This window comes from Stegostoma tigrinum, chromosome 14, assembly GCF_030684315.1.
Source record: "Stegostoma tigrinum isolate sSteTig4 chromosome 14, sSteTig4.hap1, whole genome shotgun sequence".
NCBI lineage: Eukaryota > Metazoa > Chordata > Chondrichthyes > Orectolobiformes > Stegostomatidae > Stegostoma > Stegostoma tigrinum.
In genome coordinates, this window is record NC_081367.1 from 30,229,020 (window position 1) to 30,301,108 (window position 72,089).

A 72,089-nucleotide genomic window follows, 5' to 3' on the forward strand; every position below is an offset into this window, starting at 1 on the left:
GTGGCGGTTGGGGTAAGAACATGGAAGAAGGTGCTCAGGCCCTAAAATTGTTTAACTCAATATTGAGTCCAGAAGGTAGCACAGTTACCAAGCAGAAAATTAGAAGCTGTTCTTTTAGTTCACTCTCAGCCGTGTCCGATCCATCTCCCCCCACTTTTGCCAACATCCCCTCTCTTCTGTTCCGCAACAGTGATAGGGCCGCCCTTGTCCTCACTTACCATTCCACCAGCACCCACATCCAGAGAAATTTTAGCATCCATTTTCACCACCTCCAGCAGGATGCCACCACCAGGCACATATCCCCTCCTCTCCCTTGTCAGACTATGACAAGGACCATTTCCTCTGGCCCACCCCTCCTTCACTTCCAACACACCACCACAGCCTCACAGCACCATCCCCTGCAATCATAGAAGGTGTAACATCTGTCAGTTTATCTCCTTCCTCCTCACTTTCCAAGGCTCCAGACACACCTTACTGGTAAAACTGTGACTTATCTGCACTTCACTCAATATTGTCCACTATATTTGCTGCTCACAATGTGATCTCCTCTGCACTGGGGAGATGAAATCACAGGCTGGGCAACTGCTTTGCAGAACACCTATATTCTATCTGCAAAAATAACCCTGAGTTCCCAGTTGTCTGCCACTTCAATATGGCACCATGTTCCCTGGCTAACATCTCTATTTTGGGCCTGCTGCAGTGCTCTAGTGAAGCTCAGAGCAATTTGGAAGAACAGCACCTCATTTTCCACTTAGGCATCCTGCAGCTCTCTGGATTCAATATCAAGCTCAATAATTTTAGACCCTGAGTACCTTGCCCGTGTCTTTACCCCAAATCTGCACATCAGGCCTTGTCATCACATGGGCTGCTACCACAACCAACCCATTGTCATCCAATAATGGTCCGCATTACTAGCACCCAGGCTGACCTTTACACATTCCTTTGTCTGCCCATCTCTATCTCTGGGCTGCATCTCCACCTAGTGTTTACTCCTATCCACTTCTCCACCCCCATCTACCGCATATATACAACCTTTTCCTCGCTACAATCAGTTCTGAAGAAGGGCCACTGGACCCGGCATATTAACTCCGGTTTCTTTTGTCAGATCCTGCCGGGCCTGCTGAATTTTCCCATCAATTTCTATCTTTGTTTCTGATTCCCAGAATCCACAGTTCTTGGCGAGTTCTTTTTTTGTTCGGATAAAATAACACTTTTAAACTTACCTTGTTCTTTTTCCTTAAACTACAGAAGTAATCCATTGCATACAAAACCTACCAATATGCAAATCATGTATTTCTTAGTGTAAAAATGTTTTAGGGTAAAAATCAATACGATTTTACATTTTTGGACATGTGCTGAACATGAGTAAGCAAGGCAATTATATGACTACCATGGATATGTAATTAATTTGAGTCAGGTAGCACATAATGAATCATGAGACCACTAGGTCTGGAACTTACTTCAGTCACATTCTGTTCACACACCAATCTAAAGCCACTCAGCTTGATGAAAATTAATGAAAATAATACAAATCACAGTTTATCAAAGACAAAACAGTGTGATATACTTGCATTAATTTAAATGAATGATAAACACAATATGAAGCATTGCTTCATGTGCTATACTCCACTTTGCACCCTTCATTCTGACTCTGTGTTGAAGATATAATTACACTTTGATAGCCAGTGCTGGACGTGTTACTGCAAGACATTCAATATGAAAAAAGTGAAAGATCCAGCAGAAATAATGTCAAAGTAGGTTGATCCTTCGAGAAACAGTTAAAATTTTATTAGCAGGGTGAACAGTTATTATGCTGAAGGATCTATTTATCAAGGGAATTGGATTTGAAAATCAAGTTGGAAGGAAACAATTAAGATTATTTGAAAATGTAAATGAAAAGAATAAAGTGTGGTATTTGTGGAAATTAAACAAACATTTAATTATTAAATCTTCATTCAGTTTGAGACATTTAATTTAAGATGAGTGCACTGTCTGTTATTAAATTCTATAGAAAAGTCCTGTAACAGAGTGGTAGTGTGTTTACTTCTGGGCTCATAGTTCCAGGTTCAATTCCCTACTCAAAGCCTATTCCATTATTAATTTGGTACAATTCAATTACTGTCTATCCAGAATTTTACTTTTTGTTTATTTGAGTGATTTTTGGCACCGTGCAGTCACCCAAAGGCTCACTTTCCACATCCAGGTCCAATAGTTTTATGGTCATTACTAGATTCCTAACTCCAGGTATTTACTGAATTCAAAGTCCACCATCTGCCCATGCCAGAATTTGAACCTGGGTCCCCAGGACATTACCAGGATCTCTATATTAATAATCCATCACATTCCGATTCCAGTTCAGCTCCCTGGCCATGTCCCTTCACCACGAGGCAAAAGTTTAAACAAGGGCCATGTGTAAGAATTATGGTTACCATGCCTTAGGCATTTTGTTGAAAGTAGGTTGAATCCCCTGCCCAGATGGGATGGAATGGTTGCCAGTTAAATGGAAGTGATCCCCCAGCAGCAACACAGGGTTGGGAGAGGCAGGGTTTTAAAACAGTAAGGGAGACATGGGCAGGTAAGGCAGTGCTAAAGCACCAGTGATCTCTCTTGGGTGTTTTTGTTTCAAAACTTGACTTCTCAAATGTTTAACATAATTTTCTAACCTACTAGCTGAAGGGTGAAGGGTCCTAGCTTCTTCAACCCTCCTGATTAGGCTTACAACTCTTGGTGTTAGGCTGCCGTACTGAACAAGATGCAAAAGCCACCCACAGCTACTTAATTGACTTCTGTCTCTAACATCCAAAGGATATGCAAGCCTTCTGTATTTAAATATTGGCAGCATGCATTTTCAACCATATCTGACTGTCTCAGCCGAAAGAGTAGAATATCATCGAACTCTGTGCAGTAAGATGCCATTTTAATCAGATCTGTCAGGGCCCTCATAAATTCAGGTATTCACATCCTTGGTGATGTAGATTAGATTTGTTGGGTGGAATCCTGTAGGATCCTAAACAACATGGGCCATATGTGGCAGAGTATGACAATAAGTGTGAAACCATTTCCCTACAGCTTTTATACTTTTCACGAGCAGTGTGGCCAGATTCTAGCTAGGATGCAGTAAAGTACCAATTGACGGTTATTATTGATTGATAAATACCTTGACAATGCAACCACTCACTTCATTAATACTCAGGTTCACATCTTATCAAACAAGCTGGACATTGTGTGCCAATACATTGGCGTTAAGAGGTGTATTTTGTTCTTTTTTTGTGAAGAGAGGTTGAGACAGAAGCAGCGAACAGTCTGCTCCAAGCCAACAAAATAAGTAGCTTGTGAGCCCTTGAGTTTTTAAAGTTGGAACAATAGGAGCAGCGTGAGTGGGTGTGATTAAGCTCACACAGAACCAGCATCTTAGTTTTAGCTTTCAGTAGCTGTTGGGGTTGTGAAACCAGCTACATGTCTCTCTCTCTGAGATAACACTGTGTGAAGCTGGATGAACACAGCAGGCCAAGTAGCATCTTAGGAGCAGGAAAGTTTGACATTTCAGGACAGCTCCTCTGACGTTGCTTGGCCTGCTGTGTTCATTCAGCTTCACGCCATGTTATCTCAGATTCTCCAGCATAAGCAGTTCCTACTATCTCTGTAACATCTCTCCCTCTATTTGCTACAGCTAAAAGCTTAAGTTCTGTTTCTGCTGCTAGAATTGCATGTGAGGCAATCTATTTTACTGACTTTACCTTTGCCAAGTATATGCTAATTGGATGTTACCATATTGGAACAGTTAATTAATAGTTTATTATTTAGTTAAACATTTCAATAGAATTACAGGTAGACCAAGTCATTTCTTTTAGTTTAAACTTGGCTCCATTTTAAACACACTGTATGAATACAAGACATTTGGTTTCAAGCCTGAGAGTTTGACCAATCGAATTGCATCTAAGTACCAATTGTCTGGCACTTGCCTTTAAAATAAGAAAAAGTTATTTTACAGGCTATCTCCTTGACATATTTTGAGGGGGTTTATGCTAGTCCATAACAATTGGAAAAACTCAACAGCTAGCTAGAGGGTGTATTTAGCAGATACAGCAAATCACGTGTTCCCACCTACCTGCATATCAGTCAGGCGAACAGGCTCCTCCTCTGGGGAGGTTTGCCATTTGCCAGCTTAGGATGACCTCCTGGTGCTTTTAATTAGTACAGGGAGTGCCATCTAGAAGCACAAACCTGCATTTAAGGGACACGACTAACTTGCAATTAAAAGCTGCAAGAGGGACGCCTTGTGTGCGTGGACATGCACACAGTTCACAAAGCTGATTAGGCTACAATTCAGAGCTGCTCGCTTACTCTCTTAATATTCATTTAGTTGGCATCTACCTGCTTGTCCACAGCATCCTTGCCTTGCTCGTTAGCACAGTTACAACTACAGGCACAAGGAGCTTGCTTTGCTGCTAAGTAACCCTAAGTCTAGGGGGCACATGTCCTGCTGTATGAAACGTTGCTATGCCAAAGTCACACCTGCACAATGTACCAACCGACAGCAAACAGACTGCTTGTGTAGCAAGGAAGGAGCTATCCAATTTTAAAGAGAGTCGTCTTTACTGAAGTCCATGAAGGCACCTGTCAGTCAGGGGATTGTGACGCAGTTAATCAAGGGCAGCCTTTCAAGGGCATCGGGCACAGTCAGACATTCAGTTGGCATGTGGCCACAGAGACAGACAGGCTGGCAGTCACATGTCTCACTACACTGCTACAGATTCCGGGCAATGAGGGTTAACATGTCCCACATCCCTGTCTGCCACTCCTGATCTTTCCTGTGCACATTGACAAAGTCCCTGGCCACCAACACCACAGAGTCCTTTCCTGTCTGGGGCTGAGCAGGCTCCTCACCTCCGATAGACTTCCCACTGTAAGAAACATGGTGGGCATTTTTTTCCCTGAGAAAACAGCAGAGTTCTTGTCAGGGTGTACACCAGATTGTACACCCCTTCCTCATATGGTTCCCGCTGAGGTGTTAGTATCTGGGCTGGTGGGGGAGGGGTGTGAGTACAAGTTCCCAATGCTTTCTCTAAGGCCTCTGTATTCTTGTCCTCTTGAGCTCCAGGGTTTCTTCTTTCATTATCGGCCATTTCTTTACGGCTGTCATCGGGAGATTTGCAGAGCCTGCAAGCCAAAAGAGAGAGAAGACCTCACAGTCATTGTTTAGAAGTGGTATACGATGATTGAGAATGATAGTAAGGCTGATGGGAGAGTGGCAATGTCATCCAAAGTGGGACTTATTCATGTGGCTGGACACAAATGCCTTGACCTTCTCACAAGAGAGGTCTCAGTCTTCTCCAATAAGGTCAGGATTGTCTCCTCTAGAGGGTGAGGACTTGGATGTCAAACCCTCCCTATCTGCCTCCTTATGGACTGTATTCTCTGTAATTAGTGAAAAGGGGGATGAGTGAGATGACAGAAGGCAGTGCAGCTGTTAGTGCTGGTGCATATGGGGGAAAGGTGGTGAGATGTTCTGAAGATTGAGGGGCCATGCAGAGTTAATGATATGGAAGGTTGAGAGCTATGACCAGATGACTGAAGCCATTGCAGGCATCAGTGATGATGGTGGGGTATAGGTCGCGGTGAGAGATAGGTGCAGTGGCAGACATAGTGAGAAGGTGACATGGCAGAGAGAAGAGTCACAGTTACCGTGGTAAAGCAGAGAAGGTCATTGACTTTCATTCTCTATGGCCATTCCTCTGCACCCTGGAGGCAGCACTAACATTTAAAGAAAGCACAGGCACAACGAAAACCAGTCTTTTGGTAGATAGCTACTGAGTGATGACTTTGGAATGGTGTGTAGTAAGATCGGGTATAAATTGGATGTGAGAGACGCAATAGGGGCATGGTGGGTTAATAATGCAGCAGGTTTGCTAAGACAGAATGAGAAAACTCACTGGTCGTCATGGGCAAAAAATAATCCCAAAAACTCAATAGAACTCAAACTTGGCTAACAATATGTAAGATTCAGCCCATTGTAATATTGTAGCTGGATTTAAAGAAAATCTCACCGTTTTCCTCTACTGTAACATGAACTTGTATTGTTTCTGACAGTGGCTTTTAGCTAATGAGTTGTTGTGTTATGGCACCTTCTTGTACCGAATGCCAGGGTCTCAACTGGAATCACATCAATTAATTAATCCTTAAATTTGCTTGGTAAAATGAGTTATTATTGATAGTAAAGTTGCAAGCTATAACACTGTCATCTTAAAATATAGCATAATCTGAATAAGAATAATATGTCATCAATTTATTTATTTTAGTATTATTCTTAGTCTTCAATTTCAAAGCTATAAATATGTGAATACATACATAAATACATAGATAGTGTTCATATTTATAACCAGCCTTCTGATTCATCTTGACTTGAACTGTGTTGAGCTTTCTGTTTTGAAGTTTTAATAGCAAGGCTTCAATCAAAGTCATTTATAACAATTATGAAGACAACAATCATTGCAATGGTATTATTAGCTCAAAAGAGCAATTAACAGCGATCACATTATGATTCAACTATTTTGACTGTTTGCCTTTCTGAACACAGGCATGCAGCTGGTATTGCATGTGTTTAATATTCCTTGCTCTGCAAACATCAACGACCAAGTCACACATAGTACAGTCTCAATGAAGATCAGTATTGTCAATAGTGGCCCTGAGGTGATGCAACTGTACACCACTCTTTTACTCTGTGGAATAGAAAGTGACTGAAAATATACAATATTAATCTTAACACTTTAACCTTTTGTATATTGAAGGGCCTTCATCATTTCAAAAGGTGTGTGCTTATGTACACATATTCACACTTTTATAGCATTCTCTAAATCATTGCTGCCTCACAGTACCAAGGGACCTGTGTTCAATTCTAGCCTTGGACAATTGTGTGGAGTTTTCACATTTTCCCTGGGTCGGCATGGGTTTTTTTGCATGCTCTGGTTTCCTCACACAGTCCAAAGATGTGCAGATTATGTGGATTGATAAATGCTAAATTGCCCACAGTGTGGAGGCTAGCTGGGTTGGCCATGGGAAATGTGAGGTTACAGGGATGGGATGGGTCTGGGTGGGATGCTCTTCAGAGTGTCAGTGCGGACTCAATGGGCTGAATGGTCTGTTTCCAAACTGTAGGAATTCTATGATCTTACGGCTTATGTGATAAAATTGAATTAGAAACATTTGCATGAAAAATCATTTGTAATGTTGTTGGAAGAATCCAAACTTGCTTCTTATTTTGATGTTGAAGTTGTGAACCAAATTTCAAAGAGTTAAGTATATTTTAAAAATTACTCACTACTGTTTCTCATAAACACTATGACGTTTATGGTCGTTCCACAATTAATATTGTATATTTTAGCACATGATTTTGGAACTAATCATTCAGAATACCAGTCTTCCTTTGCCATTCTGCTGTCTTATATGAAATTCCTGTCTCAATCAACACCACTAAAATAGATTGTCTGTCACTCTTAAATCGCTATATCTGTAATGACAGCATATTACAAATTGGTATCAGTATCTAGTAAGTTTAATCAAAAAACATTAGCTGCTCTGGTAGTAGTCAGCTCTGATATCTATTGTTTGTCATTCAAAATGAAAATAATAAATATTGTGGTAACTGTGTGGAGAGGGGTAGATTGGCTCCCCTCTTTTTAGCCTCCATGTTGAACACAATTATGTTCTTTTTAGCAATAAGTATAGCTCTTTCTAACAAGAAATGGTGCTCAGCATTTACTGTCTTAGTAAGGAGCCATTTGTAAGGTTCACTTGACAGAATGATTGTAATGTCTGCTAATTCCATGAAAAATGATAAAGATGCAACATCAAGCATACATACACAGAGAACCAAAGTTAAAAAGGGATAACACTCAGTGCAAAAGGAAATTAAAAGAATATGAATTTTAAAGCACTTAATGGGTGCTTTGTGGTGTAACGTTTTAACCTGAGACTATGGTCGGTTAACAGATCCTTGGATCAATAACAGCTGAAAATATTGCAGACCACTTTAACTACTTACTGTCCAGAGTGTTCTCTCCAATTTATGTTTCACCAAGTGCTTTGGCCTTTGGGAAACAGAAAGAAAGTCTGACCAGCAGAATATCAAATTTCCTTGAGCAGGATCTTTGATAAGTCAAAGTTTGCAGAGTACTTTGGATTAGCTGAACTTGGAAATGACAATGATCAATCAGTAGCCTTGTTAAATGATCTGTGATTTGTCAGTGTGAATACTGGGTGCCTAAATGGGAAAAGTTTGTGCAGATTTCAAGCTCAAAAGGGTAGGCACGAAGATTTTGAACATTTCCCAACAAGACTGATGCTTTCTTTTATACATATCATCTGTCCTAATTATAACATGAACAGTTATATCAAGAAATACTCTGTATTTTTCTATAATTTTCTTTTAAATTTATAGCCAAAATGCAGAAAGACTCAGAGTATTTCCATACAAGACTCTGATATTGTATTTCCCCATTCATTTCCCCTACTGTCAGCTGCAAGCCCACTTGATTGCTTCCTCTGGCATATCACAAAGCTCTGCTTAATTGGAATTTTGTGTGGTATCTGAGCAAATCAATTTATTAATATCTTATTGTACTATTGTTTTCCATGGTTCCATATGATTATATTCATAATTCACAAATTGAAAAATAACAAACACTTGAAAATCTTCATTTACCCAGGTACGGTGTTTGAAAAATAAATTTGTAGGTGCATGACGATCTGCTCACAATTGAAGCTAGAGATTATTTTGGGTTAAATGTAAATATACAAAGCTGCATTAATAAAGTCAGAGTATAATCAACTATATTTTTTTATGAAATTCAGGCCAAGGAGCTGAAAATATATACCACCACAAGCAGATATTTGGACTATTTGTGCAGTCAGGTTAGGTCACCAAAGATTGGCTATAACACTCATGCTGTCTCTGTCGACTGAGAGGGTTTAAGTATGTTGTTCTTGTAATGTTAGAACAGATTTTTTTGTTTTACATATTAAATTGAGAAAGTGAATTATTTAAGAAACAAACTAACCTTAAAGAGCAAAGGAAGCCCTGGTGATCTCACTATATTCAGAATTTTTAATTAATTAAAATAATTTAATCAGACAAATGTGGACACTTTAAAGCTGGGTTATCAACAACTCAGGTAATGCCCTGACAAGAGTCAAACCTTAAAAACCAAAGAAAAAGCAACATGGTTTGTCCACATGAAACATGTACATATTACAAGGAATCTTTATTTCTACTGAAATACCGACAGAAATGTAATAATAGCCCTGACCTTTATCAAGATTTGAGTCATTGTGAAACAGAGGTCTCACTGAAATAAGGTAAGATGAACTCTTCCCTGACAATGGTGTCAATGGGTGAGAGCTGGTGGATAAGATTGTGCATGTGTAATCAGTGAGTTGCTACTGGATACCAATGGGAATTAGCCTTGACAACATTTAGAGAGAGGGTGGAGGAGGATCCTAAGGTGACTTCAGGAATAATGAAGCCAGCCCCAAGTCTGGTTCTCAGTTCCTGTCTGATCTCTTCTTCTCTCCAAATAACAATTCAACGTTAAAAGTTCCAAACTTTCCCGATACTTTGCTTGGCCTGTAGTCCAATCACTTGGTGCTGTTCACAATCAAAACCAATGCAACTAGAATGTTTGGTATAATCATATGCAAAGAGCCTTTTCTCGTGAAATATGCAGCCTTTCTATTCACTCAGGCGGGTCAGGCTATGATTATCCACTGACTCCATTTTGAAGAATTTGAAAATTGTTAAAGTGAAGAAGACAATCATTAGGTCTGCACTGGCTCTCAAAATGCAAATCATGTTTAATACAATTACCCCACCTTTTCCCCATAGCCCTGCACATTATTTCTATAGAGTAACCTTCTAAGGCCCTCTTAAATATCTCAGTTGAGATTGCCTCCACCCTACTCCCAGGCACTGGATTTCAGGCCTGAAGATTTTTTTGTGATATCATATTTACTTGTTTTACAAATCACTTTCTTTCTGTAATCCCCGATCTTTTAATGAGTGAAAACAGTTTCTCATCCCTGTTCAGACTTCTCATGATTTTGAAAACTTTGATCAGATATTTTTTCTTAGCCTTCTCCTCTCCAAGGAAAACAGATCCAACTTCTCTAATCTACCTCATAACTGAAACTTCACATTCCCAGAACCAGTCTCGTAGGCCTCTTATGCAGTTTTCCTAATGTGGTCACATCTTTCCTAAAGTGTAGAATCCAGGACTGTCCACAACACTCTAGCTGAGGTTTGGGGCAGCACAGTGACTCAGTGGTGAGCACTGCTGCCTCACAGCACCAGCAACCTGGGTTCAATTCCAGCGTTGGGTGATTATCTGTGTGGTGTGTGCACATTCTCCCTGTGTCTGTGTGAGTTTCCTCTGGGTGCTCCAGTTTCCTCCCACAGTCAAAAGATGTGCAGGTTAGGTAAATTTCCCAACGTGCTCAGGGATGTGTAGATAGGGTCAGTTACAGGAGAATGGGTCTGGTTGGGATGGTCTAAGGTTTGGTGTGGACTTGTTGGGCCAAAGGGCCTGTTTCTGCACTGTAGAGATTCTATGATTAACTAGTTCTGACTAGACTTGAAACATTGACTCTGCTTTCTCTGCACTGATACTGCTAGACCTGCTGAGTTTTACAAGTAATTCTGTTTTTGTTTCAGATATTCAGCATCGGTAGTTCTTTGTTTTATTTTGAGGCTTCACTAATGTTTTATGTAGGATTAGCATAACCTCCCTGCTCTTGTGCTTTATGAACATTATTAATAAAAGCTTTTGATACTGTATGCTATATTATCTGCCCTCTCTACTGGTCCTTCCACCTTAAACAATTTAGGCACATACCCATCCAGGGCTCTATTCCTAATCAGCCTTTAATTTATATCAACTCTCCATATTTGTTCCACCAAAATATATCACCTCACACTTGTCCACACTGAACTTCATTGGCCACTTATTTGCTCACTCCACCAACTTGTCAATGTCCCTTTTTAAGTTCTACACTGTCCTGCTCATAGCTTTCAACACTTTCAAGATTAATATCACCTACAAACTTTGTAATTGTCCATGGGTACTCTAGGGTCTAGATCATTCATATAAATCAGAAAAAGTCCAAACTTGATACTGACCCTGGGATATCCCATACAAGCCTTCCTTCAACATTAAAAATATCCATCAAATATTACCCTGTGTTTCTTATCACTCCATCAATTTTATATCCACATCACTACTATCCCTGTTATTTCATGAGCTATAACATTTCTCACAAGTTCTGTTGAGGGGAACTGTACTGAGCACTTCTTGAAATTCGATGTACATCACATAAATAGTGTTACCTCATCAACTCTCTTATCTGCTTCTTCAAAAAACTCCAGCAGGTTAAACAGGTGATGCCTTAAGGGCTCCATGATGCCTCTCTCTAACATATCTACATTTGGTGTGTGACTATTAACTCTATCCAAAATTATCTTTCCAAGAGCCTTTGCACTACTCAGATGGGCAAATTGGCTGAGACGTTATTGATGGAGTTTAATTTACATAAATGTGAGGTGCTGTATTTTGATAAGGCAAATCACAATGGAGGTTATACAATTAATATTAAGGTCCTAGGGATTGTTGCCAAACAAAGAGTACTTGGAGTGCAGGTTCATAGTTCCTTGAAAGAGGAGCTGCAGGTGGACAGAGTGGTCAAGGAGGCATTTGATACGCTTGCATTTATTGGTCAGTGCATTGAGAAAAAGGAGTTGGGAGGTCATGTTGCGGCTGTACGGGACATTGGCTAGGCCACTTTTCGAATGCTGCATTCAATTTTGATCTCCCTGCTGTAGGAATGTTGTTGTGAAACTTGAAAGGATTTGCAAAAGATTTACAAGGATATTATCAGGGTTGAAGGGTTTGAGCTACAGGGAGAGGCTGAATAGGCTGGGGCTATTTTCCATGGAGCATTGGAGGCTGAGGAGTGCCCTTATGGAAGTTTATAAAATCATGAATAGCATAGATAGGGTGAAGAGTTAAGGTCTTTCCCCCAAGAAAGGGAGACCAGAGCTAGAGGGCATAGATTTAAGGTGAGAAGGAAGATTTAAAATGGGCCTATTGAGCAACATTTTCACGCGGAGCATCTGTGAAGAAAAAAGCAGAGTTAACATTTTGAGTTCGGTGATCCTTCCTCAGAATCTGAAACATTAATCCTGTTTTTCTCTTCACAGATGCTGCCAGACCTGCCGAGCTTTTCCAGTAACTTTGTTTTTGATCCTGAGGGAAGGCAATGGCCTAATGGTATTATTGCTAGACTATTAATCCAGAAACCCAGCTGATTCTATGGGGATCCAGGTTCAAATCCCACCATGGCAGAGGTTGAAATTGGATCTTTTTTTTGAAAAGTCTGGAGTTAAGAATCTACGGATCACCAAGAAATCATTGCCAATTGTCGGGAAAAAAAAAATCTGGTTCATTGATACCCTTCAGGGAACGAAATCTGCCACCCTCATCTGGCCTGGCTACATGTGACTCCAGACCCACAGTAATGTGGTTGACTCTGAAATGGCCTAATATGCTACTCAGTTATACCAATCACCAGAAATATTTGAAGAAATGAAATTGGATGGATCACCTGTCATTGACCTAGGCACCGGAAAAGACAACGGCAGAAACAACCCTGTCGATCATACAAAGTCCTCCTCACCAACATTTGGGGGATAGTGCCAAAATTGGGAGAGCTGTCTCACCAGCTAGTAAAGCATCAGCTTGACACTGTCATACTCACAGAATCATACCTTACAAACAATGTCCCAGACACTACCATCACCATCCCTGGATATGCCCTGTCTCACCGGCAGGACAGACCCAGCAGAGGTGGAGACACAGTGGCATGCAATTGGGAGGATGTTGCTGTGGGAGTCCTCAACATTGACTCTGGACCCCATGAAGTCTCATGGCTTCAAGCTAAACATGGGCAAGGAAATCTCCTGCTGATTACCACTTAACATCCTCCCTCAGCTGATGAATCAGTTCTCCTCGATGTTGAACAACACTTAGAGGAAGCAGTGAGGATTTCAAGGGCACAAAATGTACTCTTGGGGGGGTGGGCAGGGTGGCGGATTTCAACGTCCACCACCAAGAGTGGCTCAGCAGCTGCACTACTGATTGAGCTGGTTGGGTCCTAAAGGACATAGTTGCTAGACTGGGTCTGCTGCAGGTGGTGAGGGAACCAACTAGAGGGAAAAACCTCACCCTTACTAATCTGCCAGCTGCAGTTGCATCTGTCCATGTCAGTATCGGTAAGAATGACTATCACACAGTCCTTGTGGGGATGAAACCCTGCCCTCACATTGAGAACAACCTCCATCGTGTTGTGTGGCACTATTACCGTGCTAAATGGACTTTGCGCAAATCTAGCAACTCAAGGCTGAGCATCCATGAGGCACTGTGGGCCATCAACAGCAGCACAATTGTACTCCAACACAAACTGTAACCTCAAGGCCTGCACATCCCCTCTTCAGCCATTATCAACAAGCCAGGGGATCAAACATGGTTCAGTGGAGAATGCAATAGGGCATGCCAGGAGCAGCACCAGGCATACCTGAAGATATGGTGTCAACCAGGTGTTGCCAGCAAACGGGACTACTTCCATGCCAAACAGCGAAAGCAGCAAGTGACAGAGCTAAGCGATCTCACCACTAACGGATCAGATCTAAGCTCTGCAGCCCTGCCACAGCGAGCCATGAATGGTGATGGACAATTAAACAACTCACTGGAGGAGGAGGCTTTACAAATATCTCCATCCTCAATGACGGAATGTCTTTTAAATTTTTAATGTCTTTCTGACTCATAAGCACACAATGCTGCATCGAATCTGGAATAAATGAGTTCTGAAGAAGCATTACTGGATCTGAAATGTTAAATCTGATTTGTGTCCACATGTGTTGCCAGATTTGCTGAGTTTTTCTGCAGTTTCTGTTTTTCTTCTGGAATAAATGTTTTTTATATTATTAATTGAATACCAAACACTTAAGTTAATGCACTATTAGAAATATAGATTGTGAAGGAAAAGTGCCATGTTATTCAATACCTTACCGGAAATGATGAGGGCTCTTTTGACACAGTGGTAGTGTCCTTCCCTCTAAACCAAAAGGCCCAGGTTCAAGTCTCATCTGCACCAGAAATGTGTAATCACAACCTTAAACAAGTTGATTAGAAAATATCTTTAGGGAATGGTGGAGAAGTAGTCTCTTTTGATTGTAAAGGGTGTGCAGTTGAAAAATGATGGATGCTTTATCAGAATAAAGATGTTAAAATACTCAGTCCATCCTATTGTTTGTTGTATGGTTTGTTTGCTGACAAATCTCTCCAATCCACCTTTCCACCAACATCAGAAATCACAGAAAAATGAATATAGATTGGCAATTGCATGTATGAAATATTTGACTTTATATGGCACTTTTTGAGCCAACTAGTCATCTCATAGTGCTTTGGTCGATTAAGTGCATTTGAAATGTGGTTACTGTTATAGGGTTATACAGTCAGTAAGCATGGAAACAGACCCTTCAGTGCAACCAGCCCAAGATTGACCATGTTCCCAAACTAATCTAGTCCCACCTGCCTGTGTTTGGCCCATATCTGTCCAAACCTTTCATGTACTTGAACTTATCCAAATATCCATTAAATGTTATAACTGTACCTGAATCCATCACTTTCTCTGGCAGTTCATTCTCACACAAGCAACTCTCTGTGTGAAAAAAAGCAAGGTTGCCTCCATTTCCTTTTAAAATCTTTATCTTCTCACCCTAAAAAAATGCTGCCTAGTTTTGAACTCCCCCATCCTTGGAAAAAGACCCTTATCATTCACCTTATCTATGCCCCTCATTATTTTATAAACCTCAGTAAGGTCACCCTCAACCTTCTAAACTCCAGTGGAAAAATTATCGTTCTTTCCAGCCTATTTTTTATTTCAAACCCTCCATTCCCAGCAACATCCTGGTAAATCTTTTCTGAACCCTCTCTAATTTAATAATATGCTTCCTGCAACACAGCAACAAGAACTGCTTACAATTCTCTAGTAGAGACCTCACGAACATCTTGTACAAATTCAATATGACATCCAAACTCTATAGCTCAAAGGTCTGAGCAATGAAGGCAAGTGTGCTAAATGTCTACTATTTATACCGACATTAAATAATCCAGTTTATGAATTATCTTCAATTTCAGAGGAAATTGAATTGAGATATATTAATTATAAAATAAAATAAAGTTAAAGAAGGTTTTCTTTGATGTTGTGCAAGTTGCATCATAGCTAATGGGGTGTTGGGGGGGGGGGGGTGGTGCCGTGGGAGCCCTTCATCATGAGGCTTAGTGCATTTCCGCACTGTATTTTACAAAATCTGCTTTGTTAACTATCCACAGCACCCCATGGTGATACTGTCATCGGATTTTAGCCCCACCTTACCACACACTACTCAGGGAACACAAATTCACCACTGCCAGGGTGTCCCAGAATTTTCCAGCACCCTTGTGCCTGCATTAACTTTAAATGACCACAATGCACCCAGACAATTACTAACAGCGCAGGGCTGCCTTGCATAGTTCCTGATAGCTGCCCTAGACATGGTAGACAGGAGGAAATCATTGCCCTGCTTTGATGGAGGTACTTGGAGGTCCTGATGGTTGGGGTGATGCAGATATGGGAATTTCTCTTTCCATGCAGTCCCAGCACTGGGGGCCACAACACCAGATGATACCAGCCTGGTCTGAGGTTGTGTAGCCATGTTACAGCAATCACAGCCTAACAGAGGAATGCATAACATGCTCATTTCAACAGCGTAAGTACCACCATCTTTAAGTTAGAAATAGAATCAGCCTGGTATCTGTGGTTGTGGGGTGAAAAATGCACAAAAACAAGGCATGGTACTGCAAGACAGGGGTCCTGTGGTCATCCAAATAAGCTCAGAGTGAACTCTATGACAGTAAATGAACAGCCTAGAAATGCAACCTGGTCTGGTCCATGGACAGGAGACACGTCTCAGAATGCACAGAGAAAATGGGAACTGCAGATGCTGGAGAATCCAAGATAACAAAATATGGAGCTGGATGAACACAGCAGGCCAAGCAGCATCTTAGGAGCTCCTAAGATGCTGCTTGGCCTGCTGTGTTCATCCAGCCCCACATTTTGTTATCTCAGAGAGCACAGTGTCTTTGCAGCAACATTTCCATGATAGTTACTGATGCATCCTCAAGTACAGCAATGATGTGTAGAAGCATCCTGTACATATATTGGAGATATGTAATGAGCAGATGGTATGTGCTGGATGCCAATGTCTGTGCACATGGGCTGCTTGCATCACTCGTCAAACACATTTAAGATGGTGGGAGATGCTCCAAAATTGCGATATGCCTTGTGAGACTCCTCATTCCATTCTGCCACAAATCTCGCATAGTCAACTTCACTCAGACCCCTGTCGGATCATTCCCACTGTTTTGTAAGTATAATCTTAGCTACTGGTTCATTTGCCTGTAAGACTGAAAGGTTGAAACTCTTAACCCCACTCATTGAGGTACATGAATATCTGAGAATGTTCAAACTTCCTTCAAGATCCAGTAAGTTAACCATTTTTATCTTTAGTTACCATAAAGCAAATGCCTTAATTGTCTAATTCATTCTGTGTTCTATATTCGAGAATATGCACTTTGCCTCTAGATAATACAAGTACACAGAAAAGGTAAAAGTATTAAATAAACACAACACAAAAAAGGAAAGTCATTTCAAAAATAGCCTGCTGTATGATGATTTATGTCTCCATACTCTAGTACAGTTATTTTCTGGTTTCTTTTCTCTTGTTCCCATTTTTCATTATAATTCACATCTTCACAATTTCCAGCAGTGTACTGCTTAGCTGGATTTAAGCAGCAAATAGCACTTTATAGACAGAGTCCCATAATTCCTCAGAACATGTGTTAAAAAAAATGAACTAATAGAAAACAAATCCCCAAAGGGGACTCATATAACTTGGAAAATATTAAAAAGCAACGATGAATTCTTTTCAGTAGAAAGCCTGTTCCATAAAAACAAACAGATAATGTTTATGTACTTAACAATTTAAACTGTCAATGAAAGGATTTGAGTGGATATTGGAGGAAAGTAAGATGAGATTTGTATGAATTTATTTCACTGACTTCAAAAGGTCCTTAAGACGAAAGACAATTCTCTCAAATATTACATAATTGTGACATTATTTTTGGAACATGAACAACCATCACAAAATTAAATAGACTAACACAAGAGATATCAAGAGATAAACTGCAATTAACCATAGAGACAAAGCAGACAGGAGCATATCTGGCTCAGCTAGGTGGATGGCAATAAATAGGCACTAAGCAAGTGAGTGACAAGAGAGTTATTGAGCAGATTTTCATGGCTCCCTTAGGGACTGGCTGGCATTGAAATCTGCCCCACAGAGTACAATCTTTGCTCTTGCATTGTAGTGCTCAATGTGAAGGAATACTGATTCATGAAGCTGGTGGGTGATAATAAGCGGAAGATTTCCTTGTCCGTAATAACCTGATGTCATGAGATTTCATGGTGTTCAGAGTGAAAGTTGAGGACTCTGTGGTTCAATCCCTTCTGACTTTATGTTACTGTGTCCCACCTCAACTGAATAGTCACGATGGGATAGGACACACCCAGGGCTGATGATAGAAATGCTGAAATGCTGGATTGAAGGCTATGATTCGGTGAGTATAACAGGTCAGGTCAGTTCTTCAGTTATCTGTGCAACAGTTCTCCAAACTTTGGCACAAGTTCCAAAATGTTAGTGAGGATTTAACAGGCTCAGTGTGCCTTAGCTGCCTGGTACCTCGGTCATTGCTAGGTGGTCCATCAGTGTTTTTTTTTAAGTATTCTGATATATTTGGTTTGCTTCAGATCATTTCAGGAGACAGTTATCAGGTAATTATATTACTCTGACTTTGGAGACGTGTATAGGCCAGATCAGGTAAGAACAGTAGAATTCCTGCACGAAAGGCCATTTGCAAATCAAATAAGTTTTGATTATAATACGATAACTTCAAAGTCAGCATGACTGAAACTAACATTACAGCTAGATTTATTTTGTTAAGTTTAAGTACCCTCTTGGGAATTGAACAAATTGATCATTACTCCATGCTCTAGGTTGCTAATCTGCTAACACAACCATACATGAACGGTTTACCTGCTCTGAGAAATTGCAGGTTGCAGGCTGTAATTGACTTTCTCTTGTGAAAAAAAACTTAGCATGTTTTAATGAGTGGCAACTGTTGAAGATTTTCATTGTATTTACTGTATTATTTGATGTAAAATGCAATAGGCTAATAGACTGATTGACTATTAATAGAAATGTAAACAAAAAGCTTATATATTTCATGTGTGACTCTAGTGTGCGTTCCTTTCTCTAACTTTCAAAATTATATGCTTGCCAATATAATATGAGCTTTTGTGCTCCTGAGATGCTGCTTGGCCTGCTGTGTTCATCCAGCCTCACATTTTATTATCCTTTTCACACCATTGGTCTTGAAATCTGCTATACTATATTCAGATAATTTCGGTCAGTGGAATTCAAACAACATGTCAATCTTGATTCTCAGACAGGCAGATAGATCGGATTGATCAGAGCATTACGACATGAAACAGTAAACATCGGCTGTCTCCATGACACCCTTTTTAAAAAAAAGTACAATGTAAGCACAAGAGATAGTAGGAACTGCAGAAAGTGGGGAATCTGAGAAAACAAGATGTAGAGCTGGATGAACACAGCAGGCCAAGCAGCATCAGAGGAGGAGGAAGGCAGACATTTTGGGCCTAGACCATTCTTCAGAAAAAGGGTCTGAAGAAGGGTTTGGGCCCGAAACATCAGCTTTCGTGCTCCTCTGATGCTGCTTGGCCTGCTGTGTTCATCCAGCTCTACACCTTGTTATCTCAATGTAAGTACAAATTCCTTTTGCCTACATAGAATGGGGTCCTGAGAATTTATGTACGTAACTTCTAGTATATGCAAATGCATTACACTCCTGGCCTTGCTGATGATCTTAAATCAGAGTCCAACATAAATCTTAGCAGAGTCAGGATTATGTAATAAATAATTTCCAATGGCAGAATCACATCAAACAGTCAATATATTTTTCTGCAGTTGCAAGCACGAGCTGGTCAAGCATGGGTGGCATGGTGCCAGCTACGAATGGTTGACAGGTCCAGTTCTTTGATTTGGCTCACAGTCTTTGGGATACACAGCCTACATTTCTGGCATCAAACTCACACCGAAGCTCAGCTATCACATTATCCGTTTGTCTGGTAGGAAGTCATCTTTTTGACTTGATGGCAGACATTTTGCCTATCACGCAAACTTTAATTTTCCTTTTTCCTCTACTTAGCAATGTTTAAGTTATTTAGTTAATTAATCAAGAAACTTCCAATGCCAGGTGCAATGTAGTGATTAATAGACCATCTATGGCCCTTAATTTCTGATAAGTTGAGAAAGTCTTTCATGGACCCTCACACCTAGCAGGCAATTGCAATGGTGGTAAGGTGTTAAATTTCTTTCCTGAACCAGACATCCATTTATTTGCCTTTCTCACCATCTCTGTGAGTGAAACTCAATTGTATTTATTCTCATAGAGCAGAGTTAGCTTGGGAAAGACTGTCTTTACTCATCTTTCATTTATCGCTTTAAGTTTATGTCATAAAAATGAGAACCAAATTAAATAATTTAGTTGAAGTAAGGCAGCTCTTCAGTGGTTCACTCATATGTTTCTGGATACAATGGTGGCTGGCAAATGTTAAATATTGAACATTTGTGTTTCTTTCTCATTGCTTGCCTGCCTGCCTGCCTACCTATCTATCTACCTATCTGTCTATCATCGCTTGCATTTTGCATCAAATAATACAGTAAAATACAATGAAAATCTTCGTCATCAGAGGAGCAAGAAAGCTGATGTTTTGGGTCAGGACCCTTCTTCAGAACAGTGTCCCGACCTGAAACATCAGCTTTCCTACTCCTTTGATGCTGCCTGGCCTGCTGTGTTCCTCCAGCTCCACACTGTGTTATTTCTGACTACAGCATCGGCAGTTCTTACTATCTCAGAAAATCTTCAACAGTTGCCAAAATCAGATGCCAATTTGAATTGTTTAAGAACACAAAAGATGAAAGGTATAACTGAAACCGAGTTCTATGCCCTGAACAGACTCACCAATGACACTTGTGCCACCACCTCTCCTCCACCACCATGCTGCCACCTGTGCCAGACATACCAATGCAGGAGTTGTCACTCTACAGGCACAACCACTTCACCACTGGGCCCACCTTGCTTCCACCGAGGCTGATGCCAGGTCCTGTGCTGCACCTGCTCTCACTCCGCAACCAGGAGTCCTTGGCTCTGCTGCCAGTCTAGGCCACTGCTGTCTCACCAAGGGTGCCACTCTGGCCGCCCTCCTGCAAGGTGGTGCCTTGCCGGTGCTGCCAACTTGAAAGATCTGCTGTCGCTGTTGCCCCCGATCACTGGAGGAGTTTTGTTGCTGCCAGCCAAAAACACAAGGACGGCGTCCTTGCCACTGATGTCAACCACTGCTTCCAGTCGCCATAACGAGCCATCATTCTATGCACAGCCCGCTCTAGCTGCCACGCCGATTTTGCTGACTAAACCGTCACAAAAGGCTCCGAAGAAAAGGAGAAACAAAAGGGAAAAAAAATGAATGAGAAAGAGCAGAAATAAAAAGAAAAAAAGAAAAGAATGTGGGAGTGGATGAATCCCGGGCAAGCAGCCTTGCAACTCTGCCACCAGCTTGGATTTCTCATATCTGTTTAAGGACTGATATTGTTATTAAATTCTGATGCAGATAAGAACTTGTTAACAAAGCTGGAGGAGCATGGAACTACAGGAAAGCAGTTGGAGAAAATCCGCTATTGTAAAGGGTCATGGTAGATGAAGCAATTGAACCAAACTATGACAGATGTGTTTCAATGTAGGCTTACATTCTGGATCCAGGAAAAATAGGGTACTACATTTTCTCAATGGTGTGAGACTAGGACTGTAAAGGTGCAGAGGTTTAAGGTTCTACATGCAGAATTTGTTAATAGCAAGTTCCTGGAAAACAGGGAAATCTAATAAAGAATTGCAGATTCTGGAAATCAGAAACAATTGCAGAAACTGCTGGAAAACTCAGCAGGTCAGGGACCATATAAACATAGATTTCTTGCAGCGTGGAAACAGGATATTCAGCTCAACAAGTCCACACTGAACCTGCAAACAGAATCCCACCCAGACTCATCCCTATCACCCTGTGTTTCCCAAGGTTAACACACTTAATCTACACATTCCTGAACACTGTGGGTAATTTAGCATGGCCAATCCACGTAATTTGCACATTTTTGGACTGTGGGAAGAAGCCAGAGCACCTGGTGGAAACCTACACAGACACAGAGAGAATGTGCAAACTCCACACAGACAGCCTAACAGTGGAATAGAACCCTGGTCCCTGGCGCAGTAAAGTAGCAGTGCTAAACACTGGGTCACCATGCCGCACCTGTGGGCAGAAATCAGAGTTAATGTTTCAGGTCTAGTGAACCTCCCTCAGAACCTTGTATGATGACCAGGAAGCAATTTCACAATTCTGCAAGGCCCTCATGTTACCACTGGCAAAGCCAGAGGCAGAAATCACAAGGCTGGAAAGTGAAGGAGCCATCAGTTAGCGGAATGGGTAGCACCGACCACTCTGAATTTAAAGCTTGATGAGTCGGTTTGCTTTTGTGGGGGTTTTAAACAAACGGTCAATTGCTTTTCACAGCTGGAAAGATACCCAAACCCTGACATAGAAGATTGACATGCAAAGCCGGCAGGGTCTGTCCTTCATGAAGCTGGACATGAGCCACACTTACTTTAATTGCATTTTGATGAGGATGCCCTGCAATATGCAATAATTAATATTCATTGTACCAATATATGAGACTGCCATTTCGGGTAGCGCCAGCTTGCGCAATTTTTCAGCAGACAATGAAGAACATTTTGCAAGGCCTACCTCAGGTTGTCATTTACCTAGATGACTTTCTAATAATAGGGAAAACTAATAAGGACCACTTAGAGGTTAGATATAGTCCTAAGGTGTATTTCCAAGGTGGCTGTATGCCTAAGAATGGAAAAATGTGTGTTGCAGGCCTCCCAGGTGACCTATTAAGGCTTTAGAGTTGACAAGACCAGGTTATACAATTTGAAAGATAAAGTGAGGGCGATCAAAGGTGCCCCAGCTCCCACCTCTGTCCAGGACCTTAAGTCATGTCTGTGGGCTGATAAATTATTATGGAATGTTTATACATAACCTGACAATCCATCCTGGCACCTTTGCATCAACTCCTAAAAAAGGTTCAGCCTTGGTGATGGCCACATAGACAAGCCCCAGCTTTCAGGAAAGTGAAGTAACAGCTGTCATCATGGGAGGTGTAGGTGTACTATGACCCAAGAAAGATCAGGTATTGTCACATGATGCCATTAGCTCATAGGTGGCTCGGTGGAGAGGAACACCCAATATTGTATGCAGATAAGGACAAATTAGAGCGTAAGTATGCCCAAATAGAGAAAGAAGGATTGGTGGTCATAGTTGGAGTCAGGAATTTCTGCTGATGCCTTTATGGATGGAAATTTTTGATAATCATGAACTGCAAACCCCTACTTTGTCTGCTTAAAAAGGACAAGGCAGTGCCACCCATAAGTTCAGACTGCATTCAGCAGTGGCCTGTAATTCATAGGATCATAGATCATTAGAATCCCTAGTGTGGAAACAGGCCATTCAGCCCTGGGAGTCCACACCAACCCTCAGAGCATCCCACCCAGACCCATTCCTCATAACCCACCTAATCTGCACATCCCTGAACAGTATGGGCAATTTAGCATGGCCAATCCACATAACCTGCACATCTTTGGGCTGTGGGAGGAAACTGGAGCACCGGGAGTAAATCCACACAGACATGAGGAGAACATGCAAACTCCACGCAGACAGCCACTTGAGAGTGCAAACCACTGAGCCACCGTGCCGCCCCTAGGTGCTTATAGCTACAAGTTATAACATCATCTAGGAGGCCTAGTAGAGAGTATGGATGCAATGAGTTACCTCCCATTAGTGGATATACCACCAGTGATAGCTCCAATGGAAGAGCCTGCAATGATACTCAACTCTCTGGACATGCTCCCAGCCACAGCTGACAATATCAGACTTGGAAGCAGAAAGATCCAGTCCTTTCAAAACTGAAATAACCAGCTATGATGGAGGAAACCAAAGAACTATTAGAACTACAATTGAAATCTTTTTGGCTCCGGAGAAACCAGATCACAGTAGTGGATAGCATATTTTTGTAGGGAGCAAGAGTACATACCCTGAGCAAAGGTTGCTGCCAGATACTGGTTGAACTTCACCAGGATCATCCGGGAGCTTCCAAAATGGTGATGATGGTGAGAAATTATGTATGTTGGCAATGCCTGGATGCAAACATACCAGTGATGGTGGGCCAGTGCCCAGAATGCCAACAGGGACAAAAGTTACCACCACAGCTCCCCCACAATTCTTGGGAATAGCTGGGTAAATTTTGGACTCAGTTGCATGTCGACTATGCAGGTCCTTTCATGGGTTCAATATTCTTAATCGTTGTAGATGCCCATTCAAAGTGGTTGGACCTGCATCAGGTTCATTTGTCAAACACTGGGATAACAATTTAAAAACTGCACAGGTGATTTCAATACATGGGGCCCATGGAGTGGTTGTCACTAATATTGGGCCACCATTGACCAGCAGAGAATTTGAGTATTTCATTAAGTCGAATAGGATTTGACATATAAGGACAGCCCCATGCCACCTCTCATCCAATAGTGGCAGAAAGAGCAGCCCAAGCATTGCCGTTTGGCTTACAGAAACAGCACACAGCCTCACTAGATACCAAGCTGTCATGGTTCTTATTTGATTATCGGACTATCCCGTATACAACTACGGGGATAGCACCGCACCAGGTTAAATCAAAACTTCCCAGAGCTGTGAGAGCAGATGAAATAGCATCAGGAATGCCAATTCCATACACAAGACTCTACCAGAAGAGGGAGATGGTTTCTTATAGGGCACAACGTTTGGTGTAAGAATCACAAACATCCCCACATTGGTAAGAGGCATGGTTGACATTAGGTCAGGGCCAGTGACAAATAAAGCTCAGGTAGGAGTGATGTTACTGAACGCACATGTAGACTGCATGAAAACCAGAAACTTGCAAACTGTGTGGGAACAAAACTTGTCCTGTCCTTTGGAACAGCCGAAAATATCACAGGAACCAATGGATTCACCCTCACTATCAAACATTGTCAAACCCTCTGAATCTGAGATGAACAAAATGGAAGTGACCATTTCTGTACTTTTGTCACCAAAAGCAAAGAGTTTCATTCTACAAAGGCACACTTGGTGCAAGAGACAAGCTCCTCTGTGCATTACACGCAGCCCAGATTGGATGTCAAGTTGGAGTAACCTGAGCTGGTGCTAAAACACTCCAGGATGCTCTCCAAAGAAAAGGGCTGGCCTATGTCATTGGACTTAGAGGGGGAGCAGTTTCCTGAATGTAACAAGGTCAGCCAGCTGGACCTCAGAGTATGAGTTCCCTGCTTGAGGCTGTTAATCTGGTCCAATCAGGGAGCCTGAGCTGATTGATTTTAAAAAAGGGAGTGTCAGAAATACTGCCACTTTGACTCTGGAATAAAAAAGGATGTACTGAAGTCAAGGACTGGTCATGTGTAAATAAAGGGTGACTTGCTGTTGGGATATCAGCTTCCGTATAGTTATTTTACCTTTAGAATGGATTCGCAGCGTGGTGGCAGTGAAGAAACCTGGAAAGTTGAGAGAACATATGCATCCAAAGCATCTCAGTAAAGCTTTAATGAAATCTCACTATCTTATGGCCACAATTGAAAGTATGTTGTCACATAATGTCAGGCAAAGGTCTTTACTACCTAATGCAAAGGATTGTTACCGGCAACGGGGCATTGGATGAAAGCAGCAGTTTTTTTCATATTGCTCCATTCTGAGAAACATAGATTGGTTATGCCTGCTATTTGGTATTTCCAGTGGCCTGGAAAAAATTTCAACCGTTGCAGCACAAAATATTCAGTAATCTGGCCAGAGTGGTAGGTTTGTGCAGATTTGCTGGTTGATGAATGTGGAGTCATGATGGAGAACTCAATCACAGCCCACATCCAGAACCTAGTATAACTGCTAGAAAGAGTTGACTACAGGCATCTTTCATTGAATCATTTTCTTGTTCAGAGTTTGAAGAAGGATAAGTAGTGATTTTGGCTGCAGAACATAACGTGTTTATGTGGAAAAATTACATAATAATATCAAAAGGTGAGCCCTAGATGAATAAGTGAGTTTGTGTGACAGTTGCAGAGAAACTATTTCTACCTTTTTTTGATTTACACTTGGGATTTGGCATCTCTGGTTTGGCCAGCATTTATAGACCGTTGCTAATTGCCCAGAGGACAGTTAAGGGTCAACCATATTGCTGTGGTTCTGGAATCACACATGGAACAGACCAGGTAAGGTTAACAGATTTCCTTCCCTAAAGGGCAAACCGGATGGTTTCATGGTCATCATTAGATCCTAACTCCAAATTCTATTAAATTCGGAATTGGCTATCTACCATGGAAGGAGTTGGACTCAGGTGGCCAGAACCTGAGTTTCGGGATTAATAGTGCAGCAATAATACCTCTTGGCCATCACCTCCACTTCCTTTGAGAGGTCTAGAACAAGAAACAGAATCTTAAAAAAAAGCACCAAGCCATTCAGGTATAATATTTGATATTACTCCATAGAATATTTGGAAGAAATCTGGAATTCTCTACCCTCAAAAACTATTAATTTGGGAAATTGAACATTTCAAAACTAACAATAATAGGTTTTTATTAAAGGTTGTGGAATCAAGGTAGATTGCTGAAGGTAAGAAGCATGACAGCCATGTGGAAAAGCCTCATAGGGCTGAATTGGAGGATTTTCCAGCTCTCTCCTGTATCAAGAAGAATAATAGACAGGTGAATTTTAGCAGGTGAGAAGTGAAAATGAGATTCTTGCCACTGCGATGGATTTCAATGATTATGTGGCCCCCCTTTACGTTGCAGGCTAAGTGTGTCAACAACAAATGGCAAGAAGCTTAACTGTATGAATTTGGCTCTCTTTACTACAGGAACTTATTGGGATTAACTTTGACTTCTCAATTAAACTCAATTTAATTGTGAAGACCAGTGCCTTAGATACACAACAGCAAAAAGCAGGCAGGTATCAAGCAAGGAGGCCTTCTTCATCCAGCTCAAGGAAAGTACTTTCTGCCCTGCTTTTCGAGCTGAGAAGTTTTAAATGATGTTCACAGTCACTTATGCTCTAATTTCTTTCAGTATAATCAATGCACCCAAGCGTATCCAAGCGCACTGTCTCCCTGGGTCATTCCAAGCCCAACTAGTAAAAAGGGTCTGCTGAATAAAAAGTTTCAGCATGTTGTAAGCAGAGGAAAGTATATGACTGAATGGGAGATAGTAAGAAATGCTGATGCTGGTGTGTGAAATAACACAGTGTGGAGCTGGAGGAACACTGCAGGCCAGGCAGCATCAAAGGAGCAGGAAAGCTGGCATTTCGGGTTGAGACCCTTCAGAAGGGCCCCGACCCAAAATATCAGCTTTCCTGCTCCTCTGATGCTGCCTGTCCTGCTGTGTTCCTCCAGCTCCACGTTGTGTTATATGACTGAATAGCTTGTTTTAGCATACATTGCAAAAGTTTGTATATGGCTAAGCTGCATGAAACCACGAGTGCTTGAAACAGGGTGGCTGAGTAGTATGGAACTGCAAATGATTACTGAAGCATTGGCAGGGAGGATGGAGGGTCACAGAGGCAACAGGAGTGACAAACTTGTGAGGATGGAACAAAATAGGGTGGTGTGTGGTTCATGGGCTAGTTAGTGATCAAATAGCTTAATAAGAAAGTTGAATATCATCACTCCGAGGAAGGATTACACTTATTGCTGAACACTCAATTGAAGTAAAAATGGCTGTAGCCAAATTGGGAACAGCGTTAAATAGAAATGGTGTTGCATCTTGCATGGTTTGACCAAATAAAGAGACCTCCTCTCAATCAGTGTTCCAATTGATTGACAATCAAGTGCAGTTGCTGTTGATTGTTAAAATGCTAACATTTAATCCCATTCCAAAAAAATGTCTTGAAATCATCAATCCAAAGTACATTTTAGCCTGGTTATTGTGTCCTGATTGCGCAGTGTGCAGTGCAGCAAGGGAGGTGAATGCTGTTTCATTGTCACAACCAGACATCACAAGCACTGTATGGTCTGGGATCCCAACTTGAAGTTGCTGCCACACAAGGGGGACGATGGCGAGAGTGATAATTAAAGGTCATGGGTTCTTAGCAGTGCTGCCATGCCAGAGTTATATCTTATCATTTCTGCTTCAAGGTACACTGGCATGCTTTCAAAACTCCTGGCGTACTGCCACAATGCTTATGTCAAGTTGCTGCATCTTTCAAATGTACAGGAAGCAGCTTCCCATGTTTCGTATGAAATGTGGGGAGGAGGCCATGTTGGAATCATTGTGAGGTGACCAACTTTCCCAGACATAATGGACCAGTTTGGCAGCATTGAAGTTTCAGAGAGTCATGACTATTACTGACTCCACAGGTTTTCTGAAAGCATCATCAAGATAGTACAGATCATTTGTGTCATTCTTCTGGCATTTTCAAGAAACCACGAATTGTCAATTGCTCTATAAACAGCAGCAATAGTAAGACGTAGGTCAAGGGGGCAGGATGTGGCTAGTAGGTAGGAAATGGAGGTGCAGCTTGAGGTGGGAGGAGGGGATGGGTGAGAGGAAGAACAGGTTAGGGAGGCAGAGACAGGCTGGGCTGGTTTTGGGATGCAGTGGGGGGAGGGGACGAACTGGGCTGGTTTTGGGATGCGGTGGGGGAAGGGGAGATTTTAAAGCTTGTGAAGTCCACATTGATACCATTGGGCTGCAGGGTTCCCAAGCAGAATATGAGTTGCTGTTCCTGGAACCTTCGGGTGGCATCATTGTGGCACTGCAGGAGGCCCATGATGGACGTGTCATCTGAGGAATGGGAGGGGGAGTTAAAATGGTTCGGGACTGGGAGGTGCAGTTGTTTATTGCGAACCGAGCGGAGGTGTTCTGCAAAGCGGTCCCCAAGCCTCTGCTTGGTTTCTCCAATGTGGAGGAAGCCACACCGGGTACAATGGATACAGGATACCACATTGGCAGATGTGCAGGTGAACAGCTGCTTAATATGGAAAGTCGTCTTGCGGCCTGGGATGGGGGTGAGTGAGGAGGTGGGAGGGCAATTGTAGCACTTCCTGCAGTTGCAGGGGAAGCTGCCGGGTGTGGTGGGGTTGGAGGGGAGTGTGGAGCGGACAAGGGAGTCAAGGAGAGAGTGGTCTCTCCGGAAGGCAGACAAGGGTGGGGATGGAAAAATGTCTTGGGTGGTGGGGCCGGATTGTAGATGACAAAAGTGTCGGAGGATGATGTGTTGTATCCGTACGTTGGTGGGGTGATATGTGTGAAAGAGGGGTGTCTTCTTGGGGTGGTTGTGGCGGGGGCAGGGTGTGAGGGATGTGTGGTGGGAAATGCGGGAGACGCGGTCAAGGGCGTTCTTGACCACTGCGGGGGGAAAGTTGCGGCCCTTGAAGAACGTGGACATTGTGTATGTGCGGGAGTGGAATGCCTCATCCTAGGAGCAGATGTGGCGGAGGCGGAAGAATTGGGAATAGGGGATGGAATTTTTGCAGGAGGGTGGGTGGGAGGAGGTGTATTCGAGGTAGCTGTGGGAGTCAGAGGGCTTGAAATGGACATCATTTTCTAGCTGGTTACCTGAGATGGAGACTGAGAGATCCAGGAAGGTGAGGGATGTGTTTGGAGATGACCCAGGTGAACTTGAGGTTGGGGTGGAAGGTGTTGGTGAAGTGGATGAACTGTTCAAGCTCCTCTGGGGAGCAAGAGGCGGCGCCTATACAGCCATCAATGTAACGGAGGAAGATGTGGGGTTTGGGACCTGTGTAGGTGCGGAAGAGGGACTGTTCCACATAACCTACAAAGAGGCAGGCATAGCTTGGGCCCATGCAGGTACCCATGGCCACCCCTTTGTCTGTAGGAACTGGGGGGAATAGAAAGAGAAGTTGTTGAGGGTGAGGATGAGTTTGGCTAGGCAGATGAGGGTGTTGGTGGATGGGTACTGGTCGGGCCTGCAGGACAGGAAGATGCAGAGGGCCACGAGTCCATCTGCATGAGGAATACAGGTGTATAGGGACTGGACATCCATGGTGAAAATGAGGTTTTGGGGGCCAGGGAATTGGAAGTTCTGGAGGAGGTGGAGGGCGAGGGTGGTGTCACCGACAGAGGTAGGGAGTTCCTGGACCAAAGGGGAGAAAATGGAGTCGAGATAGGTGGAGATGAGTTCGGTGGGGCAGGAATAGGCTGACACAATGGGTCGACCAGGGCAGGCAGGTTTGTGGATTTGTGGATCTTTCCCCCTGCAGTGGTCGAGAACGCCCTTGACCGCGTCACCCGCATTTCCCGCAACCCAGCCCTCACACCCTGCCCCCGCCACAACAGCCCCAAGAGGATCCCCCTCATTCTCACATACCACCTCACCAACCTACAGATACAACGCATCATCCTCTGACACTTCCGCCATCTACAATCCGACCCCACCACCCAAGACATTTTTCCATCCCCACCCTTGTCTGCTTTCCGGAAAGACCACTCTCTCCTTGACTCCCTTGTCCGCTCCACACTCCCCTCCAACCCACCACACCTGGCACCTTCCCCTGAAACTGCAGGAAGTGCTACACTTGCCCCCACACCTCCTCCCTCACCCCCATCCTAGGCCCCAAGACGACTTTCCATATTAAGCAGATGTTCACCTGCACATCTGCCAATGTTGTATACTGTATCCACTGTACCCAGTGTGGCTTCCTCTACATTGGAGAAACCAAGCAGAGGCTTCGGAACCGCTTTGCAGAACACCTCTGCTCAGTTCGCAATAAACAACTGCACCTCCCAATCCCGAACCATTTTAACTCCCCCTCCCATTTCTCAGACGACATGTCCATCATGGGCCTCCTGCAGTGCGACATGATGCCACCCGAAGGTTTCAGGAAGACCAACTCATATTCTGCTTGGGAACCCTGCCACCCAATGGTATCAATGTGGACTTCACAAGCTTTAAAATCTCCCCTTCCCCCACCGCATCCCAAAACCAGCCTAGTTCGTCCCCTCCCCACACTGCATCCCAAAATCAGCCCAGCCTGTCTCTGCCTCCCCAACCTGTTCTTCCTCTCACCCATCCCTTCCTCCCACCCCAAGCCGCACCTCCATTTCCTACCTACTAACCTCATCCCACCTCCTTGACCTGTCCGTCTTCCCTGAACTGACCTATCCCCTCCGTAACTCCCCATCTATACTCTCCTCTCCACCTATCTTCTTTTCTTTCCATCTTTGGTCCGCCTCCCCCTCTCTCCCTATTTATTCCAGAACCCTCTCACCATCCCCCTCTCTGATGAAGGGTCTAGGCCCGAAACGTCAGCTTTTGTGCTCTTAAGATGCTGCTTGGTCTGCTGTGTTCATTCATCTCCATACTTTGTTATCTTGGATTCTCCAGCATCTGCAGTTCGCAGCATCTGGTTTAGAAGGGGTGGACGCTAGGAAGTTGTTTCCGTTAGGCGGGGAGACTAGTACCCGTGGACACAGCCTTAAAATTAGAGGGGCTAAATTTAAAACTGAAATGAGATGACATTTCTTCAGCCAGAGAGTGGTGGGCTTGTGGAATTCATTGCCGCAGAGTGCAGTGGAGGCCGGGACGTTGGATGCCTTCAAGGCAGAGATCAACAAATTCTTGATCTCAAAAGGAATGAAGGGCTACGGGGAGAGTGCAGGGAAGTGGAGTTCAAATGCCCATCAGCCATGATTTAAATGGCAGAGTGGACTTGATGAGCCAAATGGCCTTACTTCCACTCCTACATCTTATGGTCTTATGGTCTTATGACAGCAACAGTAAGAATCAGTGCTGGCCTTGGAGCGGGCTGTACAAAAGCGCCTACATAGATAGCAAGCATAGGCCTGAAGCCAAATCTATAGGCTTGGATGTAGTTATATGCATCTGATAGATATTAAGGTTGGCAATGTCTCATAATCTCCTGGGAGCTTGTTGCCTTTCCCAACCCAATGCTGAATGAGCACTTGTGCTCTCACAGGGATCAGGTCTGGGGCCACAATTGTTTACAATAAAAATTAAAGACTTTGTTGAGATAAGTGCATGTGCTGTACTACAGCCAAGTCTGTGGATGACACAAAAATAATTGGAAAGGCAAGCGGTGAGGATGAAACAATAATTCTGCAGAGAGATATAGACAAGTTAAGTGAGTGGGCAGAGTCTTGGCCAATGAAATAAAATGTGAGAAAATATGTGGTTATACACATTGGCAGGCAGATTAGAGGATCTGAATAGTGTTCAAAAGGTGAAAGACTTCAGGAAAACAGTACAGAGGGTTTTAAGATAATAAAATGTGAGGCTGGGTGAACACAGCAGGCCAAGCAGCATCTCAGGAGCACAAAAGCTGACGTTTCGGGCCTAGGCCCTTCATCAGAGAGGGGGATGGGGAGAGGGAACTGGAATAAATAGGCAGAGAGGGGGAGGCGGACCGAAGATGGAGAGTAAAGAAGATAGGTGGAGAGAGTACAAGAGAGTTGCAATGGGAGAGAGATTCCCTGAGGTTGGTCCAGAGGGAGGAGGGTAACTTCTTCAGGTTAGGCATCCGGAGGGAGGAGGTTTTAGATTAGTTTAGATTACCTACAGTGTGGAAACAGGACCTTTGTCCCAACAAGTCCACACCGCCCCTTGAAGCTTCCCACCAGGACCCATCCCCCTGTAATCCACACACCCCCGAACACTATGGGCAATTTAGCATGGCCAATCCACCTAACCTGCATATCTTTGGACTGTGGGAGGAAACTGGAGCACTTGGAGGAAACCCACACAGACATGGGGAGAATGTGCAAACTCCACACAGACAGTCACCCAAGGCTGGAATCGAACCAGGGTCCCTGGTACTGTGAGGCTGCAGTTCTAACCACTGAGCCACTGTGCTGCCTGTTTTGGAGGCCCTCATATATAAACCTAGTTGGCATCCAAGGTCATTGAGTAATAGGTAAGGCAAATGGAATGTAGCTTTTATTTAAAATGGAATGAATATTGAAGTGGGGAGGTCTTGCTCAAACATTACAAGGCACTAGTCAGGCCTCAGCTGGAATATTGTCAACAGTTTTCGGCACATTATCTAAGAAAATTTATATTGTGATTGGAGATGGTCCTGAGAAAATTCAGTTAGCTGACAGAAAGAAGATGGTTGTAACTTTTGAATGTCAGGCGTCTGTCTTAGGCCATCTCTCTAAAGGTCCTCAGGTAGTGTCCTTGGCACAACCATTTAGAACTGCTTCTCTCGATCATAAGCTCTGTACTGATGACGTTCGTTGAGGATTATGGAACTGTTCAGATATCACCTTCCTTTGTGCTACATCTGACTCAAATGGCGCAGAGTTCACTCAATTTCTAGTAACACTATCTGTGCTGGGGTCCTTGATATAGTCAGTCAAGCACTGCCTGATGTCAAGTGCAGTTCCTTTCACTTCACCTTTTGAGTTCAACTCTTTCAGCCATATTTGAACAAAAACTGTATTGAAGTGAAGAGCTTTTTCTTAACTTCAACCATACTGATTCTTTATATTCATTTTCCAAACTAGAATCAGTTTTTAATATTATATTGACTTCATCCTTTGTTAGCAGACATATGCAACCTTCATTTCCTTTCTTCCTGTCTTTCCAAATTGGCAAACATCCTTAAATGTTAATGTTCCACCCATGAGTAAATTATCACAATGTCTATATTAGCTCACATATCATTCTCATTTAGAAAAAGCAAGAACTTACTAAGTTGATTCCTGGGATGAGGGATTTGACTCTGCAAGAAGCAGTCTGGGTCTATTTGCAGCAAGATCAATATAATATCAAGGCTTTGACTGATAAGTGGCAAGTTATAATCATGTTACCTAAGTGCCAGATAATGGCCAGCTCCACCAAGAGATAAATTAAATATTTTCCCTTGACATTCAATGGCATTACCATCAGTGAATCTCCACTATCAACATTCTGACAGTTACCATTGACCAGAAACTGAATTGCGACTCTTGGAAAGCATATCAGAGGGTAGGAATTCTGTAATGACTACCTCACCTCTTGACTTCCCAAACCCTGTCAAACATCTAGAAAGCATAAGTCAGGCATGTGATAGAATACTCTTTACTTACCTGGATGGGTGCAACTCTAACAGCTACAATCAAGAATGTTGACTCCCTTCAGGATGAAACAGTTCACTTGATTGGCACCATATCCACTTAATACTCACTCACTCCACCACCAACACTCAGTAACAGCAATGTTTACCAACAACAATATACACTGCAGAAATTCACCAGAGCTAACTACACAACACTTAAAAGATATAATCTAGAAGGAGTGGGGCAGCAGATACATGGGAACACAACCACCTGCAATTTTCCCTCCAAGCCACTCAACATGCAGACTTGGACATATTATCATTCCTACAGTGTCACTGGGTCAAAATCCTGGAACTCCCACCCTAATGGTATTGAGGGTCTACCTACAAGAAATAAAAAATGCAGTGGCTCAAGAATGGCCGATAAATGCTGGCCCAGGCAATGACGCCTACATCCGATAATGACTGATAAAACAAGGCAAACACCACCTACTTGAGTGGCAATCAATTCAAAACCTTAAACCTCCATTCCCTTCATCATTGATGCACAGTGGCACAATGTATCCCATCTACTAGATGCACCACAGCAATGCATTAGGCTCATTGCACAGCAACTACTGTGATTGGGACCTCTACTGCATTGAAGGCTCAGGCCAGCAGAGGCATTGGAACACTGCCACTTACAAATCCCTTCAAACCACACACACCATCTTTACATGGAACCTAACTGCTGTTTCTTCAGTGTTGCTTGGTCCAATTCCTGTAACTCTTTCTTAACAGTAATGTGGGTGTATCTACATCTTATAGGCTGCAATCGTTCAAAATGAAGTTTACACCATTTTCTTAGTGATAGTAGGAACTGCAGATGCTGGAAAATCTGAGATACCAAGGTGTAGAGCTGGATGAACACAGCAGGCCAGCAGCATCAGAGGAGCAGAAAGGCTGATGTTTCGGGCCTAGACCCTTCGGTACCTTGGTATCACCATTTTCTTAGTACTAGCTAAGGGCTGACAATGAATGCTGGCCTAGCCACTGAAATCCACGTCCCCTGTATGAATACCTTTAAAAACATATATACATACTGGACCCTATTTTACTAATAATATGTCACCTACAGCAAGAGGTTGGTTAGCTTAGTTGGCTGGAAAATTGTTTTGTGATGCAGATTAGTGCCAACGTGGTTTGAGTTCCCACACTAGGTTTAGGTTGTCCTGAAGGACACTCCTTACAATATCTCTGTTTGCCTCAGTTTAAACTACTACTATTGTCTCTTTCTGTCTATCTCTCACTCTCTCTTTCTCTCTCTCTAATGAGAGGCTGATCCAGTAGAACTATGGGTACTTTACTTAATAATGAGAAAAGTGTATGCATGCCCATGAATCTATGCTTTTTTTTCTAAATGTTTCCTTCTCCAAAAGAACAAATTCATAGTTTGGAGCTGAGACTTGAATTGTTGAATAGTTATTGCTCATTTTTTATGTATTCATTTTGTAGCTTACTATTACATTAAATACCTCTTCATAATTGCAATTTACTGGATGTCCTTTCTCATATACTTAGAAAAATCAATGAAGTGCTTCACCAATGGCTAAATGTTAAATTTTGTTCAGAATGCTGCAAACAAAACCAAAATCACTGTTCAAGTAGCTTCACTTAGTTTTCAGTTAAACTGAGACAATAGATCAGTGCCCAGACGATCTCCTGGGGAAAAGGCAATTCCTGTGCACACCAAAGCACTCACATTGTGTCACTTATTATAGCCGCAATGATTTGTAAGCAATAGAATCAGAACTGTCAATCTAATTTGAAGCTCATATTTGTAATAACAAATGTATCTAATTAGAAATAGAACTTCACAGACTTGGGACGATTTTGACCAGAAGCTAAGGGAGGCTTGTTATCATGGGAGGTATGTAACAAACCTGGTTTTGTATAATGAAGTTTGACTGTAGCTCTGTTTTGCACATTGCAAGATAATTTATCACACCAAGCTATATCAAAATCTTACAGGATGTAACCAAAGGAGGAATATAGACTGTCAGTTCTTCAAGTTCAATATTTGATTTATTAGTATGTTATGTATGATTAATGAAGCAATGAATTTTTTTCCACTTGGTAACAAAATGCAATGAATTAAAATTGAAGCAAGGGAAAGATAAGAGTGCATACATGAAAGTAGAATCAAGAACTCAAATTTCCAAAAAAGCTGTTGAGGCCAGGTTAGTCGAACTTCTCCTAAGTGAGATTGGTAGAGTTTTGTGAATAGGTTGTGTACAGAAACAAGGTGGATACATGGAGTCAGGATGTGCGTCAGTCATAATTTGTTTGAATGGCAGGATAAAATGAAGCTGAATGGCCTGCTGTATTTCCTATGTTTCGGATATGTCCACACACTGTGACATTTGTTAATAAGTTAATCTTTTCCATTGCAAGTACTGTAGCATGAGAGTACGTTTATTATTTATAAAATGGAGTACTGAGCAAGAAGAAAGTGAACCTGGAATAAACTATACCTACCAGATGAGAAACTGGCTGTAGTGGGACAGCTGCTCATTTTACAACCAATTTTCCTCTAAATTTATTCAAATATCTATCTTAAACTCCATGCAATACTCCTCAAGTCTAAGTGCTGTTCAATGTAATTTACTTAGCCCCTTGGTGAAACAATATCAGATATGTTTTCACAGCCAAGCAGTACGTATACTCTTGTGTTTCACTTCTTAAAATTCCAAATCATTTTAATATTAATATCAAGGTATTTTCTAATAAAACACTCTATGGTGCTGCGTAAATGTTAATACAGAATGATTAAAACATTGTCAATCTAAAATAACAGCAATCTCAATATTATACTATGGTTAGGAAAATGTAAGGAATATTGTTTGATAATCTTTGAAGTGTCAAAAGCAAATTGTGTTTTTGGTTGCATTGTCAGAATATTTAAACGCAAAATAAGTTTTCACATTGTCCATTACAAGGGAAGTATAGGGAAATGTTAAGCTTATAATTTTATTTCATGATGATACAGCACAATAGAAGGCCATTTGGCCGATCTTGCTTGTGTTTGCTGTTTGAAAGAGTTATCCAATTTTTGATCCTATACCTCTGTCATGTTTCTCTACAATGAGGTAATACTTCTCCTTTTAATATTATACCAATTCTATTTTTAAAAATTATTTTTTACTCTACATCTCTCACCTTTATAGGCAGTGCATTCAAGATTTTTAAAATTACTGTGTTGAAACAAAACTTCTAATCTGGGAATTTCAAATAGGATATATTAATCTAGAACTGTATGAAATTGTATAACAAAGAGGTTATGCTAATATTTATGCCAACATTCAAAATGATGAAATATCCTGCGGCTCTCATTGCCATATTTTAGAATGTAAGAAAACAGCATAAAGCTAATTGAGTTAAAAATAAACATTTGAGCTCGAGGACAGATTGTCCTTTTAAAATCTCATTCTCTACTTGAACATTAAGTTTTGAAGCCATTAAGCCATCATCACCAAGTGTTTAAAAAAGGTAAAGGTACATGTTTCATGCAAATCCCTCCAGCGTCAGAATGATTTAGTCAAAATGATGCTGTCGAGAGATTATAAGCTTCAGTGAGAAAAAGTGAAGAGTTGCCTTTAACATTGGAAATTTTTGATGCTGTTGTGCTTAAAATTGTCAGTATGACCTTGCAAGCTTTTCAAAATGGAGATAAATTCATGAAATGTTTATGTAGGTGTAGCCCTGTGTTAATGGTCTGTACAGGGTTTGAGGGAAAGTTCAAAGAGATTCAAGAAGCATGGTAGAGCTTGATGATGTAACACTCCGAAAGCAAAATAAAATTTTAAAACACAATGAAAGGAGTTAACTGGAAGATGGATGAAATTTTGAGGCATGTGCCAAAATAAAAAAAAGTTGCACTATGGGATCATTATCAGAGTTAATAGCATGCTTTTACAACATGCAAATGATCTGAAGACAATTTGCCATTGGATTAATCTACAGAATTGATTCAGTCTTTTTCATGGCAATAATGGTACCTTCAAGAATTTCTGCTGTTTTTAGCTATTTTTTAAATTCCTGACAGTAAATAAATATATTTTGAGCCATGAAACTTAGGAATAGAATTAATTGGAATTTTAAAAAAAGCTGACTTTAATTTCTAAGTGTAATCATATCAGGAAGATAGAGCAAGGTGCATCGATTGGAAATTGAAGTGGTGTTTGCTTCATGTTTAGTTATATAAGTTGATACTTTTAAAATTTATGTAGTGTGACTTAATGTTGTTGATGTTTGATAATGCTATTCCACCAATAACTTTGTTTAATTTTAATTTACACATGAGCATCCATGGTTGAACCAACATTTATTGCCTGTTCCTAATTGTCCTAGAAAAAGTGATGGTGAGTTGCCTTCTTGAAGGCTGTAGACAACGTGCTGTGGGTAATCCCACAATGCCTTTAAAGAGAGAATTCCAGGATTTCAACCCAGCGACAGTAAAGGGATGGCAACTTATTTCCAAGTCAGGGCAGTGAGTGGCTGAGAGTGGAATTTGTGGGTGGTGGTGTTCCCATGTATCTGCCGTCTTTGTCAGTCCAGATGGAATTAGGCAAGGGTATGGAAAGTGTCGCTCAAGGATCTTTGCAAATTTTGCAGTGTTTCTTGTAGATAGTGCACACTGCTGCGACTGATGCCAGTGGTGGAGGAAATGGATGTTTGTGGATATTGTGCCAATCAGGCAGTTTGCTTTTCTTGATGCTGTCAAACTTCTTGACTGTTGTTGGAGCTGCACTCATTCAGGCAAGAGGGAAATATTACAAAACACTCCTGACTTGTGCCTTGTAGATGGTGGATAGGCTTCAGGGAGTCAGGAGGTGTGTTATTGCTGTGGTATTCCAAGCCTCTGACCCATTCGTGTAGCCATTCTATTTATATAGAACAGTAGAACAGTACAGCACAGAACAGGCCCTTCAGCCCACAATGTTGTGCCAACAAATATGATGAGATGAGTTGGGTTTCTGATCAATGGTAACCCCCAGGATGTTGATTGTGGGGGATTCAGTAAATGCTGGCCCACCATGTCCTACGAATAAAAAAAAGAAAATCAGTGATAGAGATGCCGTTGAACCTCAAGGGGTGGTGGTTAAATTGTGCCTTATTGGAGATTGTCGTTGAATAGCACTTGTGTGGCGTGAATATACCTTGCTACCTTTCAGTACAAGCCTGGATATTGCCCAGGTCTTGTTGCATTTGGACATGGATTGCATCAGTATTTGAGAAGCCATGAATAGGGTGATGGGTCTGGAGAGGATGCTCTGAGATTCAATGTGGATTTGTTTGCCAAAGGGCCTGTTTACACACTACAGGGATTCCAAGTCTAAGTTCTAAGTTTAAGCCTAACATTGTGCAGTTATCAGCAAACATCACAATTACTGATGTTACGATGGAGGAAGGTCACTTTAGGTGCGATCACAGCCATTTTCATCTCCATCACAGACTTGTTATTTATAGTAGAATGGAAGGCAGGGAGTCTTAGACTCAACACTTTCCGATTGGTGAACACCCCAGATATAAATATTCCCTTCTCAGTAGCCCTCACGATCAACCTCCTAAGCATTGGCCTTCTCCACCCAACCTGTCTATCTAAATCTTCAGCTGCCCCTTTTTCTGCAGTTTGGGCTGAAGCAGGTGGCAGATTTCAGTGAGTGCATCTTCAGTGAATTAAATATGTTGCTTCTTGCTGAGGTTCATTGACATGCAGAAGTGAATCTTGGTGACAGTTCTTCTCCATGTCCTCCTCCCTCCTCAAGCTGTTCATTTCACTGTTAAGCTGCAGGCCAAGGGAGATGCAAATTGCAGCTGCCATGTCATCCACTCTTGAAATCAGAATCAAGCTTTTAACCACATGCCCTACACTTCTTCCAGTCTTGCACAATTTTAAACTGAAGCACACACACAATGTTACAGGCCTGCAAACTCCACAGGAGGAAATAGAAATCAATCAGAAAAAATTGTGAAAATAGCAAATTATTCTTCTGAATAATCCAGGTTTAGGGCTGAGCTGTGCAAGATGAAGAAAAAGTTTAGCTAGAGCTTTCGGGTCAAAAATAACCAGACTTACACACTATCTAACTATTGCATCCACTTTTCCTACCTCACATGAGCCCAATAGTGCACAGTGCTGCTACTGAGTCTTGAGGAAGATGAAAATGATGTACCAAAAATACAGAACAAAAGAGAGGAATAATAACTATTGATTTCATAGTTCAAAAATTATTTAAAAATTCATACCTGCACAGTGGAAATGTCTCAGAAAAGGTAATAAGATCTCTTGTATTTGTGCATGAAAGATGTAGACGAAAATATTGCATAATGGTTATCTATTCCTTTGAAGTTTGATTTGCGCTCAGTGATTATTTTCAAAGTTACAGATGATTACAATTATATTACTGAACTTCAAAGTTATTCTTGATGTTTTACTGTGGAACAGTTTCCAGTCAATTTCATGGCTCTGTGTTCCAAACTATGTTATCTCCAGGAACATTCAAAAGAACACCAGTGATCACTTACAGAACAGATTCTATATAAACCTCTATATATAGCATAATACTAGATCCATTTATACAAAAATCATTGAATGTGAAAATACAAATTTCAGCTGTCAGTTTAAAATCAGTTATCTCCCTTTTTAAATATTATTTATTCATCATCAGCACAGAGGAGTAATGATAATTCTTTGATTTGTGAATCTATCCATGGCTACATCATAGACAGTCATCCACTTTAGACACTAGTGGTCAGTGGAACTGTCGTGGTACAGTGTGGACAGTGTTCAGCAGTCAGTCCTGCAGAGCTAGCATAAGCAGTCAGTAGAATTGTGTGTTGTCAGGGATCTGAACTGTCCAAGAGTTGCTCATCAAAGTCAGCCAGATGTCTAGATTGAATACTATCCTGGGGTGTGTCTGCCAATCTTCCAAGAAAATTATTGGGGGAGGTGATAGGATGAATAGGGGATCAGTACCAGCAATTGGGTTGGGGGGCAAGGTGTGTGGAACAAGGAGGGTTGAGTAGGGGGGAGGTGAGGGGAGGCATCAAGGCCTAGGGTGTTGGAAAGTAGAAGTATTTGTAAAGGTATGTGTAAAGGGGTAATTTCAAGATGAATAGGGAGCGGTGAAACACCATTAGAAGGCATGGCAGTCTTCAGAGGGATATTAATGGCAGTGACCACCATTATGTGCTCCACAGGAGGAGTGTCGAGGTACAATGTCAGGGTTTAAAGAGACAGAGGACAATTGGAGGCAAGGTTCAATATGATGGATCTCACAAAGGTTAAAATGGGCTGCTGTGATAACATGAGGTAATATGTGACATGGAGGCTTTGGGTGAAGGGTACCTAGTGACCAGGCAGGGCAGGCATTGACAATGTCCACATGTGCTGTGTTCGCTGCTATCACTTTCCTTTATTTAGATGCAAAGTCCTACTGGGAAACAGTGGAACAATGTCCAGGGTGGGTGAAGTAAGTGTTGGTTTGATGGGTGAAAGTACAGGGTCTGTGTTTACAGAATACTACAATATTATAGCAGCAAATACATGAAGCAACAGTTTGCAAAGTGCAGCTACATTTAATTTGCAATCATTTCATTGTCTCTTTGCCATGCATGCAGAGTGAGGGAACATAAGGTTAGATGATGTTCAAATACAATTAGCCACATGTTATTGGTGCTTGCAAATTGAAATTGGACAACGCAAGGATGTAAAAATCACCAGCAATAATGCAACAAAAGGCCAATGTCGACAGATGAGAGTCCATTATTCACTCAACTTCCAAGGTTCCTGTGTAAGCCACACTACTTCACTTTCTCATTTACTATGAAAATGCTACGGTGGTCTGCACTGAAAGCAGTGAGAATTTGAGTGTTTAATGTGAGTTAGGGGGAGAAAGGCAGGCGTTCCCGTTATGATGATATGGTGCCGTCACCAAGTTGGTGCATAGGCTGAGCCTGAATGTGGATGGATGATGGAATATATCCCTCGTTATCAGGGCGTAGCCTGTCTCACTATGTGGTGAAGTTTTCAGCTCTCATCTACATATATACTACCAAAATTTGTTTTGCAATCTAAAAAAGGTCTTACAATCTGACTTTTCCCTGTTTAGATCCTTTCTCCTGAGAGTAATTGGTCCTTTCATTTGTGGAATATTGGCCTGTATGGCTACCCACCAAAGAAGGTGAAAGTAAGAAGACCAGGGCCAACAGTAAGCATAGGAGCAGCAGCAGGCCAGAGTGCAGGACGAGAGACATTCAGCACAGGGAGAGGTCACTGCTACAACCAGGGCCTTCAGAATATGTGGGATGTGTAGGAGGCCCAGAACGAACCCTATTCTGGCTCTACTTCCTGAGCTTAAGTATGTTGCAGTGCTGACACAGGCTCCATATAACTAAGGACATTGTGATGGACCTGTGCTAGATGCTGCAGTTAAACCAGAAGCATCTAACAACAAGAGGTCATCCTCTCCACATACCTGTGAAGGTCATTGCAACACTGAGCTTTTATGCTGCTGGCACCTTCTCTGGAATGATAGGTGACCTAAGTGGGATCTCACAGATGTGTAATCACAGATAGGCCAGGACAGTGGCCAATGCCATCTTAGCAAGGTGACACCAGCTCATTTTGTTCCCCAATAACAAGGTCAGTGCTGCATCCTGAGCTGTGGGATTCAGGAGCTTTAGCTGGGTTTCCCCAGGTAGAAGATACCATTGACTTACACACATGGCACTAAGAGGATGTATCACAATGCTGCAGAATTCATCAACAGAAGGGCATCCATTTATTAAAATTTGGATTATCTGAGACCGCTAATGCCATTTCATGGAGCTGTGTGCACACTACTCTGGCAGCAGCCATGACACTCATACGCTCTGGAGATCTCTCACCCGCTGATACTTTGGGCAGTCCAGGTGCTGGTTACTAGGAAATAAGGGCAACCCACTGCGACCATTGAGTGGATATATGCTGCATGGCAAGTTTGTTGTTGAATCAGGGCATAGCAAGATTGGGCAGAAATTGGATGTCAAGGATACCAAAGAGGTAGAGAAAGTAATTACCATAGTGAGTTTGGTAAGATACAGGAAACATTGCTCAGACTTGCAACAAAAAAGCACTTTCCAAAAAACTCAATACAATTCAGACTTAGCCAAGGAAGTAAAATCCAGCCTTTGGGGTTTTATGTTGAAGGGAAACACGTATAGGTTTGAGTGAGAGATTTATTTTTGTTTTACTTTGAGTATCAGGCAGTCCTGTGAGGTCCTTTGATGAAGATGGCTTTATAGACCCGGGCTTGTGAGAAAGGAAGGAGTCAGTGAAACTAGGTTACTTTGAAGTAAAAAGATATTTAGTCCCAGACCAGAAGTGAAGACTGTAAACTAAAGTTACGAATGCCTTAAGCCTATTGAAGTGTTAGGGACAGGGACATTGTGAGTACTATGAGTGATGTTTTTGAGTACTGTGTGGAAGCTGTTGCTTTTCTTTTCAATTTAAAAAGGAACATTTTGGGATAAATGGGATTTGTTACAAAGGAGTGGGCAACACCACTCTGATAATTTAAACCAAAACACCCGGAGAAGCTCGTCTTGCCTTATACAGGTATTTCTCCTTTAACATGATAATGTTTTCTTGTGTGGCCTCGCGCAATAGAAAATCACACTATTGAAAATTGCCAAAGAAAATTGTGTTATAGAGAAATCACCATTAAAAAACCACGATACATGTAAACACAGGTTACAGGTTCATATTATCCAAACAGTGTCCACTATTCATCTAGTGCGTTACAGCCAATTCACATTAATGAAACTGTAAAGGGAAATGTGATAAATGGTACAACCTGCCTCTCACCCCATTATCTGTTCTAAAGGAGCAGTTAAGTAAAAGAAATCCCTGATACTCACGTTATAATCAATAAGTAACAATTTATTTATCTAACACTAATAGTTAACAAATTGACAAAACTGTTAACAAACCAAACAATTCCCCCTTAACTACTAACTGGTCTCAAAAAAAAATTCTAATGGTACGCTATACCAATAGGTATAAGTCCCATTTAAAACAACAAAATTATTTTTTAACAATTAAAGCATAATCACTCAAAATTACAGCCAGGATAATTCTTCTGGAATGTTCTTTGCCTTTTCCACTGTCATCAAGTCAGCAACACCTTCCTTCATTGAATTCTTGCGTCAGGAAAATTAGGAAAGAGTACCGTAGAGGAAGGGGACTTATACAGACCTGGTATAATGTTGATCGTTAACACTGTTTTTGCCTCACCCATGTCATGTGTGGTGTAACCTGTACACCTCACACTGTCCAAGTTATTTTCACCTTAAGATCTGTATATCATTGCTTACTTTGACCTGCCTGTAAATGCTCGCAAGCAAAGTTTTTCATTGTACTTAGGTACACGTAACAATAAATCAAATCAATCAATCAATGGTATTCACAAAAGACAGGAACGTGATGATTAGTCTTGGGAGGGGTATGTTGATATTCTGGGACATGTCAATATGAAAGAGGGGATATTCAATGTTTTGAAATGTGTTAAGGTAGACAGGTTCTCAGGACCTAATGCTGGGGCCTTGCATGAAATCTTTGTCTCCTTTTTAGTTACCAGAGAGATCCCAGAGGACTGGAGAATAGCCAAAGTTGTTTCTTTGTCTAAGAAGGGCAATAAGAGTAATCGAGGAAATTAGCGACTGGTGAGCCTTACATCAGCAGTGGGGAAATTATTGCAGAAGGTTGTTAGGGATAGGATTTATTCACATCTAGAAAAGAATGGACTTATTAGCAATAGGCAGCATGACACTATGCAGGTGTTGTGTCTCACAAACTTAATTAAGCTTTTTGAGAAAGTGACAAAGATGATTGATGACAGCAGGGTGGTGGGTGTTATTGACATGGATTTTGTTAAGAGCTTTGACATGATCCCTCATGGCAGGCTGATACAAAAGATGAGGTCACATAGAATTCTTGGTGAGCTGGTTTTGATGAATTTAGAACTGCTTAGAAGACAGAGAGTAGCAGTGAAAAGATATATTTCTGACAGGAAATTGGTGACTAGCAATGTTCCACTGGGTTCAGTGCTGAGACCCCTGTTGTTGTGATAGAGTTGGAAGAGAATGAGGGTGACCTGATTTACAAGTTTGCAGACGGCACAAAGATTAGAGGAGCTGTGAATAATGAGGAGGATTGCCAAAGATTCAGGAGGATATAGATAGGCAAGCGACTTGGGCGGAGAAATGACAGATGGAGTTTAATCCAAAGAAACGCATGATGATACATTTTGGAAGATCCAATGCAAGAGAAAAGTAACAAGTAAATAGCAGAACCATTAGTATCATCAATATACAGAGAGACCTAGGTCTACAGGTTCATAATTCCCTGACAGTGGCAACAAAAATGGATAAAGTAGTCAAGAAGGCATATGACATGCTTGACTTCATCGATTGAGGTATAGAATATAAAAATTGGCAAAGAATGTTGCAGCTATATAGAACTTTAGTTCAGTCACATTTGGAATATTGTGTACAGTTCTGGTTGCCATACTAAAAGTAGGATTTGGAGGCTTTGGGGAGGGTACAGAAATGATTCATGAGGATATTGTTCAGTTTCAATGGCATTAGCCATGAGGAGAGATTGGACAAACTTGATTTGTTTTCACTTGAATGTCGAAGGATGAAGAGCAACCTGATAGAAGTTTACAAAGTTATGACAGGCTTAGATAGATTGGATAGTTGCAATCTTTTTTGCCCGACTAAAACATCAATTACTAGGGCACATTGGTTTAAAATAAAATTGGGTATGTTTAAACAAAATGTGAGAGGCATGTTTTTAGCACAGCCAGTGGTTTGTGCCTGGAGTGTGCTGCTGGAGGTAGTGATGAAGGTGGATATGATACCAATATTAAAGAGGCATAAGATACCGTGAATAGGCAGGGAATAGAAGGATACAGACTGTGTAGTACAAAAAGATCTTTAAGTTAGAAAGTCATCATGTGTCAATACTTTCCTGGTGGGCTGAAGGGTCTGTTTCTGTGCTGCACTGTTCATTATCCCTTGTACTTTTATATCACTTAAAAAAAATATGCAGCATTGCCTGCTTATGTTTCAACGAGAAGTGACTTTGTTCAAACATAGCAAGTATGCCTCACAGCACCAGGTACCCAGGTTCGAATTCACCCTTGGGCGACTTTCTGTCTGGAGTTTGTAGAATTTCTCTGTGTCTGTGCGGGTTTCCTTCGGGTGCTCCGGTTTCCTCCCACAGTCCAAAGATGTGCAGCCTAGGTGGACTGGCCATGCTAAATTGCCCGTAGTGTTCAGGGATGTGTAGCTTAGGTGGGTTGCAGGGGAATGGGTCTGGGCAAAATGCTTCAAGGGTCGGTGTGGACTTGTTGGGCCAAAGGGCTTGTTTCCACACTGTGGGGATTCTTGGTGAAATCTATGATGAAAACCAAAACAAAACTGATTTCAGTCTGAAACCTGGCTTGTTTTGGAATAACACCAGCTAGGATCATAACAATAAGTAATGCATGACCCTCACATCATAAACCTCCAGTTATTCATTTCGACACTGCCAGGGTTTGGATGTTTTAGGTCTGGGAAATTACCTGCAGCATATTTGATGCATGTTCCTTTGCATCACCATCAAATTTCTCAAAGGAGCCATACACTTGTATTTGGTTCTCCATTAGTAAAGGTCAAAGGCTCGATGATAGTTTTCGGTTGGTAAGTAAACTAAATCACTCTAAGTCACCCTAATGTAATTGACCAGACACAAACAGAATACACATGTTTTATGTGACATATTGGACAAAGTGAAGAAAAATAAACAATTTTGTCTTCACATGATGAATACATAAATTATGAACAGACAGCCTCTTTCAAGTGGTTGCAAGATCAAAAGTTTTTTAAAGCAGTGAAAAGGCTGCAGTGCATTTTTTCAATGGGCATTTTCTGGTTGTCAGGCTGTGACTAGGAACTGTATGAATCAGAGCTTGGGTCTCTGCTATCCTCAATCACTTGGATGAGGGAACTGATATAATGCATGGTGTTGAGCTGGAATGAACACGGCAGGCCAAGCAGCATCAGAAGAGCAGGAAGGCTGAAGTTTCCGGCCTAGACCCTTCTTCAGAAATGAAGAAGAAAGTCCTGAAGAAGGGTCAAGGCCCTAAACGTCAGCCTTCCTGCTCCTCTGATGCTGTTTGGCCTGCTGCGTTCATGCAGCTCTACAGCTTGTTATCTCAGATTCTCCAGCATCTGCAGTTCCTACTATCTCTGAGTATAATACATCTATGGTTTCTGATATAACAAAGCTAAGTGGGAAGATAAGCTATGAGGAGGTTGCAAAGATAATGTAAAGTGATAGAGACAGAATCAGTGAGTGCACAAGAATACAGTAGATGGAATATAATGTAAAGAAATAGTGTAAAATTCATTTTGATAGAAAATATAGAACAGCAAAAATATAATTTAAAAGGTGAGAAACATTGGTGCGTGTGAGAATGATTTGCAGGTTGATCCATTCAGGTTCATAACCTGAGTTGATATCCGATCTGTTTGGCCATATAATGATAATATTTTCCTTGGTCTTCATATCCCGCAGTGACACTTGAAACTGGCGTTTCATTCTCATAGACGGAGAATATCACCCAAATAACCAGTCCACTTATATTTGTGAAGTCAGGGAAATGGATAGCAGAACCTATATGCGATAATGGGAACTGCAGATGCTGGAGAATCCAAGATAACAAAGTGTGGAGCTGGATGAACACAGCAGGCCAAGCAGCATCTCAGGAGCACAAAAGCTGATGTTTCGGGCCTAGACCCTTCATCAGAGAGGGGGATGGGGACAGGGAACTGGAATAAATAGGGAGAGAGGGGGAGGCGGACCGAAGATGGACAGAGGATAAGATAGGTGGAGAGGATAGTATAGGTGGGGACGTAGGGAGGAGATCGGTCAGTCCAGGGAGGACGGACAGGTCAAGGAGGCGGGATGAGATGGTAGGTAGGAAATGGAGGTGCGGCTTGACGTGGGAGAAAGGGATGGGTGAAAGGAAGAACAGGTTAGGGAAGCAGAGACAGGCTGGGCTGGTTTTGTGATGCAGTGGGGGGAGGGGGAGAACTGGGCTGGTTTTGGGATGCAGTGGGGGAAGGGGAGATTTTGAAGCTTGTGAAGTCCACATTGATACCATTGGGCTGCAGGGTTCCCAAGCAGAATATGAGTTGCTGTTCCTGCAACCTTCAGGCTCCACAATGATGCCACCCGAAGGTTGCAGGAACAGCAACTCATATTCCGCTTGGGAACCCTGCAGCCCAATGGTATCAATGTGGACTTCACAAGCTTCAAAATCTCCACTTCCCCCACTGCATCCCAAAACCAGCCCAGTTCTTCCCCTCCCCCCACTGCATCCCAAAACCAGCCCAGCCTGTCTCTGCCTCCCCAACCTGTTCATCCTCTCACCCATCACTTCCTCCCACCTCAAGCCGCACCTCCATTTCCTACCTACCACCTCATCCCGCCTCCTTGACCTGTCCATCTTCCCTGGACTGACCTATCCCCTCCCTACCTCCTCACCTATACTCTCCTCTCTACCTATCTTGTCTTCTCTCCATCTTCGGTCCGCCTCCCTCTCTCTCCCTACTTATTCCAGTTCCCTCTCCCCATCCCCCTCTCTGATGAAGAGTCTAGGCCCAAAACATCAGCTTTTGTGCTCCTGAGATGCTGCTTGGCCTGCTGTGTTCATCCAGCTCCACACTTTGTTATAGCAGGAACTATATTATGCTTTTTAATACCAATGTATAATTGATTATTTTAAGGGAAAATACTTGGGTGTATATGTTGTATAAATTATAGATCTTAAAGGCTTCATCTAGGCTAACCCAAAATCCATACATTCTGATATGGGATACAGTAACACACAGTGGGTGCAGCATCAGGTAGCTCAGAAGAGCCTGAGTGTGTCTTGGTGAGTTCAAGACGGTTTCAGCTGGAAAAACATCATACCTATGACATTTAATTGTTATATCTTCTGAATATCCTCTGTATGTAGTTAACTAAGACATCTTAATACTTATAGAGTCATACAACACAGATAAGGCCCTTCAGTCCATCAAGTTTGTGCCAATCAACCTACACAAATCTCATTTTCCACTACAGACCCATAGTCTTAAATGTTATGACATTTCAAATGCTCATCCACTTATTTTTTAAAGATTGTGAGATTTCCTGCTTCTACTGGCCACCCAGATAATTCATTACAGATTTCCACCACATCTGGCTGAAAACATTTTCCTCAAATCCCCCTAAAACTCCTGTGCTTCACCATAAAATTATGGCTTCTTGTCATTGGTCTTTCATTCAAGGGAAGCACTAATTCAGAACAGCTCTGGCCATGCCCCTCATAATCTTATAAGCTTCAGATAGGTCTCACCTCAGCCTTCTGTACTCTAAGTAAAACAACCCAAGCCTACCTTGCCTCTCTACATAGCTAAAATATACCAGCACAGGTAACACCCTGGTGAATCTCCTCTGTACTCCCTCCAGCACAATCACATCCTTCCTGTAATGTGGTGACCAGAACTGCACACATTTATTGTGTTACGTAATTTTTTCGGTTTTCTTTTTCTGAGACATAGTCATGGTTCATCCTTCAATACAAACTACTGGAAAGCCCTTGGACCAGAAAAGGAAGAAAGATTACTCGTAGTATTTTATCTAAGTTCGCCAAGCCTTACCAATAATTTTATAAAACCTCAACATTTTCAGGACAAGGCAGCAATTGAATGAAGATGTAAGTCAAATATCTCATATATTCTGATGGCAGTGCCCCAGTATCTATCTTGTCTCAATCCTAAAGGCAGAGACATGTGAAGGCAAACAACATGGGATAGCCACGTAATAAGATCTTTGTTTATTCACTGACATAGTTGGGAATTTAATTCCTTCTTCCCAATAGAAATTGGGTTGAATCAGGCTTCACACTGCCCTTAAACCACTGATTAGTTATTTTAACATTGCTGGTTTGTAGGAAAATTCTAAAACACTCACCTGACTCCAAATGAATTGTGATCTTGTGATAGACAAAAGATTTCAAAACCATTTTAGTGGTTGGAGCATCCACTGAAGAAGTGAATAAAGTGTGATAGGCAAGCAGCACTGGCCTTTACAGACCACTGTAAATATTACCTTTCTGAGTCCAAAAGGAGCAGAAATGCATTTAGGGTGTTGTTTTCCTAGCCTCCTTCTATTCTGCTTTTAATAACAGCTTCTGAAAACTGTCCCCATTCTTCAAACTGCATGTACGGTGTTCACAAAATAAAGTACATATTCTTCTGAAATGTCCTTAAGTTTAAGAAAATTAACCTACTTTTATCATTTATGTGTTAGCAGTATTGACCGGTAGGTAGTAATATGTCACAAACTCCTGTAAATCTTACATCCATGTAAATTATGTGCCTTGGTTTTATTTTCTATTATCAGGAGCTTTAGGAGGAATTGAACAGTTCTAAATGAAGATAGTTTTCCATTTAAAAGTGGCACTTTATTTGAGATTCATTGTCATTGTGTATAGAAGTGTTACTCATGAAAATGTAACATTCTAATATGATTGGCAGCATTATTTACTCTCAGAGTAATTTCAGGGTTATGCAATCTGAAATGCAACACTGTAATTGGACTTGATAGAGTTCTCCTGCTGGCAGTGACGTGACTTTTCCAAATTCTCCTGCCAGTTAACGATTGGATCATCATCAGTGCCATAATTGTTGAAAATATACATTATCTTCATATGTTATTCAACGACATAGTTTAGGTTACGTTTATTCATCACAGTAGGAAACCATTGTTGTATTTTAGCCTTGATATTTTATTATGACTCAGTACAAAGTTCGAATAGAGGAAAAACAGAGATACTGCGCAAATACATTGCAGCATTTGTTAAAATTCAGATCTTTTGTCATGCATCATTTTGTTATGAAATTCAGATTAGTAATCTCTGTAACATAACAATGTTAAAAAGCTTCAGAAAGTATTTTACTGATGTTTAACATTGACCAAAGAAACTTCAGACAATGTAAAAATACTGAGAAACTTTGAGCAGAAACAATATGTCATTTATCAAAAAATAAATATATTCATTTTGTCAGTAGTTGTGTTGTATACAGACCACCTAAAAAAGTAACTTGCGTTTATATAACACTCTAATATAATAAAATGTCCCAAGATATTTGACTGCAGTATTACAGGCAAAATATGACACTGACTCACGTAGAGGAATATTAGGCCAGTAATAAAAACGCTCAGTAAGTGAAGTAGATTTTACAGAACAACCAGAAACCCAGAAACATTGAGATTAGGGACAGGAGGAAGCCATGTTCCTGCCTACTGTACCATTTAATATGATTATGACTGATCATCCAATTCAGTACCTAGTTCCTGCTTTCTCCTCACATCCTTTGATCCCTTTATCACTCAGAACTATACCTGACTTCCTTCTTGAAAACATTCAGTGCTTTGATCTTAACTGCTCAGTGCTGCAGGGAATTTCACAGGCTCCCCAATCTCTGCCTGAGTAAATTTTTCATCTCAATCCTAACTGACCTACCCAGTATCCTTTGACCATGAACACCGGCTGTGTGCTCTGTGGCCATCGAAAACATCCTTCCTACAGTTACCATCTAGTTCTGTTCGAATTTTATAGGTTTTTTGAGAACTCCACTCATTCTTCTAAATTCTAGTGAATATTGGCCAATGTGCCTTCCCGTGTTTTGCTAACAAAGTGGATAACCTCACATTTATCAACAACACCCTTCACCAGCCATGCATTCACCCATTCAGATAATTACACTTTGGCACTTCTGCATCCCCCTCACAGTTCATCCTCCTACTCAGCTGCGTGGCATCTGCAAACATGGAGATATTGCATTGTGTCCCCTCATCTAAATCATTACTGTACATTGTGAAAAACTGGGGTCCAAACACTGATGCCCATGATGCCCCACTACTTATAGGGTGCCAATCAGAAACATAGCTAGGTACCAGAATAAGGTATTCAGCCCTTCAAGCCTCCACCATTTTCCAAGACGATCGTGGCTGATCATGCAATCTCAGTATCCTATTTCCACTTTCTCTCCATACCCCTTGATCCCTTTAGCTACAAGTTCTATGTTCATCTCCTTCTTGAATATATCTAATAAATTGGCCTCAACAGCTTCCTGTAGGAGAGAATTCCACAGGTTCACAACTCTGAGTGAAAAATTCTTCCTCATCTCAATCCTGAACAGCTCACTCCATATTCTTAGACTGCACCTTCTAGATCTGGACTTTCCCAACATCGGGAACATTCTTCCTGCATCTGACCTGCCCTGTCCCATCAGTGTTTTATGACATCCTATGAGTTCCACCACCATTCTACTGAATTCCAGCAAGTAAGAACCCAGTCAATCCAGTCTTTCCTCATATGTCAGCCTTGCCATCTCAGGAATCAGTCTGGTGACTCTTCGCTGGGGGCACCCTCAATAGCAAGAATAAGAAATTAGAAAGAAAAAAAAACGGGAACGAGGAAAAAGAATAAGAGTGATGGAGAGTTTTAGAGGAAATTCCAGAGTTTAGGGTCCGTCTGCTGACGGAACAGACATGGGTGATGGAGAAATTAAAAAGAGGGGCACTCAAGAGCATACACTCAGATGAGCACGGGTATCTCAGATAGTTGTACAGTTGGACCAAATTAAAAAGAAAGAGAGAGGAAAAACCATGGCAGGATTTAAAAATGAAAGAGAATTTTTTTTTAATTTATAGCATAACATATCCCAGAGTATATGTGGATCAGAGGGCACAGGGATAACACAGGAATGGAATTTGGTACAATGAGGGCACAGTCAGCAGATTTCTGGAAGACTTTAAGTTTACATAGCATAGAGTGTAAAATGCTGGTCGGGGATATGTTGGAATACTCAAGTGTAGAGATAATAATGTTAAATTAAGTTTTCAGCAGCACGAGTTTGGATAGGGAGGTGCTGCACAATGTTGTGGTGGTAAATAAGCCACTGTGCTGTTCCTACCTGGCCTGGCCTACAAGTGACAAGATCCACATGAAATGCTCTCTAATTTGATAGTTGTTCACTCAAGAACAATTAGGAATGAGCAACAAGTGCTTATACCTGCATCAGGTAAAAGAATAGTTAATTATTACTCCTTTTGCACATATGCACAGAATATCAAGGTCATTATTTCATCTGCTCTTATGACCGAAAGGTTGTCTTAATGCCCACGTGCCGAAGGGCCAACTGAGCTTTCCAACATTTTGCTTTAATTCTAGGGCAGATGTTATATTATCTGTCTAACTGGGGTGTGTTCATTCCAGAAACATTACTGCTCTTTCTCAGTATGTAAACTGAAGCAGAGTGGATTCATATCTGCATTCCTATACTTCCTTGCAAGTGAAGCAATCAATTATTGAAGTAGACTTTCGATTATGATCAAGAGAGTTAAGCTGCTACTTGAATTCTTTATGAAATCAACCAAATTGGAAGTGATGATTTCTGCTCTGGACTGTTGTATCTCAATAACCACTAGAGTTGGATGGAAATAATCAATTTTCATGTAGGGCTGTTGCTTTTTAATTGAACTATTATTAATCCAAACAATTTACTCCAGGGAAATCTAAGACTGTAGGATATTTTACTAGTCAACTACATCTTAAGGCTACCAAAGGACTCTGTAGAAAAAGATACAACAACACCTATGTAAGCTTTAACTAAAACTCATTGATGGCATTCCTTTCAAAAAAGAATGTAGTGAGCAGAGAAATCAAGTTCAATGTTCTTTATGACGTTTATAGTAATAACTATGAACTCACTCCCTACGTATAAGAAAGCAGTTATCTATTAAAGATTCATCACAATTACATTTTGGAGACAAATAATCTTCTGCTATGACTAACATTTATTGCCCCTCTAACTGGGAGGTCAGCACAGCTAAATTTTGATTTGGAGGCAAAAGCGGCTTTGCAAATTCTTTCCTTACCGGTACAGGATTGTGTATACTCTGTTAGTTCCAGGATGAGTGTAGATATAATGGGAAGGATGCCACTTATAGCCCTGTAATGAGGATGTTTTCTGACAGGCCCACCACATTCATCAACAGAGCTGCTTCCTTGCACTTTGAAATCTGTCATTGCAGATCTCCGGAAAGCTGCCAACACATCAAGAAAATTAAGAATTGATCTTTGAACGTAGGTGAAATAACTCCACAGAGGCTGGTATCTCATCAGCAAGTTACCCTTTATTTATGCATGAATAGTTATTGGCACTGGTCCAGCTTCCTCAGAGCCAGCTCTCAGAGTGAGCAGAATCTCTGATACTCCTGTTTATATCTTTCAGCCAAGGCTCCTGAATTGGACTGGGTTAACAGCCTCAATCAGGGAAGTCATATTCTATTAGGTCCACCTGGCTGCCCTCGTTACAGTCACAACATTCCTTCCTGTCTAAGTCCGAGGATGTAGGCCAGTTCTTCTTTGCGTAGCCTCTCCTGGGACATTTTTGCACTGCGTCCAGTTTCTCCGACTCAGCCTTGGATATGAGTGACGTGTATCAGACTGAAGCCCCTGCCTTTTGTGATCAGAGCATCTTGAAAGAAATTCATCCTTTTCTTCAGGTGGTAAAGGCATCAAGGTTATGACACCTGCCATGTCCATCTCAGATTCTGAGATTTCTTTGGTGATAGACAGAGGAGAGAGCCCACACGTTCTACAGCTTTTCTGGCTGTTCTGAAGGGTTTGGTATGTTTTACTTCTGCCCTGTTTGTGAGTTTTCAGCTTTCATGTGGTCCACATGCTTGTTTAGGACTGCCTTAACTACCTGAACTTTGTATACCATAAGACCTGACCTTGCATCAACACGCCTCTTACCCATGCAGGGCCATTCTCAGCACCACACTTTGTCCCCTGAAGTAAACCATGTCCCTCCCTTAGAGGAGGCATGTGGCCAGCATTAGCATTTCTGATGTCATTTCACCCTCATCAGGAGGATCAGATTTAACCTGGTGCAGAGTCATCTCTCCATAATCAATTTTGCTGGAGTTATTCCTGCAGTTGCATGAGGGATGGTCCTCTAATCAAACAGGAACTGGACTGGTTGGTATTGAGTGAGCCTATAGGCTGTTTCTTTAAGTCTGCCTTCAAATTTTGAACTGCTCTTGCTGCCAGATCATTGGATGAAGGACAGTATGGTGTTGTCTTTACATGCTGAATGCCATTCAACTCTAGGAAATTTTAAAATTCCCTGCTGGTAAATGATGGCCCGTTGTCTGTGATCAATACTTCAGGGGGGCTTTGTCCTGCAAAACATGCTTGCAGGCTTTCTATTGTTGTCCCTGTGTTAGGCAAATGAACTTTATCCATGCGTAGCCACTTTGAGTGAGTGCCTACAATGAGTAAGAATATTGAACCCATGAAAGGGCCACCATAGTCAATGTGTAACTGAGTCCACAGTTTAACTGGCCATTCCCATGAATGTTGGGGAGCTGCTGGCAGTAATTGTCATCATTGTTGGCACACTGGGCACTGCCCACTAACGCGGCTATGTCTGCATCCAATCCTGGCCGTCAGACATAACTTCTCTCCAACATCTTCATTTTGGACACACCTGGAGGGCCCTGGTGGAGTTCAGCCAGTACCTGGTGGTGACCTTTGGTCAGATCAATCATTGTTGCTCCTCCTAATATAAAGCTGTCCTCTACAGTGATCTAGCCTCGACAGTTCCAGAAAGGTTTCAGTTATAGTTATGATGGGCCTTTTGTTTTGCTCATCATGACCAGCTGTTTTTGTTTTGCCAGGATTGATTTTTTTTGTGTCCATAGTCTGATATTGCCAACAGTGACTGGAAGTGTGTCCAGAAAGTTTAAAACCAGAGCAGACTGGCAGCACCATCAGTGCCAACGAGACGTGACTTAATGTACCCCCATTTGCTAATAGGCCTCCATGACAATGTTCCAACTTGTAATTGTTCACACTTTGAATGAGCACCCACTGCTAAATCCAACCTAAAGCTATAGGTGGCATGATCTTCTCTTTTATTGAATTGACCTAGCAGGGTTTTGTGGTCTGTTAATATTACAAATTTACATCCGTAATGGTATTAGTAGAATTTTCTCACACCAAAGATGACTGATAAACCTTCCTTCTCTATTTGGGCATACTTGCCCTCTGCATCAGCCACAGTCTGGGAAGTATACACTATTGAGTGTTCTTCTCCATTGGGCCATCTGTTAGCCAACACCACCCCAATACCATATGGGGAGGCATCATATGTCAGCACCAGACCCACTTGGAATCAATGATGTGCCAATACCTTAGAAGATGAGAGCTGCTTCTTCATTTCCCTAAAGGTTATGTCTTGTCTATGAGGCAATTTCCAAGGTTGACCCTTTTTCAATAGCAGATGTAAAGGTGCCAGGATAGAGGGCAGGTTACGTATGAATTTTCCATAATAATTCACTAATCCATGGAGAGATCTAAGCTCATGTATAGATGTGGGTGCTGGGGCAACTTTGATCATGCTTATTTTATCTTCCAAAGGATGTGACCCAATCTTACCTACTCTGCAGCCCAAGTTGGTCACATTAGGCTTCACAATCAGTATTACCTGTGTTTTCCATTCCATAAATTGGTTTGATTTGTTTTCCAGCCTCCTGATTTCTGCCTCAACTTTTGCCTGTAAGGCAAATGACACTGGGTGGGCCATGAAGATCCATGGAATTGCTTCCTGGTCAACAAACCCAAGGTGGCCTTGTTTCCTTTGATAGTCCCTGGATCTTCATGAAAAATGTCTGGGTATTTAGTTAGGACTTCATTCAGGCAAATAATTTCTAATCAAAAAATGTTGAGCCAATCAACATGAATCTTTCTCAATCAATTCCACCCCATCAGGTTTGGGCCTGAGTCTTTCATTACAGTCGATGTTAACTGAACCAACTGCTTCTCATAAGAGACCAAAAGCAAAGTTGTACCCTTAATCTATAAAGGTTCCCTGGTACAGGTTCTCAGTCTAGCCAAGGTATTTACCAAATTTGAGGGTTGGAGCCAAGGGCAAATTTTGTTAAAGATTGCATTTTAGATCACTGATACAGCCACGCCGGTATCAACCTCCCTGAGAACCAGCTGACCATTAAACTAGATATTTATTTTGATTAGCCATGATTTGGCTGTTGCTAAGCAATTTAACTCTTCTAAGCCAAATGTAAGGGGCTTTTCAGATATGTTCTTTCTTGGGTATTGGCCTATGAGTTCTCCTACACAATTTGGGCATAGTGGATGTCTTAAGTCCGCATACCAGCAGCAATTACACTGGCTTACTGGCCGATCCTGAAGAAAATGTTAACTGTTTAACCAAGACTTGGCTTTGTTTTAGTGTTTTGCTGTGAGCTGGCCTAGGGTCCCTCTGTTCAGGATATGACCTGAGTGAGGTTGTGCAATTGCCGTCATTCAAGTGATGCCACCCCAACCACATTTGGCCTCGCGATGATGTCCACTTCCATTGACATAACCTGTAACTCATACTCCACTTGCCACATTTTCTAATGACAAAGCCAGAAATAGTACCTGTGTGAAGTCCAGCTGGGCTTCAGCTAGTGAGCTCTTTTGCATGGTTACATTAATCCCACATACGAAGTGGTCTCTCAGCACCTCATTAAGAGTTAAACAAAAGCCACATGCCTCTGCCAGTCATCTTTAGAACATAGAACATAGGACAATACAGCGCAGAACAGGCCCTTTGGCCCTCGATGTTGCGCCGACCTGTGAACTAATGCCCCTAATATGGCTGAGTTAACTACATTGGCAGGAAGGTATTCTACGCCCTTACCACTCTCTGAATAAAGAACCTGCATCTGACATCTGTCTTAAATCTATCACCCCTCAATTTGTAGCTATGCCCCCGTGTACAAGCTGAAGTCATCATCCTCAGGAAAAAGACTCTCACTGTCCACCCTATCTAATCCTCTGATCATCTTGTATGCCTCTATTAAATCCCCCCTTAGCCTTCTTATCTCCAATGAGAACAGACGCAAGTCCCTCAGCCCAATTATGGAGTTTATCCAAGTCTCCCTGCAACCTGCAACATTCTTTCACACCTTCCACCACTTATCCTCATCAAAGCCCTCACCAAACGTTATCTCATCAAAATCCCATTCTTGAACTGCCAAGCAAAACTGACACTGTCTCAGACTCAAAGAAGGCTTGGAGTCATAATATATCTTAATTAAATCTGTCAATACTTGAAAGATTTTAGTCTTTGGTGCCTCAGGGAAAGATAGGCTCCTATTAACAAAAGAAAAATGGCAGGTCCACAAGCCGCCTGGAGAATTACTTGTTGCTTTACATCTGACCCAATGTTATTTGCAGGGAGAAAGAATGCATTCATTCAACATAGTAGGACCTGTTTTCAATGGCAGGATTAGATGAGTCAAGATTCCCAAATAACGCCATGATGCCAGAAATGCTTGCCCCAACTCAAACACAACTGTTATAAATGAATTTCTTCAGGAGCATTTTTTTCTCTGATCGCCACTGAAATAACTCCACAGAGGCTGGTATCTCATCACCAAGTAACTCTTTATCTTCACATGCATAATACGTGACACTGGCTTTGCCTTCCTCATAAACAGTGCTCAAAGTGAACAAAGCCTATGACACTCCTGTTCTTATCTGTCAGCCAGGGCTCCCTGATTGAGTCAGGTTAACAGCCCTAATCAGAGAACTTTTATTCTATGAGGTCCACCTGGCTGTCCTCATTATAATCACTACAACAGGAAAATTAATTGATTTTTCAACTTTTCTTTAAAGAATAGTATGGGGAGCACTAAACGATTGGTTCAAAGGAACCAGACTTATTGATCCAAATTGAGGCTAAACAAAAAATAAACAGCAGTCTGTGACTTACAGATTTGTAAAGGCCATATCATAAATGAGAAATATTTCATCTGCTCTGAAGTTCAGAAGAACAAAATCTGGTTTGCATTTCTTGCAGTTTCTGGTTATTTCAACACATAAACCAAAAGCATGCAATACCAATTATTCATGCAAGGTATAGAAAATAATGTGATCATTCAACATAGCTCGAACAAAATATTTTAAAATTTAATGTAGTTGCTTTTGTAGAATAGACCATGAGAAAAAAGGAATGTGAGTAGACTGTTTGGTTCCTCCAGCCTCCTCTGACATTCATTAGAATTATGGCTGATTCAAGGTTCCTCACATCTATGTTCCTGCACTTTCCCCATAACCCTTGATTCCTCTAATGATCATTAATCTATTTCAACCTTAAATATACACAAGGACTCTACCCCCATAGTTCTCTGTGTCAAGAAGGAGCAAAGAAATCAACTCTCTGAGAGAAGAAATTCCTCCTCATCTCAATCTTAAATTGGCATTATTTTATTCTGAGGCTATACCCTTTGGTTCTAGACTCTTCCTTGAGAGGAAAACATCCTCTCAGCATTTTACCCACTAAGCCCTTTAAGAATCATATATGTTCCAATGAGATGTAGGGATTCCGGTTTGCAATCAGTAATCTGGTGTTTTTTTTGGTGGCTCAAAGCACCCCCAGATCCCTGATTCTGACACTGGACTTAATTTAAAAAATTGAAGTGAAGAAGGTAGTAGACAGGTGTTTCAGGACAAAGAATCTCTGTGTTTATTAAATGTAAAGGTGAGTATATCATAAGAAATAAAAAAAGGCAAAAGTAATACACAGGGAAATAACACAAAGATGAATAAAATACAAGAGATAAAAAGGCAAATTCAAAACAGTGAAACTAACACAATCAGTTATTAACTTAACGCTGGCTAATTACTATTTGAAACTAAACAGTAGTTTCAGACACAGACATTTTAATCAGATTTCCTGACATCAGGGATACTTTACATTAAGACCAACTAGCCCTCCCTGCTAGCTAGGCTGGATACCCTGGGTCTCGAGGAAATAGGCTCACGGCTGGGAATAAACACAAGTTTGAAATACACCTGGTTGTTCCCACTAGCTGTAGCTGGTGCTTTGCTGAAGACTTTGGACTGTGTTCAGCCTGGTTTGAGTGCATGGGTTTTCTTACACTGTGGTGGTTTTGTGAGCTAGGTTTTCACCTCAGGACATGTCCGAGGCCTTGTCAGTCATGTCAGTGGTTTTTGGAGTTGCCAGGCATCAGATCTGCTGGTCGTGGTTGGTTGCTTTTGGTTCCCCTGATACGGGACAGGCCTGTGTTGGTAGGTTTCAGGGAGATAGCTGTGCAATTTGTTCTTGGGGAAGTAGCACTTTTGGATCCCTCTTTTTTTGGTAGCTGTGGGGATAGCTTTCTCTCTCTCTCAGATCAAATCTAGCAGCTATACGGACTGTGTGTTCCATTATTGCCTCTCAAATCTGTATTATCCATTGTTTTTCTGTCGTCCCCATTGTGATGAAAAAGAGTACTGACCTGAAATGCCAGCTTTCCTGTTTGTCTGATGCTGCCTGGCCTGTTGTGTTCCTCCAGCCCCACACTGTGTTATCCTGATAGTTTAGAGTAGGTGTAAATATGTTTTGATTAAGTATTTCTGTCAATGAATATTAATTGAAGTTGAGTGATTTGGTACCTCTGAAGAGTCCAAGATGTCAGAAGTTGTTGCCTTAGGTCTGGTTCATTGTTCCTTTAGGGCTAAGGCACAAATAGAATTTTTAACTGAACCAGGGTTCCAGACAGCTATCCCCATGATTGTATATACTCGAGCAATGCCCAGCTGCCTTTTTTTGTTTTACTTTTTTAAATCCAGGGGCTTTGGTGCAGTATTCTAAATGACAAGGATTTCACTCTTACCAAAACTACCTAAAGTTCTTTTAATCTTTTAAACAGTGAGTAGAGTCCCAACCTGTTTAATCTTTCTTTCCTTATTGTGTAATGTTTGATTCCTTTAATGATTTGAAATCAGTTTATCCCAGCCTTGAATATACTTAATGACCCAGCCTTGACATTTGCAGTAAAGAATTCTGCAGATTCCCCACATTTGGAGAAGGTCCAATTTTTCTTCATCTTTCTGTTAAACTAGATGACTATATACTTTGAGATTAAGCCCTCTGATCATAGACTCTCTCACAATTCCACTTAAGGGAAAACAAGCTCTCATCAGCTAACCTGAGGACTCACTAAGAATCTTTTATGTATCAGTAAAGTCTTCTCTCATTTTCTTGAGCTTCAATGAGTATAAACCCAAAATACTTCACCTCTCCTCTTAAGAAAATCCTTCTGTACCCAGGATTAATTTAGTGCATCTTTTGTCCCAAATGCTGCTATATCTTTGCTTCAATAAGGGGATCAAAACTGTTTATAGTATTCTATTTGTGGTCTGACCAATGCTTTGTATCATTTTGATCAGACCTTCATGTCTGCGTTGGCAGACGTATCCTTGGAAGAGCAACGTAGATAGAAAAACACATCTGTTGCACCTTGAAAAATAAATGTAAACTTCAGATAGATAGAGTCTGAAGGGCAACAGTTTAAGAGTAAAATTGACAAGAGTTAGAAATGTGAAGTTCCTACTAAACAAAATACCAGGAATTTTCCTTGCACTTGAACTTGGCAACTAAAACGTTTGGAGGTATACATACAATCAATGTCAAAGAGCTGGCTTGAATTGAATGTTCGGGGATATGATATCAGAATAGGCTTTGTACAGGGATTCACATTTGTTACTGCAGGACAGGGTGCAGTTCGGGGTTGCCCATTGAGATTGTGAGTTTCAGATTAGAAGGTTGTGTACAGAACTAAAAGGACGCAGTGGTTTGCAAAGAGGAGCCAAGGTTTGCTTTCGGGGCTGTGGAGATCAATCCTTTTGTCTCTGATCCACATAGCATGCTCCAAAAAAATGCTTAATTTCTGGACACAGCAATTCCTGCTCCCACTTTGGCAAGCTGGGTTTAGCAAGGTAATTAATAAGGCTGTTGTGGCTAACAGGATCAAAGGATATTGGAGAAGGGACAGATGAGGGTATTGAGCTCAGTGATCAGCCATGATCATATTGAATGGCGGAGCAGGCTCAAAGGGTTCAGAGGGCTATTCCTGCTCCATTTTTCTGTATTTCTGTGTTTCTAAGCCTGGAGATCCAGTTCTGACTCTCAAACAGTAATTTTCCTTCTCCAAGATTAAACATTTGAGATATGCCTTCTAACAAATTGCTATAAATTCATATCTGCACTGGATGCATATGCAATTGTTAAAGTGTGTGTTTCATACTTTTTATAGTTTAACATAAAACCGCCTCTCTACAGTCAAACTCATCCCACCCAAAGTTAACATCAAGGCTATTAAGAAAATATCAGTTTTGCTGTTCCTGAGCATTAAAATGTTTCCAACTCTATTTTATGCATCTGCAAAGTCAGTTAGATCCACATTTGGAAAAGGCAGCCAAGTTTCATTAATGTTTTAGTTGAAATGGCAGCTGGTGCACTTAAAAAAAATGGTTTTTGTCCTTCACAGATGGTGTTCTGGCATCTTTCCTGGTCTTTTCTTATTTATCTCAAACTATTCTTCTGCATGTCTGATGATCTCAGCAATTATTTTTCCTTTTCTCTCATTATAATGCCATCAGCTTAACTCCACTTTTTTTTTTCATTCATACATATGCAACACGCTGCACACATTTATAGGCCAGCATATTCTATATCTAGGTTCTGAAGAAATTACATTTAACATTTCAGTCATGCCATTAAATTTAACTTTTGATTTTATTTCTTTCAGGTTAAACAAATATTTTCAAAGAAAAATATGCTATTTCTTCAAAACAGAATTTTAGAAAGCTATCTACACGCCAACGTACCTCATTCATTCAAATTGACCAAAAACTGAACTGGACTAGCTACATAAACACAGTGGCTACAGGAACCAAGTGAGAACCTTGGAATCCTGCAGCAAATAATTCACAGCTATCTGGAATACACCTCCTCCCACCCACCCTCCTGCAAAAATTCCATCCCCTATTCCCAATTCCTCCGCCTCCGCCGCATCTGCTCCCACGATAAGACATTCCACTCCCACACATCCCAGATGTCCAAGTTCTTCAAGGACCGCAACTTTCCCCCCACAGTGATCGAGAACGCCCTTGACCGCGTCTCCCGTATTTCCCGCAACACATCCCTCACACCCCGCCCCCGCCACAACCGCCCCAAGAGGATCCCACTCGTTCTCACACACCACCCTACCAACCTCCGGATACAACGCATTATCCTCCGACACTTCCGCCATTTACAATCCGACCCCACCACCCAAGACATTTTTCCATCCCCTCCCCTGTCTGCTTTCCGGAGAGACCACTCTCTCCGTGACTCCCTTGTTCGCTCCACACTGCCCTCCAACCCCACCACACCCGGCACCTTCCCTGCAACCGCAGGAAATGCTACACTTGTCCCCACACCTCCTCCCTCACCCCCATCCCAGGCCCCAAGATGACATTCCACATTAAGCAGAGGTTCACCTGCACATCTGCCAATGTGGTATACTGCATCCACTGTACCCAGTGCGGCTTCCTCTACATTGGGGAAACCAAGCGGAGGCTTGGGGACCGCTTTGCAGAACACCTCCGCTCAGTCCGCAACAAACAACTGCACCTCCCAGTCGCAAACCATTTCCACTCCCCCTCCCATTCTCTCGATGACATGTCCATCATGGGCCTCCTGCACTGCCACAATGATGCCACCCGAAGGTTGCAGGAACAGCAACTCATATTCCGCCTGGGAACCCTGCAGCCATATGGTATCAATGTGGACTTCACCAGTTTCAAAATCTCCCCTTCTCCTACTGCATCCCTAAACCAGCCCAGTTCGTCCCCTCCCCCCACTGCACCACACAACCAGCCCAGCTCTTCCCCCCCACCCACTGCATCCCAAAACCAGTCCAACCTGTCTCTGCCTCCCTAACTGGTTCTTCCTCTCACCCATCCCTCCCTCCCACCCCAAGCCGCACCCCCAGCTACCTACTAACCTCATCCCACCTCCTTGACCTGTCCGTCTTCCCTGGACTGACCTATCCCCTCCCTACCTCCCCACCTACACTCTCTCCACCTATCTTCTTTACTCTCCATCTTCGGTCCGCCTCCCCCTCTCTCCCTATTTATTCCAGTTCCCTCTCCCCATCCCCCTCTCTGATGAAGGGTCTAGGCCCGAAACGTCAGCTTTTGTGCTCCTGAGATGCTGCTTGGCCTGCTGTGTTCATCCAGCCTCACATTTTATTATCTTGCAAATAATTCACCTCCTGACTCCACAGCCTGTCCACCATCTTCAATGCACATCTCAGGAGCATAACGAAATATTCTTCCATTCCTGTTTCAATACAGCTCCATCAATACTCAAGAAAGTTGCTACTATCAAGGGGAAAACAGCCCACTTGAATGTCACTACTTCTACAAACACTTTCCCACTATTGATACAGTAGCAGCAATGTATACTATCTACAAGATGCACTGCAGAAATTCACCAAGAGGCAGTTCCTTCCAAAATCACATCCACTACCATGTAGAAAGACAGCGGCAACAGATGCATATGAACACCAGCACCTAAAAGTTCCCCTCCAAATCATTCACTATGCTGGAAATTGCCAGCATTGCTGGGTAACAATATGAAACTCCTTCAAGAAGACAGCTCACCACCTTCCCAAGTGCATCGAGGATTGGACATTGACTGCTGGCCCGCACAGCTAAGCCTCATCCATTGAATGAAGATAAAATATTGCTCCAAATTGTATGTGTCAATTTCATATCTGAACACAACTTGAAAAGTGATGCCTAAAGCAATTTTTTTTTAGGATTCACTGAGTTGAGGAGAGGTACATTTCTCCTTACATTTCACAATAATTGTTTGAGTAACTTGTTTTGTAGCATTGTCCAAATAAGCCACATAGACCTTGTCTCTTGATGTCATTAACTGGTTTCTGTGGTGCTAACATGTGATTTCCCCTCATCCCAACACACACACACACACACACACACACACACACACACACAGACAATTCTGGGACGGCTCGGTTTAGTTAGTTTAGTGGCTAGTTCTTCAATGGTTTTGTTTCAAGTTTTAACCTGACTCATTTATTTGTGGTCTTGCCACCAAGTCCACTGGTCAAATTTATTTAAACTTCCATATGCAGACATTTCACTACTAACAATAGTAAATGTTTCTTTGGATGGACAGAGAACCCTCTGGTATGATTTAAATAAGGGTAGAAGAATCTTTTTTCTGGTATTCTGATCAATACATCATTCAACTACTACCATGAAAATAAATTAATTAATCACTTACCTCATTTGTAAGTTTGAGACCTTACAGTGCACAGATTGACCACAGTGATTGCAGTGACTATTTTTCTGATGTGAATTAATTAATGACATGAAACAATTGATCACATGAAAGCTACTTTACAAAACAATTTTGTTTCCTTTCTTTTTCCACATTCCAAGCAAACATTTATTTTGGATGTTAATTGCTCTGTTTGTTCTTGCTTTTTTTTCCAATGTGAAGCAATCAAATATGATTTGTAACTCATGAATTTCTACCAAAGTTTCAACATGATAAATTTTCTTCTTTGAATGGATTGGTTAATGCCATTGCTTCTTTTCACCCATGTTGTCTTTACCCATACAAACAAAAGTTGAATTTTTTGAATGGTTTCAGAGATAATGGGAACTGCAGATGCTGGAGATTCCAAGATAATAAAATGTGAGGCTGGATGAACACAGCAGGCCAAGCAGCATCTCAGGAGCACAAAAGCTGACGTTTCGGGCCTAGACCCTTCATCAGAGAGGGGGATGGGGGGGAGGGAACTGGAATAAATAGGGAGAGAGGGGGAGGCGGACCGAAGATGGAGAGTAAAGAAGATAGGTGGAGAGAGTGTAGGTGGGGAGGTAGGGAGGGGATAGGTCAGTCCAGGGAAGACGGACAGGTCAAGGAGGTGGGATGAGGTTAGTAGGTAGCTGGGGGTGCGGCTTGGGGTGGGAGGAAGGGATGGGTGAGAGGAAGAACCGGTTAGGGAGGCAGAGACAGGTTGGACTGGTTTTGGGATGCAGTGGGTGGGGGGGAAGAGCTGGGCTGGTTGTGTGGTGCAGTGGGGGGAGGGGATGAACTGGGCTGGTTTAGGGATGCAGTGGGGGAAGGGGAGATTTTGAAACTGGTGAAGTCCACATTGATACCATATGGCTGCAGGGTTCCCAGGCGGAATATGAGTTGCTGTTCCTGCAACCTTCGGGTGGCATCATTGTGGCAGTGCAGGAGGCCCATGATGGACATGTCATCAAGAGAATGGGAGGGGGAGTGGAAATGGTTTGCGACTGGGAGGTGCAGTATACTGCATCCACTGTACCCGGTGCGGCTTTCTCTACATTGGGGAAACCAAGCGGAGGCTTGGGGACCGCTTTGCAGAACACCTCCGCTCAGTTCGCAACAAACAACTGCACCTCCCAGTCGCAAACCATTTCCACTCCCCCTCCCATTCTCTTGATGACATGTCCATCATGGGCCTCCTGCACTGCCACAATGATGCCACCCGAAGGTTGCAGGAACAGCAACTCATATTCCGCCTGGGAACCCTGCAGCCATATGGTATCAATGTGGACTTCACCAGTTTCAAAATCTCCCCTTCCCCCACTGCATCCCTAAACCAGCCCAGTTCATCCCCTCCCCCCACTGCACCACACAACCAGCCCAGCTCTTCCCCCCCACCCACTGCATCCCAAAACCAGTCCAACCTGTCTCTGCCTCCCTAACCGGTTCTTCCTCTCACCCATCCCTTCCTCCCACCCCAAGCCGCACCCCCAGCTACCTACTAACCTCATCCCACCTCCTTGACCTGTCCGTCTTCCCTGGACTGACCTATCCCCTCCCTACCTCCCCACCCACACCTTCTCCACCTATCTTCTTTACTTTCCATCTTCAGTCCGCCTCCCCCTCTCTCCCTATTTATTCCAGTTCCCTCCCCCCATCCCCCTCTCTGATGAAGGGTCTAGGCCCGAAACGTCAGCTTTTGTGCTCCTGAGATGCTGCTTGGCCTGCTGTGTTCATCCAGCCTCACATTTTATTATTTTTTGAATGGTTACCTGCTGGGCTCTAACTTGCAATGAACTTTTCTTCACAGTCCATGTTACTGTCCCTGCTTGAAGCTGAATTAACAGTTAAAAATAAATTAATGCTATAATTTAATTTGGGTCAGAAATCAGCAAATTTTATATCTAGCGAAATGTTGATGAACTTGTAAAGGCTTGCCTTCCAGCTCCAAGTACTCTTTTGTTTTAATTATACAATTATCGTAAATGAATCATTGTTTCAGAAGGTCCTCTGACTGAGGAATAGAGTGAGGATCTTTAAGAGAATTTTCACAATTAGGAGACATAATAAAATGAAAGATTTTAATGGTAGCAATTTTTGGTTGTTCCTGGTGTCGTGAGCATGGAGTAACAAATAGTCCAATAAAGGAAATAAATAAATATTTAGAGACATAGAATTACATTTTTATGTCTTCTCTGTGTTAGAGCTGAGGTGGGAGAGATTTAAATTGGCAGGTTGAATCTGTCTCTGAGATTCTTTCTCACATTCGCAGAATGGGAACTTTTTTATATGGCCCTGGGATAATGGTACGGATCGGAAGCTAAAACTCGATAAATCATCCCTTACTTAATCCATTGAATTGGGGGGTGAGGGGGTGGCATTTTAGTGGCATGTAGCCATTCCTACAGCATGTGCTATTTTCATATTTTCCCAGTTTTTCCCAGAAAAATATCATTGAATCTGAGAGGATTTGTGAAACAAGAGGAAAATTTACTGTGGACTACTTTTGGTAAATTTAAACATTCTTATAATTGTTATAATTATATGCTGTATAGTAAATGTATTTTTAATGAAGTGATTTATCATATGTTCCTGTCCTTAAAAGGTAATTGAGCATTAAATTGCTCAGCATTGTGTTATTACTCACAAGCATTAGTGTTTTTCCAGTGGATACAGGACCCTGGAAAGCACTCCTCTGCAATCAATGTTAATGAAAATCTGACTTTAATGTGTCATCTAGACATTATATTTTCACTTTTGGATTGATTTAATGTCTAGCGATCCTATGAAGCCTTCATGCAGTCTCCACTATAGTAAAAGTCAAGACCGTATGAAATATTAGTAAATGTTAGTAACCTCATCGAAATGTTTGAAACATTTATAAAACTAGAGGACAAGATAGCAGTGATCAGTAGATTATTCAATCAAGTTAGTTTCTAGTCCGGCACAGGTGAATTATCTATTTTGACAATTTCTAAAGGACCATACCAGGCGTTGGGATGAATAAATGTGTTTGAATAAATGCTAGCACTGTGCAACCCAGACCATCCCACCGGCATTGCAGCAGATGCCTTGTCTGTCCATCAGTCTACATATCGTTACAGACCTAGAAAGACATGACTACATTACTGTTTATTGTGCATCCAGAGCATTAACAGAGACAGAGGAATGCTGCACAATCATAGAAAAGGAGCCCCTAGCAGTCATGTGAGCTGGCGAGAAATTTTCAGAGTGCATTTGTGACTTACGGCTAATATCTAAATAGACAGCATACAGTTAGTCAGTTTGCAGACTGGTGCTGAGGATGTAGTCTCCTGTCCATCATAAGCTTTGTTTGGTTCAGACCTTACCTTTTCAAATTCAATGCAGATCAGCCCTAGTTGTTAGGAATGATAAATTAACAGGACTATGACGTCACATCCACTGTCACCCGGTACACCACTTCTGGTACAACCGACGCCATCATTCCCGCTGCTGATGCTGCTGCCGCCTCTGTTTCCGAGGCCAACACAGACATCGAGAACGCCGCCGCTGCCGCTAACATGCTCTATTTGCTGGCTGACATCGCTCCGCCCACTGGTGATGTCGCCCCTCCCATAATTGAGGTCACTCCGCCCACCACCGACACCACCCCGCCCATCGTTGACTTCGCTCCACCCAACGCCGATGTTACTCCGCCCACCAGTTTCACAGCCAGCATCTCAAAAGGACAAAACAATAATACAGAGCCCTGCCGAGTATTCACCATCACCCCAGACCTCCACTGAGGACCAACGACCGTTGTCCCCCTCCACCCACACATTGATGAATATAACTCTTGCCTAAATATTGAGCAGTTTTTCTTCTGTCTCCGCCTCCACACTTATTTCTTTAGGTATGAACCTAACCAACCCTCTACTGACCCCTTCTCCAGCCTCCAATGCACCCGATCCTCCTGGACACCACTTCAAGGCCTCCTACCCTCCCTCAATCACTTCATCTCTAATTGTCGTTGAGACGTCAATCGTTTCAACCCCTCCACGCCTCTCACCCACTCCAAACTCTCCCCTGCAGAATGTGCAGCCCTCCGCTCCAATCCCAACCTCATCATTAAAACCGCGGACAAGGAAGGTGCAGTTGTAGTATGGCGCACTGACCTCTACATTACTGAGGCCAGACACCAGCTCTCCGACACCTCCTCCTACCCCCCCCGGATCATAACCCCATCCCCCGAGCACCAAAACATTATCTCCCAAACCATCCATGACATCATCACCTCAGGTGGCCTCCCACCCACAGCCTTGAATCTCATCATTCCCCAACCCCGCACTACCCGCTTCTATATCCTTCCCAAAATCCACAAACCTGCATAGCCTGGTCGACCCATTGTCCCTGCCTGCTCCTGCCCCACCAAGCTCACCTCCACCTATCACGACTCCATTTTCTCCCCCTTGGTCCAGGAACTCCCTACCTACATCCGAGACACCATCCATGCTCTCCACCTGCTCCAGAACTTCCAATTCCCCAGTCCCCAACACCTCATTTACACTCTAGGCATCCAGTCCCTCTACATCTGCATTCCCCATGTCGATGGCCTAAAAACCCTCCACTTCTTCCTGTCCCGCTGACCTGACCAATCCCCCTCCACTGACACCCTCACCCACTTATCCGACCTTGCCCTCATCCTCAACAACTTCTCCTTTAATTCCTCCCAATTCCTACAGACAAAGGGGGTACCCACATGGGCCCAAGCTTTGCCTGCCTCTTCGTAGGGCATGTGGAACAATCCCTCTTCTAAAGCCACACTGGCCCTTTCCCCCATTTCTTCCTCCGTTACATTGATGACTGTTTCAGCGCTGCCTCGTGATCCCATGAGGAGCTCGAACAGTTCATCCACTTCACTAACACCTTCCACCCCAACCTTAAGTTCACCTAGACCATCCCTAACACCTCTCTCTCCTTCCTGGGCCTCTCTGTCTCCATCTCTGGTATCAACCTGGAAGCCGATACCCATTTTAAGCTTACCGACACCCTCAACTACATAGAAGATTCCTCCTCTCACCCACCTTCCAGTAAAAATGCCATCCCCCATTCCCAATTCCTTCACCTCCGCCACATCTGCTCCCGAGATGAGGCATTCCACTCCCGAACATCCCAGATGTCTTCTTTTTTCAAAAACTGCAAATTCCCCTCCATAGTGATCAAAAATGCCCTCGACCATGTCTCCCGCATTTCCCGTAACTCATCCCTCGCACACTCTATCCGCAATAATAACCGAAACAGAATCCCCCTCATCCTCATATACCACCCCACCAACCTTCAAATCCAACACATCATCCTCTGACATTTCCGCTATCTACAATCCGACCCCACCACCAAAGACATTTTTCCCTCCCCACCGTTATGTGTTTTCCGGAGGGACCATTCTCTCCGTGACTCCCTTGTCCGCTCCACACTCCCCTCCAGCCCCACCACCCCCGGCACTTTTCCCTGCAACTGAAGCACGTGCTATACCTGCCCCTATACCTCCCCCCAACACCCCGATCCCAGGCCCTAGGAAGACTTTTAACATCAAACAGATGTCCACCTGCACATCAGTCAATGTGATATACCGTATCTGTGGTTCCCATTGTGACCTCCTCTACATCAGGGAAACTAAACGGAGGCTTGCGGACTGCTTTGCGGAACGCCTATGCTCTGTTCACAACAAACACCTACACCTCCCAGTAGCGAACCATTTCAGCTCTCCCCCCCGGGCCTCCTGCATTGCCACAATGACACCACCCAGAAGATGCTGGAGCAGCATCTCATATTTCCCTTGGGAACCCTGCAGCCCAAGGGTATCAATGTGAGTTTCACAAGCTTCAAAATCTCCCGTCTCCTGACCACATGCCAAAACCAGCCCAGCTAGTACCTGCCTCCCTAACCATTCCTCCCACTTCAAGCCTCACCCCCATCCCCTACCCACTAACCTCATCCTGGTCCCCCCCCGACTTGTCCGTCCTCCCTGAACTGACCTATCCCCTCCCTCACTTCCCACCTGCATTCACCTTCACTGGCTCTAAGCCCACATCTTTGACCTGTCTGTCTGCTCTTACCCTATCTTCTCCTTTATCCATCTTCTATCCACCTCCCCCTGTCTCCCTATTTATTTCAGAATCCCCTTCCCCTCCCCCATTTCTGAAGAAGGGTTCCGACCCGAAACGTCAAGATTTCCTGCTCCTCTGATGCTGCTTGGCCTGCTGTGTTCATCTAGCCTCACACCGTGTTATCTCAGATACTCCAGCACCGGCAGTTCCTTCTATCTCTGTAACAGGACTATGACAATATCATTCTGATAAAAAAAAAACTAAATAACTGCAGATAATGGAAATCAGAATCAAAATCAGAAATTGTTGGAAAAATTCAGCAAGTCTGGCAGCATCTGTGGAGAAGAAGCAGTGTTACTGTTTTGGGTTCAGTGACCCTTCTTCAGAAACCCTCACAGTCACGTAAATGTGTTTGTGTGGGATTAAGGGGGTACGATTTAATTCTGCAAAGTAGCTTAGTTGTTAAATTTTAATTTGAATCAGAGTAGCAACTTGAAAAATAGAAAGTAGCTTGAAATGGAAAATAAAACTGATATAACATGACAAGGAAATGAAATTTCCAAAAAAAAAATTGAATTTAAGAAAAAAAGAAAGAGAAAACATTTCCGAGAAAGGAAAAGGAACCAAACAAGACCACACAACAAAATGGCACAAGAAGTGCAAAATGGTGGACAAAGAAGGGTGAGAGATAGGAAGCACCACTTAGAAGGCTAGAGTTACAAAAGGAAACTTCAGATGAAGAAGAAGAGTCTGATGGTGAGAATTCTCATCATACCAAAAATCCAAAAAAGAAATATTTGTCTTCATACACGTCCTTCCATTTTGAAGAAATAGGGTGTAGCAGCATTCGTTTTTATACCATTTGAAAAAAGTAGCAAAACAAATGAAGTTGAGGGAAAACTGAACACTGTTCCTGTATAGCAATAAGTCTACAGGTACAGCTCATGAGATTTTCTGCATTACCGTTGGGAGATTTTTATTCTGCAGGAAAAAATGTATTTCCTGATGCAGATGAGTTAGTTCCTCAGGGTTATAAGTAAATATTTTGAAACCGGAGGTAACAACTAGGGTAAACTTACAATGAATTTGAAAAGGTAAAGTCATTTTGATCATTGGATGTGGGAGATAAGTCAATGTATGAAGCTCTGAGAAAAATTAATCTCTTTGAAGAATTTCAAAATTCACCCTATCCAGTACTTAGAACCCATGTTGACGATCAGGGGTACAGCAGC